General features: G+C 42.7%; 2 protein-coding genes, 1 non-coding gene and 1 pseudogene across 3 annotated transcripts; 2 read left to right on the forward strand and 2 right to left on the reverse strand.

The window, feature by feature from the left end:
• Window positions 1-16,938: 16,938 nt before the first annotated feature.
• On the reverse strand, window positions 16,939-17,322 carry LOC133814793 (uncharacterized mitochondrial protein AtMg00860-like). The gene has a single exon (XM_062247709.1). It carries the CDS (start codon window positions 17,320-17,322, stop codon window positions 16,939-16,941), a length of 384 nt encoding a protein of 127 aa, XP_062103693.1.
• A 1,336-nt stretch (window positions 17,323-18,658) lies between these two features.
• LOC133814794 (uncharacterized) lies at window positions 18,659-19,213 on the reverse strand. The gene has a single exon (XM_062247710.1). It carries the CDS (start codon window positions 19,211-19,213, stop codon window positions 18,659-18,661), a length of 555 nt encoding a protein of 184 aa, XP_062103694.1.
• Window positions 19,214-20,036: 823 nt separating this feature from the next.
• LOC133820112 (small nucleolar RNA R71) lies at window positions 20,037-20,143 on the forward strand. The gene has a single exon (XR_009886545.1). It is a non-coding gene; the product is annotated as a small nucleolar RNA R71 (small nucleolar RNA).
• Window positions 20,144-47,503: 27,360 nt separating this feature from the next.
• On the forward strand, window positions 47,504-52,366 carry LOC133814795 (uncharacterized; annotated as a pseudogene).
• The last annotated feature ends 19,723 nt before the right edge of the window (window positions 52,367-72,089 follow it).

Raw genomic sequence — 72,089 nt, forward strand, 5'->3', positions numbered from 1 at the left:
ATACCACAATAATCACAAAGCATGAAGATTCAACCAAAGATTCAGCTAATCAACACCAAGCTATACAGCATAACAATCCACCAATCAATAATAGCAATCAAATCACATGGTAATCAGGGTTGACACCTTAGGTCGCACCCTCTGTTTATCCCACTGACTCCGGCTCGCTTAAACCGAGCTCAGTGCATAATAAGTTGTCCTCAGCTACCAGTGGCCGAGCCGCGCCCTATGCGCTAGTGTAAACTTTAGCACTCTCAGGCTGTTGGTTTACTGTTTACATGGCATAATACCATCCTTTCAAAGCATACAAAATAGGGAACCCTTAGTCCCATTATAAATCCACAACCGGGTGCATTTTTCTTACCTTTAGTTCCCAAGTGTACTGACTACGAGCGATGCCTCTTGAGCACGATCCGATCCCTGAGCCCTAGCTTAGTACCTAGTCACAACCAAGATAAGGGATACCATCAATAATCGTAAAAGGGCTTCTAGATAAAGTTCTAGTCTCCGAAACATTGAATTCCACCAAAAATGGTAGTAGATTCAATCCCGAGCACCCTAGGTAAAATTCCCATGCTTAAAGTCTCAAAATCCCTTAAGGGTCGCAGCTCAAGCCACCCATGTCGCGGCATAGCCCCAAAACAGAGCCCATCTAGGCTCAGAACCAGACACGGGCCACGACCCTATTCAGACCATGCCGGGGCCCGCCCTCCATCTCCAGCATCCATCAGCTTTAGAGGGCCGCGGCTCACCAAGAACTATGTCGCGGCCGGACCCCTTCGAACCCAAAAAAACCTCCATATTTGACTCTCAAACCTCACTCAAACCCATCCAAAACCATCCTAATTCCACAGCTTAATTATCCCAAAACTTCTCACATGATTCCAGCAACATAACCCAGCTGAAACTTAGCCTAGAAACTTACCAAAATCCCACTTAAATCTCTGAAACTCACTCACTCAAGAACACTAAAACCAGCCATAAAAACTCAGAATTCAAACACTAAATCACGAATTAGAGCTTACCTTCTTTGATGAACCAACTCCCTTAACAATTTATGAGCTAAAACCCAAGCTTTCTAGCTTCAATTCACTCCTTAAATTTCAAAACCATAAACACTTTAAAACCCAGACAAAACACAGAATTAATCACCATGCACAAAGCTTATATCTTACCTCAGTTCTTAATTGAACTCCTTAGCTGAACACTGGACTAATCCTTCAAGACTCCAGCCCAAACAACTGAATTCCCAGTTGAATTCCTTAAGTTTTCTGTGGTTTTTGCTTGAGAGAGAAAGGGAGAAAGGGGGAGGGCTGGTTCCTTGTGTTCTACTATGTTTTGAGATTTTACTTAGTCTATCCTTAGGTGATAAAGTTAATCACAAGGCTCGGGGTGCCAGAAATGTCCCCGAGGGCAAAATGGTAAAATTCCCCAGTATTCCGGCCTAAGCTTCCTAACCTCGAATATATCTCCAATTATTTATTTCCATAACCCGCTAATCTAAATAACCTTCCAGTACTTAAAATACCCCTTGACTTGTCCAAAGTCAAGTATTAAGCCCCGTTGTGACTTTCCCGCTAACTAGCTCCCTAGAATTGCCTCAAGTCGCACGCTGCAGATTTACCCACATAATAATGTGGTTCTCACAATTAAAGCATAGAATCACATGTATATTCATATAACCATATTAGCATGCTTATCATATAATCATGCATTAAATCAATAAATTCACGTATAAACCAATTATGCCCTCCCGGTACACTAATCAAGGCCCTTAAGCCTTATTAGTGATTTTGGGTCGTTACAGGCTCGGTCGCGGCCGCCCTAGGCTGACATAGCCTAGGTTAGTTTTTAGGCTTGGGGAGGCTCGGGGATTTAAGCCTAAGCACTCGAGATGAATTCCACTACCCGGTTTAGTAGAATTCGAGGTCCTAGAGACTTGTATTTGTTTCCAAAACATTTAATTGGATTAGAATTTGATAGTTATCCATTACTGCTTGTGGCTAGAGTTACCATTAAGGCTCAGGAATGAGGATTGTGCTCGAAACCGTTCTTTATGCAACGCTCGGGACTCAAGGTAAGAAAACTGCACCCAAGTGGTTGTGAATGGGATTGAGATTCCCTGTACCTGAACATATGTGCTCTATGAATTATTTATCTGTTATGTGTGATGTGCAGGTATGGCCTAAGGGAGTCGGGGCTGATGATAAGCGTACTGAACGCATCCCGGCCTAAGCAAGCTGGGATCAGCTAAATAACAAAAGGGCTCAGCCTAAGGGCGCCGACATCTAAATATTTGTATTACAGATTGAGTTATATGTTTGAAAGTATATGTTTATTATTGCCTAGAAAATACTTGTATTATGATGATTAATTGAACTGAATGGATTGAAGATTGCTATATACTCTTGTTGTTGTGTATGCTTGTTGATTATGGTTTTCTTGTTGAGTCTTGGCTCACGGGTAATACGTGGTGCAGGTAAAGGCAAAGAAAAGCTGGATCAGCCATGAGTTGGAGAGCTTTGGGGGCAGCGTGTACAACGTCAGCTGCTCAACCGCCACAGTCGAGGGATTTACAAGGACTAGAGCTCAAACTTGTATTTTTTCCATTTAGACTAACTACAACTGTATTAACTTTTGAGAGTTGTTTCTGCCATGTAAACCTTATTTTTGGGATCCCATGTATTACACTCTTATTTTAATGAAAATCAATCATTTTTCGATCAAAATATTTTAACAGAAACTTGTTAGATGACTTTAGAAACACATTTATGTTCAAACGACCTGAGTAGCAGGTCTTGCACTACTTTAATAGTGAAGTATTCTCGGACTTCTCTCAATGACATAGAGTTATCAAAAGCTTATCCTCTGTGGCCCATCCGCAGGGCAACGCACAAGTGGAAGTAGTTAACAAGATACTCAAGTACACTTTGAAGAAAAGACTAGAATAGGCAAAATGAGCTTGGCTCGAGGAGTTGCCTAGGGCATTGTGGAGCTATCGCACCACTGCTAGGACTTCCACCGGCCACTCGCCATTCTCCATGGCCAATGGATATGAAGCTATGCTCCTAGTTGAGGCAACAATCTCCACGCATCGAAAGGATACGTATGGCCCAACCACAAACCATGCTTTACTGCGGGAAACCCTGGAGCTCGTGGAGAAGCTCCGTGAAGCTTCTCAGCTTCGAGTAGCGTCCTACCAGCAGAAGGTAGCCAGGTACTTCAACTCTAAAGTGAAGGATAGAAAGTTTGAGGTCAAAGATCTGGTGTTGCGAAGAGTCTTCTTAGCAACTCGAGACCCCGGTGCAGAAGTGTTGGGACCTAATTGGGAAGGCCCATACCAAGTCAAGAGCGTTGTATGTCCAGGGACATACAAATTGGCCCGACTAAGTGGGGAGTTGATTACCCACACCTGGAATGTCGAGCATCGTCGCCAATTTTACTAGTAGTATGAGCAATGAACCTTGTTAAAATCAATAGTATCCCTTGAAGCCTTTGGGCACATTTAATGGAAACTGTGTATATAAAACACGGTAAGAAAGAAATTTATTGTGTGCTTATATTTTTTGGTTTCCTTTATTTTGTTAATGCTATGTATAAGAGCACCCGCTCGCTGGCTGTTGTGATAAATTAAAATTTGATTTTAAATACGCAAGTGCACGTAGTTACACAAGTAATACAATGATAAGTAAACCATCTCCACAGGGATTGTAAAATAGAAAAATAAGCAAAACAATTACTACACAACTTAAAAGTACTAAAAATCAAATGAGTTGTTTATAGGTTGAGAAAAATATTAAAAAGATGGAAATAATGAAATTAAAACTGAACTGAACAAGAAAATTGAAGGAAAATATATAGATTGTAAAGTTGACTTGAATTATTGATTCCCCTATATAAATCATCCCGAACCGGTTGCTGCAGCAATATTCTTGCAAAACTCCCAGATTAACAAGAATTCATTAAACACTCATAAAACTTTCCCAAATTTTATGACATTAATTCTTCTACCTAATTAAACATATTCCTATGCCAAATCAGATTTAAGAATGCAAATTCAAGGTTTAATTCTCCAAAAGTTACACAAGGCAAATAACACATCCCTATGTTACTTACTAACATAATCTAGCCTAGATTATGACTTGTGTCATCCAAGTTCTTTCCATTACATTTAACATTTCCAGCATTAAACATAATTAAATATCTTGCCATTGCTGGCCAAACAACAACAAGAAATTAATATAAACACACTTGAATGAACAAGAGAGATTTTACTAAAATAAAGTGCAAGAAATTACTAGACTATAACATAGGGTTCATCAACAATTCAAGCCACCTAAATATTAGTTCATGGCTGAGTTAATAAACATTAATCCACAATCAAAACAGCCAATAATATTCAGATTCAGAAATCACTTAGAAAATAATAAAATGGAGTTTAGAAATAGAAGAAAGAGCAAATAAAAAATGATGCTTGAGCTCTCTTTTTCCTTCTCCTTCTTCTTGCTGATTTCTGGTTCTCCTTCCTTCTTCTTGCTGGTTTTTCTTTCCAAAAATGGTTGTCTCCTCTTCTATTTCGGCTGATACTTCTTTAAGTGTATTATAGGTTTCCTCCTTTAGCCCCAAAAGTACAATATTGCCCCTCCTTGTAAAAATGTGAGTCTCTCTTTTCTTTAGTCATTTTCTCCCAATTTTTTACTCAAGCTTTCTGTACTTGCCACCTCAGCCACTATTCCAGCTCACCCATTGACTTGCCATGTGTTCTAGGTGCCCAAAAGCTGCTTGATCAAAATGCTTCAGCAAAATCTGCTTTGCTGCATAAAAACTAGATAATTCAGCCATCAAAAATTCAATTTAGATAGTTTCATATGTTAGTTCATTCTTTGTACAATATTTATTCATGAAACTATTATCTTCAACCCATTAGCTATTAAAAACTACAAAAGTAACTAAACTTAACTAAGATCATAAGAACTCCAAAGTTAGCTACAAAAGCTAAAAATAAACCAACAACACCCAAGATTTTTTCACAATTATAAGCTCAAAAGCACATGAAATAACTCTTTATTCAAGAGTTATCACACCCCCAAACTGACGATATTACTTGTCCTCGAGTGATGACTCTAAAAACAAAACACAAATAACAAAAAGACACAAAGGGCACAAACTAAACAACAAAAGACAAGGAAACAAAAAACAATAAAACACAACAACAGTGGACAAACTTTGATATGCCAATGGTAAAAAGGGGAAGGCTCTCGCGAAATTTTATTTTGAATAAAAGAAGCTAAATTTCAATCTTTCATAAGTTTTAAACCAAACTCTTCAAGCATTAATGTTGCTGCAAAAATATGAATCAAGTGTTTCACCCTTTAGTGAATGCATAGCTTTTCTTAAACAATTTCAATCACCAAAAATCAAGCTAGACCTTGGTCCTCAAGCTTAAATAATGTCTCCATAAGTTACTTAGTAATTTCCTTTCCACTAATGTAGACAAACACCACACCAAAGATCAATAGGACTTTATCAAGCTTGTAATGATAGGCTAGGGTGAAGGTAGGATAAGAGAGATAAATTTTGGTTCAAATCACCCTAAGCACCTCAACCTTTCTAGAACCTAAATACATAAATGCACACATTAATTTCCCCCAAAGAAAACCCCACAACATAATATAAATCTTGCCACTAGCCTTTATTACTAACATACAAAGACAAAAACTACAACAACTTTTCCTTTATTTGAAGAGTTACACCCCCAAACTTATTTACAAACATACATACTTTTTTCTTTCTTTTTCTTTTCTAATTTCTTTTTCTTTTTCTTTTTTTTAGATGCTTTGATGCAAGGGAGTGCACTCTTTAATTAATTTTTTTTTCTTTTTGGATGTTCTATATTTTATTTTGAAAAAAAATAAACAACTAGATGGCAAGAGAACAAGAAAAATGAGAATACACTCTCCCCCCAAACTTAAAATCAACATTGTCCCCAATGGTGAAAACAAGCAAAAGAAGAAAAGGAAAATGCTCACCCAATTTTGTCTCTCACACTCAACTCCTCTCAACCCCCAAAATACACAACTAATAAATCCTATAAATATCAAGTTGCTAAAAGGGTGTGGTGAAAAGAGGTGATTATATATATGTAAAGCTAAGTTAATGAGAGGCTAAGAAGGAAAAGTGACACTTAAGCTCAATGGGGTGACTAGGGATAAAAATGCATACAAGGTAGGCTTCAAAGGCTCAAACAGTCCAAAGATGGCCTAAATCATTTCATCGGTGTGGTATTGTCTAGGATTTCGCCTCAAGGAAAATCACTAAGTAATTCTAGAAACTTAAGCTCTAACAAGAAACTAGCTATTTCTAGGGTCTCAAAATTGTTTAATCAAGCTATGCACATACTAAAAAGAGAAACACTTTCATCAATCAATTGCTAGCAACATTCACAGCCAAAGAATTTAGTTAAAACTCAAGAAAGAAAGACATTCAGCTTCACTTAGATTGATTATATTTTGAAAGTTTTGCAAAGTCGTCATCGAGCCCCCTAATTAAACACTAATAAAGGCAAAGATTACCCTCAAAAGATTAACGAAACAATAGGACAATGACACAATAATAAGCAAGACAACACAAAAGAAACATAAAACAATAGACGATGAAAAGTAATTAACAAGATAGTCCAAAACAGAAATTAAATACAGAACAAAAGTTGGGTTAAAGAGGCTCCCCGCGCTTATTCTTCGGAGTCAGAATCCGAAGGAATAGGGTCATCATGAACAACCGGAGCAGTCCAAGCCTCCAAAATGGAGCTGGGGAACACCGGAAATGCAGCAGTCGGTTTGGTGAAGTTCCACTGAAGGGACTTGATGAGCGCGGCATCCCGCTGTTTGGCGTACTTCTAGTAGTCGTGCTGCTGAGTTTCAAGGGACACCAGAAGCCCAAGAAGTTCCCTCTGCTGAGAAATGAGGTCAATGAGTGTGGGAGCAAGGGGCAGAGCTGGTGGAGGCATGGTGGATGGCCCAGGTGCTGATCCCGACGCGCGGCTCTGACTAGTGATGGTGAAGTCGATGTCCCAGCGCTCAAAGAGTACATCCTCAGTGGAGGCAGAAGGCACCCCAATTCGAATGCAAAATTGTGTGATGAGTGATGGAAAGAACAACTTGCCCTTTTTCTTCTAGGCACAACTAACAATCTGCCTTAAGATCAATTTGCCCACATCAATACTCAAACTAGCTAGCATACAGTATAACAGAAGGGCCCGCTCCTTGGACATTGTAGTGTCATGTGTGGTAGGAAGCAAGCAGCATTTGAGGAAATGCAACTACACTCCAGCTTCAGGAAAAATAGAAATGTGCAATAAAGTATGCACACCACTAGAAGAGACACACCCCTAAGCACTGGGAGATGCGACAAGTTGCAGTGCCTTGTCAAAATCGTCTGGTGTAGGGACCAAGACCATATCATTATACACAGCGCACTCAACACTGGCCAACCCAAATAGTAAATTAATAGCCTCACCAGAAAAGGAGACAACCTTGCCTCGAACGATCACTTCAGAATTCTCAGAGGAGGCTATGTTGGCATAAAACTCTCACACCAATGGGATGATAGATGCTCTGGTTTTTTATAGAAAACCTCCCAATTGTGTTGCTCAATGACACTACTGACGAATTCAGGCACCTCAACAGTGGTGGGTAAGAATCCTTTTTCTAGGAGCAACTTCTTGGTCTTAATGGATTCATATTGTGCCCTGGCCTGAGCAGACACAAACTTCTTAGTGGGACCTGAAAGGACAGAGTTTTTCTTGGTGGATGGGGTTGGTACAACATTGGGTGTTGGCTGGGAGGCAGCATTGGTGGTAGTGGAGGTCTTTTGCTTCTTGGGATGAGGCGCGACTAATGCGAGTTTGGCAACTATTTTGGATTTGGGTCGAGTTGGTGTTGATTTAGTGGCTGGTGGGGTAGTGTTGGTGGGGGTAGGATCATTTATAGTTGCTGGGGAAGGCAAGAGTAATGGGGTAGTGGGAATTTGTGGGACTTTTGGTGGGGCAGTGGTGGGTTTTGATTTCTTTTTGGTTGGTGGTGGGACAGAGCTTTGTGTGGACTTCTTTTTGACTGGTTGTGGGAGGTTGGTTTAGATTTCTATTTGCCTTGTGGTGGGACAGTTGATGGTGGGACCTTAGTAATCTGTTTGCTTGGTGGTGGGGTAGGGGTTGGTTTGGATTTCTTTCTCTGAGCTCGTGTTTTGGTGGCCATATTTGTCAACAAGGTACTAGAGACAATACAAATCAGTCAACACAGCAACCCAATCACCCAAATATCAAGTACCCTACTTCTCAATGACACCTGAACAAAACTGCTCACTACAACAGATCACCTCAAAATACCAGATCAACAGAACAACAAAATACCATAACATCACAAGAGCCCTGAACAATATTGCCAATAAAATCTCCAATGGCTGCCCCCAAAATCAAATATGCACTGGCTAAGAGCCCAACAGTATTCACAGCAGAAATACAAGTGCCAAGTAACAATGTAGAATAAGAGGAGCAGTTACCCAGGAGCAATCTCTGAATCTGTGTTGCTGGTCAAAGCTGAGCAATGGGGGAAGTGAACCGTGCCTAAGCTCGGTTGGTGTATGCTCGGCTCGGGCTTGGATGCACCTGGGCACCAAGGCTTGGAGACGTCTGGGTTTGGTTTGGGCAATGCTCAATGCTAGCTAATGCTCGGATGCTCCTGGGAGGCCAAGTGGTGTTAGGCAAAGGACTTGGGTGCTGAGATCGTGCGAGATGACTGGTGGAGTGGTGTGGTCAATGCTAATCATTGGCTTGAATGCACCTGGGCATCAAGTGAGTCTCGGTGAAGGATTGTTGGACGGGGCTAGACGCCTGGTGAAGCCGTGCCTCTATGTGGTGCACCTGGAGTTTGTTGTGCCTTGAGTGCGCTTGGTGAGTGCACGCGAAGGTCAGCCACGCTTGGGTTCGAAGCTTGGGGTTCGCTCGATGGAATGGCGCTACTGCGTGGTGCGTTGAATAGAGCTGCGCCTAGGGCCGAAGGATGGTGGTGGTTTTCTCGGGTGCTTCTCGCAGGTGAGTCTAGGCAGAGGGTTAAGGGAAATGGGGAAGACGATAATGGGGAAATGGGCTATTTGGTTATTAGATGTACATATATATATTGTATATATGATATATATTTTATTGATATTATACATATATATTTCGTATAGTTTATAGTATATATATTTTTTATCTATATATTTATGTATGGAAGACTTCTCAGTGGTTACTACCCATAGATGGGTACTAACAATTATGATGATATAGCAACATAATGACTTGGTATAGTAAGTCACCAATAGGTAAATATTTTTTTTTTACATAAATTTCGAAGTTAGCTATTATTTTTTTGCCACAATTAATGTTGTTTCTAACCAATGAGAGACACTATCTATATTTAGAAATTGACATGCATTTGAAAAATGAAAAGTTTACAATATTATATTTTCATAATAAATACATGTTTTTCATCAGGTAACCCTTCCAAAAATTTAAAAAATCAAAATTTATTTTTAAAAATATTAATTAATAACTATAAATATGGACCATTGATCTTAATCCAATAATTAATATTAAAGTAACCATCCATGGGTAATAACCATTAAGAGTGCACCCATTTATGTATATGTATATATTTATATATTAATATATATTTTCTTTATTATTTTTTTCTTACAAATTTTTTTATATGTATATAGGTAGTAATATATATAAATATAATATTAAATATAGTAAAAACAAAATTTTTGTGTTTTTTTGTATACATATTAATATAGTATTATATATGTCTCTGAATGAATCCACGACCCAGGATTTTTACCTGCCCAGATCGCCACTATTTTGCCTAAGTTTTGCTTCTGCAACAAAAATTTGACGTAACTCCTCCATTTTTTCTGGAAATTTTTGCTCCCTGTTTACTGAAGCAAACGTTCCGCAAAACCATCAGGCCCCAAAATGACTTCCAAAACACCATTTGATTGCTTTCTTAACATCTGAAACACCAAAATTCACATAAAACCACTCCAAAAATATCACAATAAAATGGAATTAAATTTACAAAAATTAAAATTAAAAATAAAAATAATTAAAAACACTTATATATATATATTTTTTGTTTTTCTCTTATTTTCTTCTCTTTTTTTTTATATACATTATTATTTTACACTTGCTTCTTTTTGGGTTATCTTTCAATTAGTGCATGAATCACTTGACAACACAAAACAACAACGGCTTTAACGATCCTCCAAAGTGATGGAGGTCTTTTCGCAGTTGACCTTACCTCCCTAATAATGTTTCAGACGCTGCCCATTCACTTTAAATTCCCTTCCAGATTGATCTTCCCAAACTTCAATTGCTCCAAAGGGGTAAACTTTCACCACAGTGAATGGGCCAGACCAGCGGGACTTCAACTTGTCAGGAAACAACTTCAGGCGCGAGTTGAAGAGTAATACTTTCTGCCCCTTCTCAAAGACTCGATCTTGAATTTGCTTGTAACGCCCTGGGTAGCCAAGGCCGCTACACTGTGTGTTTATAAAGGTGCAAGACTTGCTAACCAAGTCATTTATTTAGAAACGTGTCACTGAAGCTATAATGGAACTAGGGTTAAAAGATTTTGGTCATAAAAGATACGTTTCATTTTAATAACATTTCATACATGGGATCCCAAAAGAAATTGAGTTTAAAAGACAGTTTACAAAAATTACCAGGTTATATACCGTTATTGGCCTCTCTAAGGGAAAAATAGACATTTAAGGTTCTCCTGTCCTGTACCACTCCTCGGTCGTGGCGGCCGATCAACTGACTATGTACATTCAGCCTCAAAGCTCTCCAACTCAGGATTGATCCACATTGCCCTTGCCTTTACCTGCACCACGTAGCACCCGTGAGCCAAGGCCCAGCAAGAAAACTATAATGCATAGCATAAGCGACAACCAACAGACAGATAATTCACAAACTGCTAATCAATTATTCAGATAACAAACTCATCACAATCATCAGTTTAAACAACAATAAACATATCACACTAAAATCCAGGGTCGGCGCCCTTAGGCCGCACCCTCTGATTATCCCACTGACTCCGGCTCACTTAGGCCGAGCTCAATGATTATGTACTTAACCTCAGCTACCTGTGGTCGAGCCGCGCCCTATGCGCAAATATTGATTTCAGCACTCTTAGGCCGTTTATCACATGTCCCCATGGCATAATACCATCTCATGACATCACATACAAATATAGGGAGCTCTTAGTCCCAACATAATCACATAACTGGGTGCAGTTTCTTACCTTTGATTTCGAGCGCTTTAATTAATTGAGACGATCCTCGAGCACGATCCCATTTGATCCCTAGCATACACCTAGTCACAAGCGCAACATGGAACCTTCATTAACATTCAATCCCGCAACCTAACCTCCGGACCAATCCCAAGCCCTCGGGAAGCCCTAATTCCACCAAACGGGGTGGTGGAATCAAACCCCGAGCCCCCAGGTGAAAACCCTAAGAAAATACCCAAAAATCCACTTCTGAAGGTAGGGTAGCGCTACAGCGCTACAAGCAGAAGAAAAATCCCCCAAACAACCCAGGCATAGCGTTGTAGCGCTCTACTACTAGCGCTACAGCGCTACAGACAGCATTGAAAATTCCCCTGAGTTTTCCTTCGAATTTCCCCAAGCCAAAACTCCCTGAAACCCCTCCAAACCTCAACTACACTTCAAAACAAGCCTACCATCCACTACATCTCATCCCACATAGCCCAACAACCTTAAATTTGGCCACATGCACCATAAAATAAAGAAAACAAGAATTGAACTTAACACTCAAGAACTCATCAGAAAAACCAGAATCAACCCAACAACTCAAATGGTCAAGCTTAGAAATCCTTACCTTTAATGGGGAATTCGACCCTAGGTTTCCCTCTAAGCCCTTCAAGCCTTTAGCTCCTCAGTTCCCAAAGCTTAATTCCCTTAACTTCCATCCAAAACCCAAGTTCAGAAATCAACTCTAACAAAGGACTGAAAACTCATCAAAACCTTTAAACCTTACCTCAATTGAGTAGTTGATTCCTGCTAAATCCTCTAGCTTCACCAAGGACCCTAGCCCCAAGCTCCAGCCTAAGCTTCCTCCGAGTTACATCTTCAAAAGTCTTCAAGGAGAGTGAGAGAGAATGTGATCGATAGGGAGAGGGAAAAAGAGTCTCTTTTTTTCTTCTTTCTTTCTTTCTTTCTATTTCTAACACATTCTACAAATCCCACTAAGGCCAAAAGCATAAATGTCCCTTATCCCCTTTTAACCATCAAATGACCATTTTGCCCTTCCATTTAAACCTAAGCCTTTAAACATTCTAAGGGCATTTTGGTCATTTGCTCCCAATTCCCACTAATTCCTCAAGTGTCCCAAATAATTACCGCTTAAATCCCGTCATCTAATTAATCACCAATTATTTTTCCCAATGTCAAATAGTCTCTAGTATATTTTCCCAAGTTCCCATAAATACCCCCAGGCTCCCCCCAAGACGGATATAAATCCTCACCGTGACTATTTTGCTAAACCGCTCACTAGGATCGCCTCGTGCCACAAGCTGCAAATATATCCACATAATAATGTGGTCTCAACAATTTATCACAGATAATCATGTTTATGCCCTTAACAGGCCAAAATTACAGATATGCCCTTATAATCTAAACAGGGTCTACATGCATACTAATACTCATAATCATGCATCTCATATATCCAAATAATCATATAGACATGCTTATCACATAATCATGCATTTAATCATTTAAATCACACATAAACCAATTATGCCCTCCTGGCACACTAATCAAGGCCCCTAAGCTTTATTAGTAATTTTGGGTCATTACATTTCTGGTCATGCCACCTCTTAGTTTTCTCCTTGTAAAACTTAGCATTTTCATATGAGAACAACCTCATATCTTCCAGCTCATTTAACTGTAACTTTCGAGCTTCTCCAACAGCTTGGAGATCCATATTCAACTTCTTAGTGGCCCAATATGCCTTATGCTCCAACTCAACGGGCAAATGGCAAGCTTTCCCAAAAACCAAACAATACGGTGACATTCCCAAAGGGGTTTTGAAAGTCGTTCTATAGGCCCAAAGAGCATCATCCAATCGCTGAGACCAATCCTTTCTACTAGGATTCATCACTTTCTCTTGGATTCCCTTGATCTCTCTATTGGATATCTCTACTTGACCATTTGTTTGAGGGTGGTAGGCTGTAGCAATCTTGTGTTTCACACTATATTTGGCTAACAAAGCTGCCAAAATCTTATTCACAAAGTGGGTGCCTTCATCACTTATAAGCACCCTTGGAGTGCCAAAACGGGTGAACACATGCTTACGTAGGAACTTCATGACCACCTTAGAATCATTAGTAGGACTTGCCACTGCTTCAACCGACTTAGAGACGTAGTCAACTGCCACCAAGATATACAAATTTCCAAATGATGGTGGAAATGGCCCCATGAAGTCGATTCCCCAAACATCGAACAATTCCACTTCAAGAATGCTATTCAAAGGCATTTCACTCCTTGCTGAAATATTTCCAACACGCTGGCAGCGGTCACATCTCTTAGCAAAATCATGGGCATCCTTGAAGATAGAAGGCCAAAAGTATCCCGATTGAAAAACCTTAGCGGTTGTCCTTTGCCCACCAAAATGTCCACCATAAGGAGCTGAATGACAATGCTCTAGTATGCTTGAAACTTCATCCTTAGGCACACAACGCCTCATGATTCGATTTGGACATTGCTTGTACAAATAGGGCTCGTCCCAATAATAAAATCTCACATCATGAAATAACTTCTTGAGCTGCTGCCTATTCAAATCAAGTGGCTGCAAACTACTCACCAAATAGTTGACAAAATCAGCGTACAATGGTGTAGTGACTTGGTTCACAACCAACAATTCTTCATCGAGGAATGTCTCTTTAATAGGCCCTTCATTTTGCTTTACACTTCCAGCTTCAAGTCTAGATAAATGGTCAGCCACTTGGTTCTCCGTTCCTTTTCTATCCCAAATTTCCAAGTCAAATTCTTGGAGAATAAACACCCATCGAATAAGTCTTCGCTTAGCATCCTTCTTGGCAATTAGATACTTGATCGCTGAATGGTCAGTGTAAACCACCACTTTAGTCCCCACAAGATAAGCTATAAACTTGTCAAAAGTAAACACCATCGCCAAAAGCTCTTTCTCGGTGGTGGTATAGTTCAATTGAGCAACGGCTAATGTCTTGCTTGCATAATAAATGGAATGAAAAATCTTCTCTTTTCGCAGCCCAAGTATGGCACCTGTAACGCCCTAAACTCCAGGGACCGTTATGATGTGCCTTGTAAATAGTGCTAAACTCGCTAATCGAGTCATTTGGCCAAAATCGTGTAACTAAGTATGATTATCGGTTTAGGGATTAAAAATTTGGTTCAGATATAACGTTTCATTAGAACGTTTATTAAATATACATTGGGATCCCAAAAATATAATTTAAAGGTCTATTACAAGAAAATATTTACAACCAGCCAGTCTAAGCGGCAAAACAAGGTTTAACCCTAGCTCCTCTCCTTCAAACCACAGTGGTCGAGTAGCTGCATATGTACACATCGCCACCTAAGCTCTCCAACTCAAGGATGGTCCAGCTTTCTTTTGCCTTTACCTGCACCACATAGCACCCGTGAGTCGAAGCCCAGCAAGAAAACTCAATATGCTCATGAACAGTAATAACATGTCATCAAATCATAAGGCACACACCTAGAAGATATAGCCCTAGTCAAGCAGGCAAACAAATCCATGTAATGATGGGTATCCAGGATAAGAAATCCTGCCCTCCTGAGTGATGACTATCAAGTCAATCTCAATCAGATAAGTGATTTAACACTGGTGGTTCCGGTAACCATACCGGGCTGATAGCTCTGAATAAAAGAGTGACAGTGGTACAAGTCACTAAGGTGGGTTCCGTTCCCTTTATAAATAAGTGATCCTTTCACTAGCTTAAACAGGATAGGCGCATGATGATTAGTCACCAACATAACCTTCCTCATGACCCTAGAGTCATAACTATGGAACAATATTCCCTAGCCATGTGACAAGCAGTCACCTAGGCCTTAGGCCCTAGCTTTGAGTAACTAGTCCTAGACTAGCCAAGCGCTTATAATTTTCATCGACCTTCGGGTCGGTCCAGCATTAATACCCCATATGAGTCATTCAACGCTGATATCGATTAGATCTAATCTTCATTCGGCCCTGCGTCCTTGATGCTTATGCCATTTCTGACTCTCAGGTCAGTGATACGCGACCAGTGCCGAACCTGAACAGTTGGTGCCACACACAAGTAAGCAATGCTACCAAACATATATCATATGTCAAATATCTTAATACAGGGCATTCAGTATGCTTACTTAACAACTACCAGCATAATTAGGACCATGCATAAACACAGAGGCTCAAGCTCTGAACTATCTCATATTCAATACTCAAAGCATGCCCTAGTCACATGTTTCTCGTGCGACACATGCATCTCATTTAATCACTTGTCATGCCTCAACAATAACCATGCATGTCACATTTAAGCATCCAACATGCATCAAGAATAACCATGCATGTCACATATACACAGGGTGCAGTTTTCTTACCTCTGATTCGAGCAAAAATTAATATAAGAACGACCCTTGAGAACGATTAACCTTTAAGCCTTTAGCGGTTACCTAGTCATAACCAAATATAGGACACCATCAATAAAATGAACATCAAAGGTTCCCAAACCAAGATCTAGCCTCCGGGACATCAATCCCCACTAATCTGGGTAGTAAGAACAATCCCGAGGCCTAAAACCAAGTTCCCGGGGCCAAAACACTCAAACGGGCTCAAACCTGACCAAGGGTTGCGGCCCTAACACCTTGGGCCGTGGCCCCCAGCCACTCCAGGAGCAAGGGCTGCGGCGCTCTACACCTAGGGTTGCGGCGCCCAGCAAGGCAAAAACCTCCCCAGCAGCTTCTTCGAGCTAGGGCCGCGGCGCCCAAGAACAGGGCCACGGCCCCCAACCCAGAACCATCCATAAACATGTTTTCCATCATCCCAAACACCCCAAAAACATACCTAAACACTTCCAAATCATCAAATCAAAGTTCCCAAGCTTCCCAATGATCCAAAACCATCAAATCCCGAGGCTCAAACGAACCAAAAACTCAACGATTCACAAAGTCCAATTCTAAGCTTAAAAACTTAAAACTTGAATTACCTCCAATTGAGTTGTTTCCAACTAAATCCTTCAGTTAATAAGCTTCCAATCTTTCCTAGGATCCCTATGCCTCGATCCTCGCTTGAATCCGATTCCTAGAACTCGAGATTTCTTCGAAAATGCTTCAAACGGTAAAATGAACTATCGGGAAGAGAAGAGAGGTTTTCTAACGTACGGTTCTATCTGACAAGCTACTTCAAGCTTAAGTAACCTCAAATAAAACCTAGTGCTCGGGGTCCCAAAAACACTCCCGGGAACATTATAGTCAAAACTCCCAGAATTTCCTCATGATCTCAATAACTCCCAATTTATCATCAAATAACATCCTCATAACTCAATATCCCAATAAAAGACCCCCGTTATGACAAAACTGCTAATCAATAATATAAGACCGTCTCATGCCGAATAGCTCGAATATATCTCCATAATAATGGGATCTCATTTACAAATCACAATATGCACCCAAATATACAAATATGCCCTCAACAGGCCAAATTACCAAAACACCCTAATAATCAAATGTGGACCCCCATGCATGCATATAACATCATATTATAATATAATTCACAAAACATGCATATTATCAGCTAATGGCATACTTAAATATTTATGGCCCTCTCAGCCTACTAATCCAGCCATTAAACTGCATTAGGGATTTCGGGCATTACAGCACCCACAACAAAGTCACTAGCATCGCACATCAATTCAAAGGGAAGAGACCAATCCAGAGCTACAATGATGGGTGCGGTGATAAGAGCTTTTTTCAAAGTCACAAATGCTTCTTGACACTCCTTGGTGAACTCAAATGCTGGATTTTTCTCAAGTAAGGAACAAATGGGCTTGTAAATCTTTGAAAAATCTTTTATAAACCTCCTATAGAATCCCGCGTGCCCCAAAAAGCTTCTAATCCCCTTGACTGTAGTAGGTGGTGGTAATTTTTCAATGACTTCCAGCTTTACTCCATCTACTTCTATGCCCTTGTTAGAAATTCTATGGCCCAACACAATGCCTTCTTGCACCATGAAATGGCATTTTTCCCAATTGAGTACCAAGTTTGTTTCTTCACATCTCGCCAAGACTTGCTCCAAGTTAGCCAAACAAGTGTCAAAGGACTCTCCAAATACTGAAAAATCGTCCATGAAGACTTCAAGAGACTTTTCCACCATATCTGAAAATATCGCCATCATACAACGTTGGAAAGTGGCGGGAGCATTGCACAGCCCGAATGGCATCCTTCTAAAGGCAAAGGTGCCATAAGGACAAGTAAAGGTAGTCTTCTCTTGGTCTTCTGGAGCGATGGAAATCTGATTATAGCTTGAATACCCGTCAAGGAAACAATAAAACTCCTTTTCCGCCAACCGATCAAGCATTTGATCAATGAATGGCAGTGAGAAATGGTCTTTCTGAGTAGCTTTATTCAGCTTCCGATAGTCCATACAAACACGCCACCCCCGTCACTTGTCGTGTGGGAATCAACTCATTATTTTCATTAGCCACCACCATGACTCCACCTTTCTTAGGAACACACTGAATTGGGTAAACAATTCCATAATCAAGCCACTTAATTATCTCTTTTCTAACCACTTCGTTCATGATAGGATTAAGCCTTTGCTGCTGCTCAACAAAATTATTACAGCAATCCTCCAACATAATTTTATGTATACAAAATGAGGGATGTATACCCTTAATATATGCCATGGTCCAACCAATGGCCCTTGTATATTTCTTCAAAATAGCCAGTAACAAATGCTCTTTTTCAGCTCCTAACATGGCTGAAATAATCACAGACAACGTCTCATTATCTCTCAAATAGGCATACTTCAAGTGATTAGGCAAAGGCTTCAACTCTAATTTTGGTGGCTCTTGAATAGAGGGCTTAGGAGGCATAAAATTCCCTTCCGACAAGTTCAATGACTCAAAAGGCCTCCTAAATTTAACAATGGGCTACTTTGACTCCGCCCATGTAACTTGGATTTCTTCCTCTTCACTTAAGTCTTCAAGCTCTTCAAGTGACCTCACCCCCATTCTATCTTTAAAAGCTTCCTTGTGGAATTTTTCAGCGACAATTGACTCAATTACACTTAGCCTAGAGCATTCCTCAATCTCATCTGAAAACTTCATAGCGTTGAACACATTGAAAGTCACTTGTTGGTCATTCACCCTCATAGTAAGCTCCCCTTTTTTTACATCAATTAAGGTCCTCTTGGTAGCTAAAAATGGCCTACCCTAGACAATAGGAACATCTCTATCCACTTTATAATCAAGAATGATGAAATCAGCCGAAAAAATGAATTTATCAACTTGCACAAGTACATCTTCAATTTTTCCTTCCGGGTGTGCCATAGAACGATCCGCTAATTACAAAGCGACTGTGGTTGGTCTTGCTTCTCCAATCCCCAACTTCTTGAAAATTGACATGGGCGTCAAATTGATACTAGCCCCCAAGTCACAAAGTGCTCTACCAACATCTCTACCACCAATAGAACAAGGAATTGTGAAGCTGCCCAGATCTTTCAATTTAGGAGGAATTTTATTCTTCAATATAGCACTACAACCTTCAGTCAAAGCCACCGTCTCAAATTCACCAAGCCTCCTCTTCTTAGTTAAAATATCCTTCAAAAACTTCACATAGTTGGGCATTTGCTCCAAAGCTTCCACTAACGGTATATTGATGTGAAGTTGTTTCAAAACATCTAAGAATCTCCATAATTGACCATCTCGTTGCTGCTTTTGAAAGCGTTGAGGAAATGGTGGAGGTGGCGTGCTCATAGGCTTCTCTGTAGCATTTTGCTGAGGAATTGTTGCAACAATTGCTTCAGGATCAGCATTTGAAATTTTCGAATTCACAGCTGTGTCCCTTGTCCACACTACTTTGGATTGAAGTGGGCTCGCTATTTCTCTTACAATTCTCATCAGTCAATTCCAGATTTTTACCATTCCTCAAGGTAACCGCCTTGGATTTCTCCTTACCATCTTTCCTTGGATTTTCGGTATCACTAGGCAAGGTGCCTTGTGGTCTATTCCTCACCTCATTAGCTAGCTGCCCCGATTGCATCTCTAAGTTCCTTAAGGATGCCACTTGGATCTAAATCACAACATCATTCTTGGCCATATATTCTTTCATTAAACTCTCCAAAGAGCTTGATTGAGACACTTGAGGAGGAGGTGGTTGAGCACTTGGTTGTTGTTGAGAAAACCCTGGTGGATATGTAGGCTTGTTTTGCATTGGTGCTCCGCTTGAACTAGCTCCTTGACCCCCCCCCCCCCCATGAGAAGTTTGGATGCTGCCTCCACCCGGGATTATAAGAGTTCAAATATGGGTTATTACGGTTGGCATTTTGATTTCCCACATAGCAAACCGAAGCGGGACTCGAAGGACAACTCTCAAATGTGTGCCCATCTCCACAATAAACACAAGATACATCAGCAACTTGTCCCATAGCAGCTAGTTGTACCATTCCTCCCAAACTCATGTTCTTGAGAAGGTTGGTCATTGAAGAAACTTGACCGGTCAAAGCTGTCAATGCATCCACTTCAAGTATACCAGTCACTTTTTGACTTGTTGAGGCTCTAGCATTGGACCATTGATAATTGTTGCTAGTTATCCTCTCCAAAATCTCACAGGCTTCATTGTAGGACTTAGAGAGCATAGCCCCATTAGCTGAAGCATCTACACACCATGCGAGTGGAAGAATTGAGCCCATTGTAGAAAGTTTCCATTTGTATACAATGTGGAATCCCATGGTGTGGGCATTTCCTCAATAACTCCTTGAATCTCTCCCAAGCCTCACAAAATGATTCATCTTCCAGCTGCTGAAATGACACGATTTCATTGCGAAACTTGGCATTTTTGGTGGGAGGAAGAACTTCTTCAAGAATTTTTCAGCCAACTCATTCCATGTAGTCACCGAGTCGGGAGGAAGGGTGTTTAGCCAAGCTCTAGCTCGATCCCTCAAATAGAAAGGGAACAATTTCAACCTTAGGGCCTCATCACTCACTCCTTGTAGCTTGAAAGAATCGCTCACCTCAAAAAATGAACGAAGATGAAGAGGAGGATCCTCAGTAGGCAGCCCACTAAATTGACCCACTGTTTGCAACATTTGGAACATCACGAGCATTAACTCGAATTGGGGTGCTTGAATTTCAGGCCTAACAATGCCCGGATTAAGCTCATTAAACATGGGGGCAGCATACTCCCTTATGGCTCTCTCTCGATCATCAGCCATAGCAATTGCGTTAGTGACATTATTAGCACCCTCAACTCCTTCAACCTCTTCAGCCATATTAAGGTGATTTTGAGCCCATTGTTCCCTTAGTCTTCTTCTAACTGTTCTTTCAATCTCAGGGTCAATAGGAGCTAGTTTAATGTCTTCTTGCTCGTTCATATAGTAAATCACCTGAGAAAACACAAGAGCAAGCAAACAAAGTCAGCTCAACAAAGAAAAATACATTGCAAGTAATTGATATTACAAAATTTTCTAATTCCAATCCCCGACAACGACGCCAAAAACTTGTTGTGATAAATTAATATTTGATTTTAAATACGCAAGTGCACATAGTCATACAAGTAATACAATGATAAGTAAATCATCTCCACAGGGATTGTAAAATAGAAAAATAAGCAAAACAATTACTACACAACTTAAAAGTACTAAAAATCAAATGAGTTGTTTATAGGTTGAGAAAAAATATTAAAAAGATGGAAATAATGAAATTAAAACTGAACTGAACAAGAAAATTGAAGGAAAATATATGGATTGTAAAGTTGACTTGAATTATTGATTCTCCCTATATAAATCATCCTGAACCGATTGATGCAGCAATATTCTAGCAAAACTCCCAGGTTAACAAGAATTCATTAAACACTCATAAAACTTTATCAAATTTTATGACATTAATTCTTCTACCTAATTAAACATATTCCTATGCCAAATCAGATTTAAGAATACAAATTCAAGGTTTAATTCTCCAAAAGTTACACAAGGCAAATAACACATCCCTATGTTACTTACTAACATAATCTAGCCTAGATTATGACTTGTGTCATCCAAGTTCTTTCCATTACATTTAACATTTCCAGCATTAAACATAATTAAATATCTTACCATTGCTGGCCAAACAACAACAAGAAATTAATATAAACACACTTGAATGAACAAGAGAGATTTTACTAAAATAAAGTGCAAGAAATTACTAGATTATAACATAGGGTTCATCAACAATTCAAGCCACCTAAAAATTAGTTCATGGCTGAGTTAATAAACATTAATCCACAATCAAAACAGCCAATAATATTCAGATTCAGAAATCACTTAGAAAATAATAAAATGGAGTTTAGAAATAGAAGAAAGAGCAAATAAAAAATGATGCTTGAGCTCTCTTTTTCCTTCTCCTTCTTCTTGTTGATTTCTGGTTCTCCTTCCTTCTTCTTGCTGGTTTTTCTTTCCAAAATGGTTTTCTCCTCTTCTATTTCGGCTGATACTTCTTTAAGTGTATTCTAGGTTTCCTCCTTTAGCCCCAAAAGTACAATATTGCCCCTCTTTGTAAAAATGCGAGTCTCTTTTTTCTTTAGTCATTTTCTCCCAATTTTTTACTCAAGCTTTCTGTATTTGCCATCTCAGCCACTATTCCAGCTCACCCATTGACTTGCCACGTGTTCTAGGTGCCCAAAAGTTGCCTAATCAAAATGATTCAGCAAAACCTAATAATTCAGCCATCAAAAATTCAATTTAGATAGTTTCACATGTTAGTTCATTCTTTGTACAATATTTATTCATGAAATTGTTATCTTCAACCCATTAGTTATTAAAAACTAAAAAATTAACTAAATTTAACGAAGATCATAAAAACACCAAAGTTAACTACAAAAGCTAAAAATAAACTAACATCACCCAAGATTTTTTCACAATTATAAGCTCAAAAGCACATGAAATAACTCTTTATTCAAGAGTTATCACTAGCCTAAACAAGTGAACGTAAACTAGTCTCCGATCACTTGGGGGGCATGGAGTTATGGCAGTGTCACGCCTCGCAGGGAACGACCTAGGAAACTAAGCTTTTCAAGCGGAGTAAGCCTAGTATTGCCATCCTGAGAATAGAAAAACCCAGGAAACTAGTCGAGTTTGGCCTAGGAGACTAAGGCTGTTCCAAGCAGAATAGGGCTTAGCACCTAAAAACTAGACATAATCTTAGTAGCGCGGGAACGGACCTACATCACCTCTCGTGGACATTGCGCCCGAGGACCTCTGATCAAGTCTTTGACCTCGAAATGCAAACGGAAGACTGAGTACTCCGTACTTGGTCCCAGGGCAGACTTAGGACGCCTCCCATGAACATTGCGACCAAGGAGTTATGCCCAAGTCCTCCGAATGCCTTGAATATTATTACATCGGGAAATCCATGTCATGGGGAGCTTGGCTAGTCAACGAGTGAAGCACCCCTTGTTGGGGTTTTATGCCCTAATTAAAACCCAAATTCTTTGTAATCTCATTTTATTATCAATAAAAGAATAGAAATCATTTTTTGACTTGGTCAATCACTTTGCTCACATATTTTATTTTCATGATTATTTGTTTAATATAAACTTCTATTAAATCCCGAGCGTATAGCTAATCTTATTTATAGTGACGTAATCACAGTGGAATATAAATATGATTATATGTTCAAAATAAGTTAGTCCTAAGATTAGTCAGTGCTCAAGATTTACACTGACTTGCCAATCTGCGATATGATCTACTTACACATTATAGTGTTATGTTCTTTCCAGAATATTAGAAAAGTAGATAAGATCGGATGTATTTGTTACATCGGAATGGACCGGTATTGACAGTTGATAAGATAAGTAAACATACCGTTATTATCTATTCTAGTCATATCATATAATTGACCATAGGTCAATTCAATCTCAATTCTGAGTGGTTAGTATTCTGATTGATTGTATTATTTGAGTTCTTTGACTTGTTCGTTACCAGCTTACCCTACGGACTAGCCCATACTTACATCTTGGGAACTCGGTAGTATAATTGAGTGGGAGTGTTAATCATAGATATGAACATCTATAGCTTCTTATGAAGAAGTGAAACGATGGTTTCCTTTTAGCTTGGTTCAAGGTGTTAAATGATAGAGATCTCATTTCAGTAATTAAATTAGTTTACTGAAATATCATTTACAAGGAACTAAGTGTTTTAAGAATAAAATACAATGAGGGGTAAAACGGTATTTTAGTCCTATCTCATTGTAGACCGTCTATAGAGGATTGAGTGACAATTATGGTTGTAAAAATGGATAATTAATAGCGTATCTATATTTGTTATAGAGCGTTCTATGAATTCAAGAGTGCAATTCCGAGTCTATAGTGGAGTCACGAGGAATTAATAAGTTAGTAAATTTATTTGTTAGATTTATGATAACCTATTGGAGCTTGATTTCATAGGCCCATGGTCCCCATTGTACCTTGGATAAAATCATCTAGAAAGTCTCAATTAATTGATTTAATCATCAATTAGAATTATCAAAGTTGATCAGGTCAATTTTGGATAGTTTCACAGAGTTGTGTAATTTTGAGAATAAAAGAGAATTTATGGCAGATTTATTAATTAAGATAAATTGGTATCTAAATTAATAAATAAATTTAAATCAAGGTTCAAATTATAAATAATTAATTTGATAAAGGATTTAAATAATTATTTAATTAATTAAATCAATAGAAAATAATACAGGCCTTGATTTTAAGTCCAATGGGCTTATAATCAAATGGGAAATTTCACGGGCCTATAGTCCATGATAATTTCGACCTAGGGCTTCAAAATGGCTGTTATTTTATTGATTTTTTTAATTAAATTAAATGGCCTAATTGAGTCTATAAAAGGAGTGCTTAGAGAAAAGTCAAAACATAAGTTTGATAAGTCACAAGTCAGATTTTCTGATAGTTTTAGATTCTCTCTAAACACAAGTCTTTTTCTAAGCCACTTTGTTATTTTCTCTTCTTCGCTCTATATCTATCTCATGTGTTGAGAATTTCCCACACTAGTCTAGGTGGTTCTAAGGATACATTGGAAGATCGTGAAGAAAATAGAAGATCGGTTCAGTATCTTGATAATACTCTGCGACAGAGAGGATACAAGAGTTAGAGAAACTGAAGGAAGGACTCTTTAATTCCGCTGCGTATACTGTAAGTATTCTATTATTTGTTTCTCTTTGAATTTAATTTTAGAAACATGTTTTAGGCTATCTCGTATTAATTTGTTTAATATTAGATATACATGAAAATAAATAAAGATCCTGTATAAGCTTTTTCCAACAACTGGCCTTAGAGCCTTTGGTAATCTTTATTTTCATGCATGAACATGTTTAAAATTGGACTATTTGATATGTTTGAATAATTGGATGGTTTTCATGTGTTTTATGAAGCATATTGATTTTATGTGAATTTTAGCAATTTTTAGGTTATTTTGTTGTGTTTTCTATGCTATTAATTTTTATATATGTTTTATTTTGTGTAAAACATGTTAAAAATTAATTAGAAAATGGTTTTGGTTTGAAAAATTGCTCAAAAAAAATTTTTGGAAAAATTTGGCCTGTCTTCAATGCGCGCGCGCGCCCACGCACACCAGCATGCTGAACAGTACCCATGAACAGTACCACGGGTACTATTCATCATTTTTTTTCAAATTTTTTTTTAAATTAAAATTTGTAGAAATAAATTATTTATAATCAAAACCAAAAAAAAAAATTTGTTTCATCATTTAATTTTTTTTTTTTGTAAAATAAAGATATTTTTGTTAGTTGGGATTTAAATAATTAGATATTTTCTACAAAGATTCAAATTCAAATTTCAAAATAAACTAACAATCTAATTTCAAACCTTTTAATATATTAAAATATTAGAATTATGATATCAGATATTTAAGATATTTTCATTTAAATTCTTGATATTTTTATTAAATATTTATTTGAAAATATAAATATCTTTTTATTCCATAGTTTTTTAATATTTAAATTATTTGAAATTTGAACATTGTTAGTTAGATATTTTTATGGAAATTTGAATTTGTTTAACTATTTGGGATATTTTAGGGTTGTTATAACTATTTGTATTTTATTATTTTTAAATAGTTAAAATATTAGATAATAGTTGTAACAATACAAGATATTTTGGAAAATAGTTAAGATATTGATTTTAAAATTTAAAATTGGTTAAATTTTGAAAAATATCATTTTTCAGCCAATTAATAAAATATTTTTTTAATGGGATTTAAATTAATTTTGGTTAATTGTTGATAAATCCTATTTAAATTAAATTAATATTTTTTTTTCAAATTAACCTAAAACCAAGTTGATTGTTGATAAACGAAATTTAAATTAACTATTGTTAATTGTTGATAAATTTCATTTAAATTGACTTATTTCTTGTAAAAATTTAATTAATTTGAATTTTTTGATAAATTCTAGATAATTAATTGTGGTATTTTTGCAAATGAAATAAATTGTGGCATTTTTGCATAAATTCATAGAATTGCTCATATAGTAACGTGATTAGGCCCATCCAATTATAACATGTCTGTTTGCACTATATGTGGTATTTTTGCAATTGGGCTTAGATGCATATAGTGGCCCATATGTTTGCTGGATATATGATATTTTGCCAAATAAAATATTCATAAAATGATAGGTTTTATTTGGGCCCATTAGAAAATGTAAAGTTTAAATTCATCTCTTGTGGGTGATTCCACTTGTGTAGGCTCATTTGCTTTGCATGACTATAGTGGGCCTAATCAATTAATAACAATTAATAAAACGAAGGTTTAAATTCCTGTCTTTTGGACCTTGTATGGAAGATAAGGGGCATTTGTAGTGGGAACGACATACTGGACCCAACCCTCCTCCATACAAGCCCAATTGTTAAGGCCCATTTACCTGAGTTGGACTTAATTGTATAGGTTCATTATATTAGTTAAACCTAAATATTGATTAGCAACAAATTAATTCTAAATTAATTCTAAATTAATTGAATTTGTTTCAATGTGACACTTTAGAATTAATAAGAAATTATAGGACTTTGGTTTTAAAAAAATTTTAATCTGTTTAATTTTTTTTTGGAAAACCATAGTCATTAATTTTCTAAAAATAAATAATAAAAATACTATTTTAATTTTATAATGAGCTCATTTTAAGAATTTTATTCGATCTCCACCGTTGGTTTAACATAGTCAATAGCTTAATGGGACCTCGAGGCGCTTTGATTCGTCCCCCTACGGAAGGTGTTCATTAGTTATTTTGACAAGGTTAGATCTCGAAAGATAGATAATTATAGGTCAAATTCTACTAGACTCACCCCTGCGGTGACTACTAGGATTAAATCTATGATTATCGAAACCGTGGGTCTAGCTCATAAAATAAGAGATTTTGTTTTCTTATTTTGATCGAATAGTAGGTTGTTAATAATGGTGTCCATTATTAAATGAGCTTACAACTCTATTTAACTAGTGGTATTTTTTACTCTCGCCAACCGGGACAAGGATATCATAGATTAGTTAAAAACCTAAAGAAATAAAGATATGATTGTTTTTGGTATTTTTTCTCATATCTTACATATTTTTTGTATATGTTGTGCTATTTCTTGAAATTTGTGTGAATAGAAGTTTTATTGAGCAAATGTGATTGATTTATATTTTATTGATAATTTGTAGTTTTAAGTTAAGTAGTGTCTGTGTATACTCCCATCCTTTCTCAACTTTTGATGGAGAAACTCACTGGAGAAAACCTCCTTAATTGGAAGTAGAATATCAACATAGAGTTGATTGGTGACAACTCTGAATTCGTCATAATTGAGGAATCCCCAGAACGAGCACCGTGTCTGCATGTTAGTGATGGCACCGTCAATGCTCGTGATGGTACCGTAAATGCTTGGATAGCACCAACTCTGCACGTTCGTGATGGCACCGTAAATTCTCGGATGGCACCGTGTCTGCACGTTCGTGCTCAACTCAACTATGGTCTGACGCAGCTCATGAACGAGCTTCAGATTATTGAACCTGTCATGGGTGGACCTAGTAAAGGAGGTGAAAATAAGACTATTGATGTTGCTGCACATCTAGCTAAGGCTGAAGCTAACCAAGCTTCGTCTTCGAAAGCTAGTTACAAGAGGAAATGTGGACAAATAAACAACCCTAAGCCTGCAAAGGCTGCAAAGACGGGTGCACAACCAAGTGCACAGACGCCTAAGGGGAAGAACAAGAAAAACAAGAAAGGTAAAGATAAGTGCTTTTACTCCAAAGAGAAGAGGCATTGGAAACGAGATTGCCCTAAGTTTCTAGCAGCGAAAAACAAAGGTAATGATTATAGTTCATTTATCTTGGAAACATGTGTTTTAGAGAATGATAAATCCGTTTGGATTAATGATTTTGGAACTACTAACCATGTTTGTAACTCTTTACAGCTTCTTGAATAGTGGGAGGAAGTGAACGAAGGCAGCTTAAAGCTTAGAGTTGGGAACGGAGCGTTCGTTAAGGTCCAAGCTAGAGGAATAGCTCGTCTGAAGTTCGGAAATAAATACTTAATTTTAAAAGTTGTATTTTTTATTCCGAATTTTAGTAGAAATTTAATTTCAGTTTCCATGTTGCAATTAGAATGATTTGTTATGACTTTCACAAGTTTTAATATATCTATTTCTTTCAATGGATCACAATTGTGTATTGCATGTTTGGAAAACGAGCTTTATATTCTGCGACCTAACGAACCCCTCGCTCTTAACAATGATTTATTCAAAGTAGCTAAACCTAGGACCAATAAATGTCAAAAGACCGATAACAATAATATGACGTATTTATGGCACCTGAGACTAGGTCACATTGGCTATGATAGGATTCAAAGACTTATAAAGGACGGACCTTTGAGGGAACTCACCTTAGGTGAATTACCTGTCTGTGAATCTTGTCTAGAAGGCAAACTGACCAAGCGTCCATTCTCTGCAAAGGGTGATAGGGCCAAAGAACCACTTGGTCTTGTGCATTTAGATGTTTGTGGACCTTTGAATGTACAAGCCAGGGGTGGTTTTGAGTATTTCGTCACTTTCATTGACGATTACTCTAGATACTCATGTCTTTACCTAATGCATAGGAAATCAGAAACATTTTCAAAGTTTCAGGAATTCCTAGCAATGGCTCAGAACCAATTAGGTAAAATGTTAAAGATCTTGCGATCTGATAGGGGTGGAGAATATTTGGATATGCAGTTCCAAGATCATTTAACTGAACTTGGGATTTTATCACAACTTACTGCCCCAGGTACTCCGCAACAAAATGGTGTAGCGGAACGCCGAAACAGAACTTTATTGGAAATGGTTAGATGCATGCTTAGTTACTCAACTCTACCAACTTCATTCTGGGGACATGCAATTGAAACTGCGAATGACATTCTCAATGTCATGCCCTCAAAATCAATCCCCAAAACACCTTTAGAACGTTGGAATGGTCGTGAACCTAGTTTACGCCATTATAGAATCTGGGGGTGTTCCGCTCACGTCTTGACGAAAAAGGAGGGAAAGCTAGAACCGCGAACTGAAGTTTGCATGTTTGTTGGCTATCCTAAAGGTACTCAGGGTGAACTTTTCTATAGTCATTCAGAAAAGAAAGTGTTTACTTCTACAAATGCTACTTTTCTAGAAAATGACTATGTTCAGAACTTTAAACCTCGCAGCAAAGTAGTTTTAGAGGAGATGGTTAAAGAATTGACTCCAAGCAATGTTCCATCGTCATCAACGCGAGTTGATGATGAAATTCTCACTCTTCATGTACAACCGACGCAAGTCGATTTAAATGAAGAAAGTACCACTGTTCCTGAGCAAACAGTCAAGGAGCCTCGTCGTAGTGGGAGGGTTTCTAGGAACCCAGTTCGCTATGGTTTGGATGGTGAAACCAATATGGTTGTTGGTGACACTAGTGATGATGATCCATTGTCTTTCAAATAGGCAATGGCTACCCTAAAAAGGAACTATGACTCAAAGCCATGAAACAGGAAATGGAGTCCATGTATTCAAATTCCATCTGGGATCTTGTGGAAGCACCTAGTGACTTTAGGGTCATTGGGTGCAAGTGGATCTACAAGAAGAAACGAGGTGTTGATGGAAATATCGAGACTTATAAAGCTTGATTAGTGGCAAAGGATTATACCCAAAGAGAAGGCGTGAACTATGAGGAAACTTTTAGTCCGGTAGCCATGCTCAAATCCATTCGCATTCTCCTATCCATAGTAGCCGCTCTCGACTATGAGATCTGGCAAATGGACGTCAAGACAGCTTTTCTTAATGGAAAGCTTGACGAAGTCATTTATATGGATTAGCCATAAGGATTTAAAGTATCTAGACAAGAAGGAAAAGTTTGCAAGTTGAATAGGTCCATTTATGGACTTAAGCAAGCTTCTTGTTCATGGAATCTTAGGTTTGATGAAATAATCAAAACCTATGGCTTTGAACAAAATATTGATGAGCCCTGTGTTTACCAACTAAAGGCAAATCAAATAGTGGTATTCCTGGTTCTTTATGTAGATGATATCTTACTCATTGGAAACAATGTTAAGAAATTATCAGATGTGAAGAATTGACTGAGCACTCAATTCCAGATGAAGGATTTGGGCGAAGCAAGTTATGTTCTAGGTATCCAGATCATCAGGGATAGAAAGAACAAACTTTTAGCTCTATCTCAAGCAGCTTACATTGATAAAGTGCTTGAACGTTTCTCAATGACAAATTCCAAGAAAGAGCATCTACCGTCCCGCCATGGAATTCATCTTTCAAAGAAGCAGTTTCCCCAGACTCCTGAAGAGGAAGATGCAATGAGAAAAGTTCCTTACGCATCTGCAGTTGGAAGTCTGATGTATGCCATGTTGTGTACTAGACCAGATATCTGCTATGCAGTGGGAGTAGTGAGCAGGTATCAGTCAAACCCAGGACTGGAACATTGGATAACAGTTAAGCATATCCTGAAGTAATTAAGACGGACTAGGGATTATATGTTAGTCTACAAGGGTGGTGTTTTGAACCCTGTAGGCTACACCGATTCAAATTTTCAAACTGATGTCGATGACAAAAAGTCTACTTCTGGAATGGTGTTTACTCTTGGGGTGGAGCTGTGATTTGGAGAAGCATAAAGCAGTCTACAATCTCAGATTCCACCATGGAGGCTGAGTACATAGCCGCATCAGAAGCAGCTAAGGAAATAGTCTGGCTAAAGAAGTTCTATTCGGATCTTGGTGTTATTCCAGAAATGGATAAACCGCTTGTGTTGTTTTGTGACAATATAGGAGCGATAGCCAACTCGAAAGAACCTCGAAGTCACAAAAGGAGTAAGCATATAGAAAGGAAGTATCACATTATTCGAGAATATGTGGCCAGGGGAGATGTGAAGGTTATGAAGATTGCAACTGAAGACAATCTTGCGGATTCATTTACAAAGACACTACCAGAAGCTACATTTGATAAGCATATCGAGGAAATGAGATTAGTAGAATTGAGGCATTAGTTTCAATTAGTGCAAGTGGGAGTTTGTTGGGGTTTTATGCCCTAATTAAAACCCAAATTCTTTGTAATCTCATTTTATTATCAATAAAAGAATAGAAATCATTTTTTGACTTGGTCAATCACTTTGCTCACATGTTTTATTTTCATGATTATTTGTTTAATATAAACTTCTATTAAATCCTGAGCATATAGCTAATCTTATTTATAGTGACGTAATCACAGTGGAATATAAATATGATTATATGTTCAAAATAAGTTAGTCCTAAGATTAGTCAGTGCTCAGGATTTACACTAACTTGCCAATCTACGATATGATCTACTTACACATTATAGTGTTATGTTCTTTCCAGAATATTAGCAAAGTAGATAAGATTGGATGTATTTGTTACATCGGACTGGACCGATATTGACAGTTGATAAGATAAGTAAACATACCGTTATTATCTATTCTAGTCATATCATATAGTTGACCATAGGTCAATTCAATCTCAATTCTGAGTGGTTAGAATTCTAACTGATTGTATTATTTGAGTTCTTAGACTTGTTCGTTACCAGCTTACCCTACGGACTAGCCTATACTTACATCTTGGGAACTCGGTAGTATAATTGAGTGGGAGTGTTAATCATAGATATGAACATCTATAGCTTCTTATGAAGAAGTGAAACGATGGTTTCCTTTTAGCTTGGTTCAAGGTGTTAAATGATAGAGATCTCATTTCAGTAATTAAATTAGTTTACTGAAATATCATTTACAAGGAACTAAGTGTTTTAAGGATAAAATACAATGTGGGGTATAACGGTATTTTAGTCCTATCTCATTGTAGACCGTCTATAGAGGATTGAGTGACAATTATGGTTGTAACAATGGATAATTAATAGCGTATCTATATTTGTTATAGAGCATTCTATGAATTCAAGAGTGCAATTCCGAGTCTATAGTGGAGTCACGAGGAATTAATAAGTTAGTAAATTTATTTGTTAGATTTATGATAACTTATTGGAGCTTGATTTCATAGGCCCATGGTCCCCATTGTACCTTGGATAAAATCATCTAGATAGTCTCAATTAATTGATTTAATCATCAATTAGAATTATCAAAGTTGACCAGGTCAATTTTGGATAGTTTCACAGAGTTGTGTAATTTTGAGAATAAAAGAGAATTTATGGCAGATTTATTAATTAAGATAAATTGGTATCTAAATTAATAAATAAATTTAAATCAAGGTTCAAATTATAAATAATTAATTTGATAAAGGATTTAAATAATTATTTAATTAATTAAATCAATAGAAAATAATACAGGCCTTGATTTTAAGTCCAATGGGCTTATAATCAAATGGGAAATTTCACGGGCCTATAGCCCATGATAATTTCGACCTAGGGCTTCAAAATGGCTGTTATTTTATTGCTTTTTTAATTAAATTAAATGGTCTAATTGAGTCTATAAAAGGAGTGCTTAGAGAAAAGTCAAAACATAAGTTTGATAAGTCACAAGTCAGATTTTCTGATAGTTTTAGATTCTCTCTAAGCACAAGTCCTTTTCTAAGCCACTGTGCTATTTTCTCTTCTTCTCTCTATATCTATCTCATGTGTTGAGAATTTCCCACACTAGTCTAGGTGGTTCTAAGGATACATTGGAAGATCGTGAAGAAAATAGAAGATCGGTTCAGTATCTTGATAATACTCTGCGACAGAGAGGATACAAGAGTTAGAGAAACTGAAGGAATGACTATTTAATTCCATTGCGTATACTGTAAGTATTCTATTCTTTGTTTCTCTTTGAATTCAATTTTAGAAACATGTTTTAGACTATCTCGTATTAATTTGTTTAATATTAGATATACTTGAAAATAAATAAAGATCCTGTATAAGCTTTTTCCAACACCCCTAGTGTCACAGGATACCATAGCTAAAAGGCCTGATAGAAATGCAGTGCCGAAAAGATCCAAGTAACGCGAGGTTGGATTTTACACACTCCCGAGGACAGGGCGCAGTTGGGGGCAGTGAACAAATCCTAATCCTCGAGGTGTGAACGGAATACCGAGTCACCAATACTCGAACACTAGCATAAATCGCCTTAAGACTTGAGTAGAATGCTTTGCGTGATATTGACCCTTAGAGCAAGATAAAGCCCAAGTAGCGTGAGTATGGACTGAGGTTGCCTCTCGAAGACACCGCGCCCGAGGAGCATGGACTCAGTCCTATGATCTCGAAATGTGAACAAAAGCTCGAGTCATTGGAACTCGAGGTGTCACGATATACCTAGTCCATGGACGTGAATTCATCCCCCTATGCTTCAGATGATGAGTGCACAATTTACACATGATTAGTTCTTGAGATGGTAAACTGGAGACTACGTTCCAAGGGGTAGATGGCTTAGTGTGGATGACCCCCCTTAAAGCCCTGAGTCATCAGAACTCGGGGACATGGGATGACATTAAAGTTACTTTCAAGGACATTAGGCTTGGAAGGCAACACTAAATGTCTTAAGCATCGAGCACTAATGGAGAACCTTATAGTTTAGTCCTCCTAAAGCCCGAGTCATTAGAACTCGAAGGTCTAGGATAGTCGAGTGCCCTCACTTAACACCACGTCAAAGTTACTCTTACGACCTCGAGTCTAAGATGAAACCCTAGATGCACAAGCGTCTAAACACGGGCCCTGTCCTGAGTCGTTGGAACTCTGGGATGTAGGACCATGTGAGTGACCACTTGACCTAGCATTAAAGTTACTCTTGAGGACCACGTGCCTACAGAACAACACTAAACGCATGAAAATTTCCTAAGTACTAAGAGAGTTCGATAAAGACGCGAGCGCGAGACCTGAGTTAGCGTCTAGAGGCCCTCACGATTTACAATTGCATTAGGGGGATAAAATCCCATATAAAGGAAACACATTGTATCACCTACACAAAATAAAAATAGATAAATTAATTGTTTATGGCACACAAGCCTAAATAAGTTGCGACAAATGCTCTGGGGCTCGAGCTTCAACTGCCCTCCGGAACCTCCTGAACCTCCTCCACTAGGTCAACGATTGGGTCTATTCTCGAGGCACTCCCTACCTGATGGGTCGTAGCTTGAATCACCTTCACAGCTTGAGTCACCTCGACTGCTTAGGCCGCCTCGGCAGCATGAGTCTCCTCGGCTACTTGGGCCACCTCAGCATATATAGTCGCCGCGGTAGCTTGGGTCGCCTAAGCTGTTTGGGCCCCTTCTGTAGCTTGGCCGCCTCAGCAGCTCAAGCTGCTTCCGCAGCCTGGATCTCTAGGAGGCGTTCTTTGAAGGGGAGTTTATACTTCTCGGGCTCTCCAGTAAAATCCAAGCTCATATCTTGGTTATGGAACCAGGCCATGTAGAAGGCGTCCTTAGCGATAGTCTCGACCTCCTTCTTAAGTTTTTCCACCTGACGCTGAAAAGACCTATTCATCTCCATGGTTTGGATGACTTTCCTCTCACTCAGCTCGGCCCGCGTCGGTAACCTCCTTAAGCTGCTCCTGAAGCTGGGAGTTTTCAAAGACCCATCAGGCGACCTCAACAATTGCTTTTTTTGCCTCCTCTTAGGCCCGTCGCATGCCTTTGGTGGCCTTTTGGGCAGCCTATTCAAGCTCCTGAGAATGCTTTTGCTCGGCTTCCAGGGCAGCCTGAACTCGAGCAAGCTCTTCCTGAGGGCCTCAGATCTTTTCCTTAAGGGCGAATACCTTGTCCTAGGACCACTGAAGTTGATAAGATTTCTCCATAATGATATCACCCAGGCGATTGCAAGCCAATGTGAACTACAAAAAAGGAGGAGATTAGCTCAAGCATTGTGGGAATAAAATGGAACATAGAGAATTAGTGACTTACCCGAACAGTGGCATATCGATATGAAGCCATAAGAGAGGCTACATTACTGTCGCCCAGAGCGAAACTGTGGGCGGTCAACTCACATGGTGGAGCTAAACCCTTGGAGGAGCTTGGCAGCGAGAGGGGTGACAACCTCCCCTAATTTGGTAGAGAATAGGGTTTCCAACTCAGCCCGACCGATTAGAGGAACAATTGGTCTTTATCTCAGAGGCTTCATTTGGCGAAGGGCCTCCGCGGTCTTATGGAGGAGCTTGTTGTCTTCCTCCATTCTTGCCTCGAAATGTTGAAGCATCCTCTAATATTGCTCTAGCAGGGCCCCCTCGTACCTCTCGGGGTATACTATAAGACGGGAACGGGGTGCCGCCTCCGCTTGGTCCGAGCCTTGGACCACTTCACCTGGCGTGGGGGAGTAAGGGATCTCCAAGACTGGGGACGGATCTGTCGCAGGAACTTCCGCAGGGGGAGTAGGAACCCTCTGCCTCTTGGCTGGTGGAGAGGGTTTTGGATCCTCCCAAGGACACGATGACCCCCCAGTATCCAAAGAGCTTGAGGGTGCTCCTAGTCTCAAGGCGAAATAGGCAATGCCAGCTAATCCCATATGATATGTGATTAGTGTTCAAAAGTATCATTTTATTAGTCTTAAAAGTTTAAAATTAATTAAGTTTTAATTAATATTTTCATGGATTTATTGTTATATGTTTTATATTTGAAAATATTAATTTTGATTTAATTTGTGTTTAATTTTCAGGAAATAAAATGTACTTTTTACACAAAGAAAAAGAAAGAAGGAAGAAAGAATTAAAAATGAAGAAATCCTCAAGAAAAATGGCATTTTTGACAAAAACTAGGCCCAAAACCAAGCCCAAACAACCTAGGCCCAAGCCAATAGCTGCTTTCCATGCCGAAGCCAAGCTGCTGACACACCTGACGAGCCGTCTGCCACCTGCCACGATCTGACAGCAGCCACCAGTCAGCCTGCACGACTGACGCGCCTGACATACCTGTCCCCCACGTTCTCCCATGCGCCTGACGCACTCAGCTGCCGAGCCAGTCAGATGCTGCCACATCGCCCAGATGTCCCCCACGTTGCAACACGCCAGCTGTCAAGCCAATCTGCTTCCGCCACGTGGCCTCCTTGTCTCCCACGGCTCAACAACATTTTCCCCACTTCCATAAGTTTTTGTAGCCATTTTCCCACTCTTTTGTACACGATTTTAACACAATTTGGGTCATATTTCCACTATAAATAGAGAAACAAATGGAGTAAAAAATCATCAGATTGTGGAATTAAGTGTGGAGAGTATAGTGAGAGAGAAAAGCATTTTTGTTCTTATTTTTCTTTCATTTCTTTTACATTACTTTGAGTGAAAACAATGTCTATTTTAGGCTAAATTCTCTTATGGAAAGGCTAGAGTGAAGTTCATGTTTCACATTATATTTTTAATATATTGATTCTTTATTTTGTTCTTCATTTCTATATCTTTGTTACAATTAAATTTATTTTCTTCTAATTTTTATTATAAATTTATTAGTGTCTTTTACATAAGTATAGTCACTCTCTTCTTATGTAATTTAGGCTTTTAATTTAATTTAGGATATTTTTTATATTATATGCTTTTTACTGCATTCTGTTATTGGTATTTTGTCGCTCTAAGGTATATAATATGATAGGTTTTTAAAATTAAAAGTTAGTATAATTTAATTAAAGAACATATTTTAAGGTGAGCTTTATTATATATATATTCCAACTATAATTAATGGTGTAGAATTATAGTTTAGTATAATGAATTAATTTTATTAAAATATATATATATATGTTTGCATGAATGAAACTTATGCCTTCCATATTTTCTTCCTGATTCTAATTCCTCGATTTTGTTTATTTAATGTTTACATTCTTTTTCAAAGTTTATTATTTCTGATTTACTAATCTTTCTTTTTACTTGTATTTTACCTCTATGTGGATACGACGTAGCTCGATTACTACTGCGACCGCTTAGGAGTTATTGGGCGATATCAATCTGTAATAAAAAATAGATGGTTAGTGCATATTCCAAAATAAGGTAAAGCAACATTGTAGGCTCCTCGGAGGCCCATAATGAGTTGTGTCTTGGTGTAGGCATTGAGGGTGTCTTATCCTATCTCCCGTCTCACAACTCAAGTTGGTGCCTTATTGGCATAACCAGTTAGATTTGAAAGACGTCACTCGGTCTAAGGGTACAAAGCCTCGAGGAGGTAGCTGCCTCCTCGGGCGGTGAAGGTATACGTTTATCAGGTCTAGATAGTCATGAAGCTCTTCCTTAGTCCAGCACTGATGCGTAATCTGGCCACAACGAAGGAGGGCAGGAGAGGCCCAAACGTGCTCGGGACTTGTCCTGTCCCCTACATGGGAAGCATGGTTTAGAGTAAGGGGCGATTTACCTGGGGCAAGATGAAAAACCTCCATCCTCGCCTGAAGTTCTTCCGCGAGCTCCCAGTTTTCCTGGGCTACCTCTACGACTCGCATGTTCTCCAGCCACTCCTATGCAAGCTACTTGTTCAAAGCCCTTTGAGCGAGCTCATCAACGTAATAGATATGTTAGAACGCCAACTCTCGAGACTTTTTGGACTGGCGATATTTAGTTCGTTCGAGGTTACTGATTTCAGTCCCATGCTGAGAAGCCCCAACCCGGCAAGATTGTCCTCCGTCACGAAGAGGCTGAGATCTAGATCTTGGTTGGGAGGGGATTTCATCTCCTGGAGATGATCCTCGAAGAGTTGGACATAAGGATTCTGACGGAAGGGGCCTATTTAGAGAAATGTCTAAGTACAGAACACGAAATAATAAAAAAAGAAACAGGAAAAATAAAATGATCGGAAAGATACTCACAAACTCTAGAGAAGTCGAGGATTAGGGTCGAGTTGTTATGGATTGAAAACTCATTCGTGAAGAAAAATGCGTCCTTGAAATCCCGAGAATGGTTCTCATTATGGTGAGGAGCGTTGTAGTCGAGAAATGAGGCGACATACTTCGCCAAGGCATAGTACCCATCTCGGTTAGGCTTCTTCTTCCTCGGGGTGGTGCGAAAGCTGTAAAAGTACAAGATTTTTTCCAGTGAAGGTGCAGGCCATTTTTGTTTCCAATATAAGACATACATCCCCGCGAGCACCCTGTAGGCGCTGGGGGAGAGTTGGGAGGGAGTTATCCCCACGTACTTCAGAAAGTCCACGAAGTACTGGTTTAAAGGCAGGGTGGCCCTGCCCATCAGGTGAGCTTGGCTCCAGGCGCCAAGGCCATTGAGGCTACGGTGTGCCCTCCTGATTTCTCGACAAAGACGCAGGAGACACTTATTCCCAATTGAATAGTACCTTATAATGGCCTCCAGGGCATCAAGGTGTCAGAGCAGAGTATGGTAATCCTCTACTTCGATCCATCACCCTCGTACATCTGAGTGGGGTGTGGAACTGGGGCTCTGTTGACTTCTTCCACGGTCAACCCCCTATGAGCTGATGATTTTGGCCTCTCTGCCATTGGGCCATTGGCACAAACAACCAGCTCCTTGGCTGGTTCTCGAACTTCTGCCCTCGCCCTATCCCTGAATGCGATTCTCCACAACGCCGCCTGACATGGGCAAACGTGCGTCGCACCCTGGTTAGCCAAGACCATCACACTGTGTACTTTAAATAGTGCTTAACTCGCTAAACGAGTCATTAGGTCATAAATGTGCATCTAAGTGTTATTAATGGGCCAGGGTGAAAATTTCAGTTAAAAGGAATGGATATATTTTATTTAAAACATTAAAATATACATGGGATCCTATAAAAGTGTTTACAACATTGTTTACAATCCAAAATGGTCATTACAGTTCAAAAGTTATAATCTGCCGACCTAAGCGGCAAAAATAGGGTTAAACCCTAGTTCCCTTGAGAAACACCTTGGCCATGGTGGTCAAGCGGCCGCATATGTACATGTCGTCACCGAAGCTCTCCACTCAAGGTTGGGTGTAACGCCCTACTTCCTTAGAGCCGTTACCAAGTGTGTTTAAAATCGTGCTTTCAACTCGCTAGTCGAGATTTTAATTCAAACCGTGTAACTAAGCCATAATTAAAAGAAAACATTAGAGAAAGTAGTTTTTTTTATAGCAAATCATAAAAGTTTGCACCTGGGATCCCAAAACATAGTTTAGAAAATATTTACAACACAAAACTGATCTGAGTCGACTAAATGACAAAATCTAAGTTCATTTACAAGCATCTCCCAAAATCCCCTAGCCGTGGCAGCCAGGCTGGCCGAACATGTACACGCCGCCTCACGCCTGCTGTACTCATGGTTGGTTGATCTTCTCTTTACCCTTACCTGCACCACAGAGCATCTGTGAGCTGAAGCCCAGCAAGAAAACCCATAATAGATAGCATATGCCAAACACAAGTCAAACATATAAACAGGCCACCAATGGCTAAACACATACGGCCTCGTCGTCCCAAGCGTTTACCAAGCCCTGGGTTCACAGACCACGCCGTAAGGATATCCCAGGTATCCTGTTAGGGACTCTCCCTGGCAACTCGCACCCCACGTGCTCAACGCCGCTCCCGGCCTTTTGCCGTTCTCAGCCTTGCACTCAATGTGCCTGATGCCATTCCCGGCCCCACGCCATTCTCGGTCTACACCGTTCCCGGCTCTCGCCGATCACACATATAATATCAAATATGATATATCAACAAGTACAGAATTCGAGCATAAACAGATAAAGAGCTATGCTCTGCAATTCTAACATATAGGGCTCGGCCCTGCATATCATTTCCATTCAACACACTGGGCTCAGCCCTGCACACAAGCTCTATGGAAACAGGGGTTTTCTTACCTGAGTTCCGAGCTTCCTGAGCACCGATGCCCCGAGCACAGTCCGCTAACGTGAGCCTCGCCGAAATCCTAGTCACAACACATTAACAATATCCGTCCATCAAATTCTAACCCAATAAATACCCTCGAGCCATAACCCTAACCTCTGGGACCTTGAATTCTATCAATCTAGGTGATAAAATCCATCCCGAGCCTTACCCCTTAAGTTCCCTAGCCTAAAATACCCTAAAAACCCCAAACTAGCACTTAAGGGTCGTGGCCCCACCCACTAGAGCCGCGTCTAGCCTCGAAATAGAGGCTAGCTCTTCACTGACCCCCACACGGGCCGCGGCGTGCCCAGCAGGCGCCGCGGCGCACATGAATCTCTCAGCCTCTCATGGCCGCACGCGCACGCGGGCCGCGGCGCACCCCTCCTAGGGTCGTGGCGCTCCACAGCGAACCCGGATTTCTACACCAGCTTTCCATCCTTCCTTCAAGCCAATTCCCAGCAAAACCAAGCTAACAATCCTAGTTAATAACACCATCATTCCAACTCAATTTCAACACCAAAACCCAATAGAAATCTACTCCAAAAATACAACTAGAACACCCAAAAACAGCCTAGATTCTACCCACATGCAAAGCTTGAAAACACAGCAGAAACTTGAACATAACTTCCATGAAAAAGCTTACCTCTTGCTGAATTTAAACCCCTAATGTTGAACCTTAATCCTCAAGCAAATCCCTAAAGTATCCCAGCTGAAATCCTCCTAACCTCCTAGCCAATTTCCTTTGAGTTCCCTTCAAGTTTAGCCTTAAAGAGTGAAAGGGAGAGAGACAAGAGCTATTCTTCAGTTCAAGGAGAATATGAGTCGGTTCCCTAAGTTTCTAAACAATTCCTCTATTTTGTTTTATTCAGCTTAAATCTATATGGTTACCTCAAGGCTCGGGGTACCAAAACGTCCCCGAGGGCAAAATGGTAAATTTCCCAAATATTCCCACCTGGACATTCTATCCTCAAATATATCTCTAAATATATATTTTCACGTCCCAATAACCCTATAACTTATCTACTACCCAGATTACCCCTAGACTCGCCCCGAGTTCGAATCTCAACCCCGTTGTGACTCTCTGGCTAACCGCTCCCCAGGACTGTCTCAGATCGCGCTGTACAGACATATCACACATATACAACATACATCTCATTTATCACATTTATGCCCCTAATATCCAGACGGGGCTCACATACACATTTAACTCAATTAAACATGCATCATAACCATATATACACATAAATTCACATATAACCATATTAAACCACTTATTGCCCTCCAGGCACACTAATCAAGGCCCTAAGCCTGATTAGCAAATTCGGGTCGTTACATTGGGTGAGCTTTTCTTTTCCTTTACCTGCACAACATAGCACCCGTGAGCCAAGGCTCAACAAGAAAACTTATTACTGCATGTATTCAATGTAAAATGATCATGTAATCATTCTGGGGCTTCAGCCCTAATCAGATGATGACTAATAAGTCAATCCTGGGGTCATGCGCCCTAAATAGATAAATAATGAATCATTCTGGGATCATGCGCCCTAAATAGATGACTTATGAGTCTCTCTGGGGTCCTGCACCCTGAATAGATGACTAATAAGTCTCTCTGGGGTCCTGCACCCTAAGCCATGTGACTATCAAGTCACTTGAACCTTTTTGGTCCTGACTCTAAGTAACTAGCCATAGACTAGCCAAGCGCTTAATTTTCTTCGACCAATAGGTCAGTCAAGAATTTAATGCTCATGTTAATTAGATCTAATCATTTCAGCCTGCGGTCAGAACGCTAATGCCGCTATTGACTCATAAGTCAATGCTATACGACCAACGCTCAGTACTATTGCTGATCATGACTAATAAGTCAGAACTTCCCGACCAGTACTAAACACCAATGTCGTTTCTGACTAATAAGTTAGTGCCATTCACAAATAAGCAACCTTGCCAAGCATTCACAATGCTGCCAATGTCCATATATAGAGCACTCAACATGCCTCATCAATAATCATGTATGTCACATACTGGGTGCAGTTTTCATACATCAAGGTCGAGCGTAAAATAAATAAAGAACGACCCTGAGAATGATCTTGTCCTTAGGCCCTTAGCAGTCACCTAATCATAACCAAATACGAAATCCCATCAATAAAATGAGTAATAAAAAGTTCATGGACTAAAATCCAGCTCTCGGGACCTCAAATCCTACTAAAATAGTTAGTAGATTCGATCACGAGTTTAGAGAATTGAAAACTCTCGCTTAAACCTTGTTAAAATCCAACCTGGCACAAAGAAGACAGGCGGGCCGCGACTTGATCTTGAGGGTCGTGGCGCGCCTGCCAAACAGATCCTAGGGGAGGCTCTAGGGTTCATCCAAGTCTCGAGTTGCATGAACTCGGTCACGACTTGACCCCGCGAACCCAGTGTTAGGAGTGTGTCCTAAAAGCATGTAAAAGACATTTGTTTTTAAATAAATACAATGGTTTATTATTATTGTTATATTTAGATTGTTAAATTATTGTTTGAATAATTTTGTAAATATCAGAAAAATTCCATATTCATTATTGAGGATGTGATCTTTTATTAATACAAAAGAATTAAGATCACATGAATGAATAAAAACAGTCAACAACAACAAATTAAAGTTATGGAATTCTTTAATTGGAGTTGTAAGTACGGTTTACTGAGTATCATAATGATACAAATAATCTAGATTCGGATTATTGATGTGGTAAGACATATCGGTAAATGTGCTTTATATAATATGATTATATATGTTATCCCCATTCCCTGCACGGGCTCGGGGCCTTCGTCCAGGCCCATTGCCAGAGGCCATGTAAGCGTGCGGGCACGGCCCAAGGCCTCTTGGTACGGAGTGTCCAAGGGGGAAGGGTATGGACCGGAGAGGCATGTCGGGGCCCTTCGGAGGGGTCCGGAATGTCCCTCCGGATCCGCCCCCCCGGAACGACAGTCCGGGCGATGTACAGAGCGTTCGGACCCTCGCGGCCTACACGTCCAGGTCCCGGACCCTGATATGGTCCGGGCCTATGGTAAATGAAGCAGGACGAGGGTAAACGAACCTGGATCACCTCACTCCCGGTTGAGGGGGCCAAGCGTCCAGGATCCTGAAGCCGCCTCACTCCACGTGGGCGTTGTCCCCACTTTTCGCCTGCAGAAAAGGTCACCTCGGGATTGCACGCCGATGTGTCAGGCCTGCGCAGCCAAGTACTCTGACTAGTCTTGTCTCCTGAATCTGCCTCGTGACTCGAAGTGGCCAGACCAAAAGTGTCGTTCTGTCAGGCGAGATGCCGCTCTAAGGTCAACCTGTTGGGCCTTAGCTGGCGTGGGATTTATGTATTTTGTATCTTTTGTATTGGGCCTCCACTAGAAAGGCCATTTATATCCATTTCTCCGATGGGCCTGGGTCGGACCCGACCCAGATCCGGTGTTCCCATAAGCCTATAAATATAAGCTATAGAACACTGTAAAAGTCTCTCCTTTCACGAAAAAGACAGGAACCCTGTCAATATATAGAGAGAAAACTCCATTGTAAAAGGTTCTTCAAGCTCTAATAATATAGACTCGTGGACTAAGGCTAGTTAACGCCCCAACCACGTAAAAACCCCGTGTTGATCTTCTGCTTTCATTATTATTATCTGTCCCGGTACAACCGACTCATGACAGTGGCCCATGTCAGCGACGACGGCAAATGCCTCTACTTCTCGATCACTTTGGGCGGTCCCGCCGAAGAGTGGTGGAAAAGGCTTAGACCGGGGTCCATCCAATCCTGGTCTGGGCTGCAGTCAGCATTTCGAAAACAATTCATGGCCGCCATGAGGATGGATATGCAAATCAGCGCTCTCGCCAATATTAAGCAACTTCCCGCGGAGACATTGAGAGCCTACATCCAGCGCTTTACTGAAGAAGCCTCCAAGACGAAAGTCGACGACGGACAGCACCTAGTGGCACTACAATCCGGGATTCGGGCCGGGTCCCCCCTTTGGGATGACATGCAGCGCAGCAAGGCCGCTACCTTGGAAGAATTCATCAGAAGGGCCCAAGGATTCATCAACTGGGACGAAGCTCAGATCCAGGCCTTCGGGTGGCCCCTGGCGCCTCATCCCATCTCCCAGACGATTCCGGGATATACGGGACAGATCTCGGCACAGTCCTACGCCACGCCCTCCATTGCCCCGGGATCGATCGTCACGCCCGGAGTCAGTTACACCCCTACGGTATACAGCCCTGCCACTTCGGGGTACGCCCCGGCCCAGTCAACCCACTTCTCCGGTTATGGCATCGCGCCGATAAGACACAGCATGGCCCCCGTCGTGGCCCAGCAGTCACAAACGGGAGTGACTGAGGCAAGCGTGAATCCTTCCCGGGGGAAGCGACCAGGCAGAGGCCAGAACAGGCCCGAACCGGCCAAAAAGGGGAAGAAGGACTACGAGCCCCAATATTCGGAATAAACCAACTTGGTAGACACCCGGGAAAACATCTATCTGGCGACAGAGAGGGCGGTCCACTACCGGAAGCCTAGCCCCATGTTTAAGGGGGGAAGGAATCCGAGAGACACCAGCAAAAGGTGCGCCTATCACAAGGACGTGGGCCACACTACCGACGAGTGTCGGCAGCTCAAAGACGAGATTGAAAATCTCATCAAGCTGGGGCACCTCCACCAGTGGGTAAGGATGCCCGTGGGAGTCCCCGGCGTGTCAGCAAGCCCCGGAAAATCCACGGCCCCAGGGACGGCGCGGGCATACCCCCCCCCCGGGAGGATATGCACAGGGACCTCCAGCGCAGGCCCCCCAGGGGGCCCTCACCGTGCCGGTTCCCGGCCCCGGAATGCCCTATCCCTCCGCGGCAGCACCCCCCAGGGTTGACGAGCATGTAGCAACCATCTCGGGCGGACCTCACCTGGGAGGGCCTTCAAGGAATGACCAAAAGCGCTATCTAAGCGAGCTGGACCACGACCAGGAAGTTTGCGCCCTTGTCCAGGCTCCGGCTCAGCGCCCTAAATTGATGAACCTCCCCATCACCTTCACGGAGGACGATGCCCGCAACGTCCATTTTCCGCACCATGACCCGCTGGTCATAGACGCCCAAATCGCCAACAAATTGGTGTCCCGCGTGTTGGTGGATGACGGAAGCTCCGTCAACTTGTTGTTCAAACCCGCCTTCACCGCCATTGGCCTAACGGAAGCGGATCTGGCGTCCTACCCGACCCAAATCTACGGCTTCAACGAAGATGCACTTCTCCCCATGGGAAAGATACAGCTGTCGGTCACGCTGGGGGGTGAATTGCAGCACTCGTTCAAGTTCTGCACCTTTGTTGTGGTGGATTGCCCCACCGCTTACAACGTCATCTTTGGCCGGCCCGCGCTGGTCGAGTTCGGGGCCATCACCTCCATCTGCCATCTTTGCATGAAGTTCCCATGCAACAACGGAGGGGTCGGGACTGTCCGGGGAGACCAAAAGAGCGCCCGGAAGTGTTACCATGTCTCCGCCCGGCCCATATACATGGTCCGGGAGGAGCCCTTCGAACCAGCCCCACTCCCTCCTGTTGAGCAAGTGGTCCATGAAAAGGATGATCTGGACCCGTGGATAGGGGACGATCGTGTCCTGGAACCAATGGACGAAATAGAAGAGGTGTGCATCAGCGAAACCGATCCGACCAGAATCATCCAAGTAGGAAAGAGCCTGCCGGCCGACATTCAGGCCGCCATCATCGCCCAAGTCCAGGGAAACAAGGACCTTCTGACCTGGTCCCACTCCGACATGATCGGGATCGACCGCAATATCATCTGTCACGCGTTAAGTATTGACCCAAACGTGATCCCGGTCCGCCAGAAATGCAGGCCTTTGGGAACGGAGAGGGCCGAGGCCCTTAAGCTGGAGGTGGAGAAGTTGTCTTCCATCAACTTCATACGCGAGGCTATGTACCCCGTGTGGCTGCCCAATCCTGTCTTGGTGCCGAAACCAATGGGACCTGGAGAACATGCATTGACTTCATGGACCTCAACAAAGCGTGTCCGAAGGACTGTTTCCCGCTCCCCCGAATCGAGCAAATGGTGGATGCCACGTCTGGGTACGAAATCTTGAGCTTCATGGATGCTTACTCCGGCTACAATCAGATCTCCATGCATGTGGCGGATCAGGAGCATACCAGTTTCCAAACCGACAAGGGCATCTATTGCTACATAGTCATGCCTTTCGGACTTAAGAATGCCAGAGCAACGTACCAACGGCTCGTCAATCGGATGTTTCGGGCCCAGCTAGGGCGGAACATGGAGGTATACATCGATGATATGCTGGTCAAATCTAAGACATCCCGGAACCATTCGGACGACTTGGCAGAGGCTTTCGCAGTTATCCGGAAGTACGGGATGAAGCTGAACCCTAAGAAATGCACTTTCGGCGTGGCTTCCGGGAAGTTCCTGGGCTTCATAGTGAGCTTCCGGGGAATAGAAGCCAACCCGAACAAAATCAAGGCACTGGTCGACATGGCCTCTCCCTGGAAGCACAAGTGTTGACCCAAACTCTTAAGTCTCCTTGTTTTGATGATTAACAAATATTTGATTATTATTTGTTACTAATGATTTGTTGATTTTGTAGCAAAAACCAAAGTGAATTAGCACTTCAAAGTCAAACTTATGACCAATGGCAAAATGGTCATTTTACCAAATTTTCCGGAAACGACTCGAAATGAACTTCAAGACTCAAGAAACTCAAGATAAAGGTTTAATTTCATTTCTTAGTCTTGTAAAGTGATTGCAAGTATACTTTAAGTCATAAGTATAAAATTTGGCTCACTCACGTACTAAAAAATGGTGATTTTTTAAAATGAGAAATAAAAATCCTAAATTCACTTTTAATAAAATACATCCCGATACGGTCGTAACGCAATTGGAATTTTTGAAATCGGATAAACGAGCTAAAAGTTATGAAGAATTGAAAAACGGGAAAATGGCACAATTCGGACTTTTGCTCTCTGTTTGCCATTCGGAATTCCGGATTGGCAACCGGAATTCCGGTTGCTTCCAGACTGGAATTCCGGTTCCCCATCCGGACTTCCAGTTCACGGCAGACAGCTTCGAAAATTAACTCCTAACGGCTATAAACGGCTAGTTTTTTCCCAAACTCTATATAAACTCATTTTTCACTCAAAGTTGGAGGTTGGCTGAGCATTTATTACATATACCAAACCAAATCCATTGATTTCAAAGAGCTTTCAAAGTTTAACTCATCCAAACAAATATTCACACACTTGAGCCAAAATTTGTATTTATTTCTTCTAAGTGTGCTTGCTAATCACTCTAGGTTTCTCATTGTATTATCATACTTCTAGAGTGATTTTTGCTTGTAATATCAAACACATTCCCATATTGTGATTGAGGTGAGGTTGGCACCGGTTTTGTAAACAACCCGGTTAGAGTGAGATTGACACTTCAACAATCCGAAAAAGAGGTTGATAGTCCTTGGTGGTGGAAAACTATTGTAAGAGGTTTGGAAATACCTTGGTGAAAAATTCCCAGTTGTAAGGGTTAGTCAAGCCCGCTAACTTGGCTCGATAGTTGAACTCAAAGCTAGGTCCATAGCTTTGAAGACCAAGGACGTAGGTGGCTTAGTTCTACCGAACCTTGTAAAATTCGAGAGTTTGCAATTTCTTAACCTTCAACTCTTTACATTACAAGTTTGATTATTTGCTATATCTATTTGATTGCCATATTATTTGCTTTTACTTGATAAATTTGATTTATTGCATAATTTGGCATATTAAGTTTTAAATTTCCGAAATTAGTTTAAATTTCCAATTCACCCCCCCCCCCCCCTCTTGGAAACATTTCTTGGGTTAACAATTGGTATCAGAGCAAGGGCTCATTTATTTGATTAGATTTCACAATCTAGAGCTTGGCGTTTCCAAGTAATTCACAAAATAACATGTTAGAAGGTTTAAGCACAACTAGAGCACCATTCTTCAATGGAGTAGACTTTCCCTATTGGAAAATTAGGATGGAAACTTATCTTCAATCTATTGATTATGATTTGTGGCATATAGTGTCTAATGGTCCTTACATTCCTAAACATGTCATTAATGGTAAAGAAGTTATTAAGACATATGAGGCATATGACGAAGAAGATAAGAAAATGCTTTCTAAGAATGCTAAAGCTAAATGTGTTCAAAAAAATTGAACAAGCCTCTACCGCTCATGATATGTGGAAAATGCTTGAAGTCACTCATCAAGGAACAAATGCTATGAAGGAAACTAAAATTCAAATTTATTCTACTCAATATGAGAACTTTAAGATGAAAGCGGATGAAACTATTGCTAACATGTATACTCGTTTCACTACTATCACTAATGGTTTGAATTCTCTTGGCAAGGTACTTTCACAAAAGGAGATGGTGACCAAGATTTTGAGAAGTCTCACCAAAGCCTATCAAGGCAAAGTGATTGCCATTCAAGAAGCCAAGGATCTCTCAACACTTCCCTTGGAAGAACTAATTGGTTCACTCATGAACCATGAAATTTTCAAGAGTGCACAAGAAGAAGAGGAGGTTGAGAAGAAAAAGAAGACTATTGCATTCAAGTCTTCCTCATCCCATGCCATTAGTGAGGATGATGAGGATAGCATGTGTAGTGACATGGAGGACTTGGCACTCTTCACAAAGAAGTACAAAAAGTTCATGAAATTCAAGAAGAACTTTGAGAAGAAGCCACATAGAGGAAATGACTCAAAGGAAAGGAAAAGCAAAGATGATCCACCGATTTGCTTTGAATGCAAGAAGCCTGGCCACATGAAGATGGATTGCCCAATGAGAAAGAAAAATAAATACAAAGGAAGGGCAATGTTGGCGGATTGGCTCAATAGTGATGAGGAGGACTCCGACAATGAGGAGAAGAATGAAGTAGCTAACATGTGCATGATGGCTCTTGATGATGGGGTAAGCATTTCTAGCCAAAGTGATTATGATAGTGAAAATGATGATGATAACTTAGAAATACCATATGATGAGTTGTCTAGTTCATTTAAGGATCTATTTAATGATTTTGGAAAATTGCTTGCTAAAAACCAAACTCTTAGAGAAAAGACCAACATGCTATTAAAAGAAATTGAGATTTTGAAATTAAATGAAAAAGAACTTTTAACTAAATCTCAATGTACTACTTGCTCCTCATATAAGAAAGAAATTGGAAAATTGCATGATAACATAAAAAGCCTTAAGAATGACATATATACTTTTACAAAAGGTAAAGAAGGCTATGAACTTATGCTAGGGAGTCAATCTTGTGGTTTTGGAAAAAGTGGTATTGGATATGATCCTAGTAGGAAACAAAAATTTTTGAGAAACTTCTTTGTAAAACCAACTAGCCTACCACACTTTACATGCACATATTGTAACCAAGATGGTCATACTATTTCATATTGTCATGTAAAGAGATATGCATATCTAGGCAAGACCAAATGGGTACCAAAGGGTTCCAAAACTAACAAGAAAGGACCCAAAGTTGTTTGGGTACCAAAGGCCAACAAATGATTTTATTTTTGTAGGAATCAACAAGGAAGAGCAAAAGCTTATGGTTCTTGGATAGTGGTTGTTCCAAGCATATGACCGGTGACCCATCAAGATTTTTGAGTTTTAAGAGCAAGGAAAGTGGCTTTGTCACTTTTGGAGACAATTCAAAAGGAAAAATCTTGGGCATTGGTGATATCGGTAACATATACTCTCCATGTATTAAAAATGTGCTTCTTGTTGATAACCTTAAACATAATTTACTTAGTATTAGTCAACTATGTGATAAAGATTTTCGTATTATTTTTGAATCCTCAAAATGCTCCATTGAAAATGCTTCAACCAATGAAGTTATTTTTGTTGGAGAAAGGAAGGATAATGTTTATGTTATTGATGTCGATTCCTTTGATAGCAAAAATAAATGTTTAACCGTTATGAATGATAATTCTTGGTTGTGGCATAGAAGATTAGGACATGCTAGTATGGATTCTATTTCAAAGTTGGTTTGAAAAGATCTTGTTGTTGGTTTGCCATCTATTCCTTTTGTTAAAGATAAACTTTGTGATGCATGCCAATTTGGAAAACAAATTAAAACATCTTTTCATTCCAAGAAAAAGATTTCAACCTCTAGACCTTTGCAATTGCTTCATATTGATTTATTTGGTCCTTCAAGAATTGCTAGTCTAGGTGGTAAATACTATGCATTTGTGATTGTTGATGATTTTTCTAGATTTACATGGGTTATATTTTTGAAACTCAAAAATGATGTTTTGGAAAATCTAGTTAAATTTTGTAAGAGTGTGCAAAATGAAAAAGGGTATTCAATCACCTCCATTAGGAGTGATCATGGTGGAGAGTTTGACAATGATGCCTTAGAATTGTTTTGTGATGAACATGGTTTTAACCATAATTTTTCGGCTCCAAGAACTCCACAACAAAATGGAGTTGTCGAAAGGAAGAATAGAACAATTCAAGAAATGGCTAGGTCAATGCTCAATGAAATCTCATTACCTAAATATTTTTGGGCCGAGGCCGTTAATACTTCTTGTTATATTTTGAACCGTGTTTTCATTAGGCCTAACATGAATAAAACCCCTTATGAGCTTTGGAAAGGGAGAAAACCCAACATTGGATATTTTAGAGTTTTTGGTTGTAAATGCTATATTTTGAACACCAAGGACAACCTTGGAAAATTTGATGCAAAATCCGATGTTGGAATTTTTATAGGTTATTCAACACATAGTAAAGCTTATAGAATTTATAACAAAAGAACTAATGTTGTTGAAGAATCTATTCATGTTGCATTTGATGAGTCTAACCCTCCTACAAGCAAAAGTGTAGATGATGATGTTGTAGGTTTGGGAGAAGAGGTTCAAAAGCTTGACATTGGAGAATCATCTAACGCTCCATCACAAACTCCCATAGAGGAACCACCCGAGGAAAAGGTAAATGAAAGCAAAGGTATGGATTCTAACCTCCCTCATGAGTGGAAGTTCAAAAGTGCTCATCCTATAGACCAAATTCTAGGTGATCCTTCACAAGGAGTCACAACTAGAAACTCCCTTAGAAACTTGTGTAATTTCATTGCTTTTATTTCTCAAATTGAACCAAAGAATTTTAAAGAGGCTGAGTTCGATGAATCTTGGCTTCTAGCTATGCAAGAAGAAATAAATCAATTTATTAGAAATGATGTTTGGGAGTTAGTTCCAAGACCGTCACACCAATCGGTGATTGGAACAAAATGGGTCTATAGAAATGAGGTAGATGAGCATGGGGTCATTGTGCGTAACAAGGCTAGATTAGTGGCCCAAGGTTACAATCAAGAAGAAGGAATTGATTATGAGGAGACCTTTGCCCCGGTAGCAAGACTTGAGTCCATAATAATGTTATTACCTTTTGCATGCCACAAAAATTTTGTCTTGTATCAAATGGATGTTAAAAGCGCTTTCTTAAATGGATACATTATGGAAGAGGTTTATGTCTCTCAACCCCCCGGTTTTCAAGATCACAAACATCCTAACCATGTTTATAAATTAAAGAAAGCATTATATGGTTTAAAGCAAGCTCCTAGAGCTTGGTATGATCGTTTAAGCACTTTTCTTATCTCAAATGGTTTTTCAATGGGAAAAGCGGATAATACACTTTTTATTAAAAGAAAATCAAAAGACATTATTATAGTACAAATCTATGTTGATGATATTATTTTTGGTGCTACTAATGATGTTCTTTGTGAAGAATTTTCAAAGTGTATGCATAGTGAATTCGAAATGAGCATGATGGGAGAGCTCAACTTTTTCCTTGGACTTCAAATAAAGCAACAAAAGAATGGAATATTCATAAGTCAATCCAAGTACATCAAGGATCTACTTCAAAAGTTTGACTTGGCCAATGCAAAGTCCATGAAAACCCCTATGAGCACCTCCATAAAGATGGACAAGGATGAAAGTGGTAAGGATGTTGACATCACCAAGTATCGAGGTATGATTGGTTCATTATTATATTTAACCACTAGTAGACCCGATATTTTGTTTAGTGTTGGTCTATGTGCTAGGTACCAATCATGTCCCAAGGAATCCCACTTAAGTGCCGTTAAGAGAATCTTTAGATACTTGATAGGCACAATGAATCTAGGACTTTGGTATCCTAAGAACTCAAACTTTGAAATCATTAGTTACTCGGATGCAGACTTTGCCGGTTGTAAGTCGGATAGGAAAAGTACTAGTGGAACATGTCACTTTCTAGGAAACTCTTTAGTGTCATGGTTTAGCAAGAAACAAAACTCGGTAGCCCTATCCACAACCGAAGCCGAATACATTGCCGCCGGTAGTTGTTGTGCTCAAATACTTTGGATGAAACAAACTCTTAAGGATTTTGATGTTGATTTTGAATGTACACCCATAAAGTGTGACAATACTAGTGCCATTAACCTCTCTAAGAATCCAATCTTGCATTCTAGAGCCAAGCATATTGATATAAGGCACCATTTCCTTAGAGACCATATCCAAAGAGGTGAAATTGTACTAGACTTTGTAAGCACTGAATTCCAATTAGCGGACATATTCACCAAGCCTCTTAGTGATGAGAGATTTAGTTTCATTAGAAGAGAGCTAGGAATGACCAACCTCAATGAAATATAAGGTTCACTAGCGACTTTAAATCATTGGTATCATATCTCTCTTTACTTATAAATTTATGCATATGTACTCTCAATATGATATTTACATGTTTCAAATGCATAAATAAATTAACTAAATGATATATGACCTTGTACTCCTTGAAAAATCAGATTATAGGTCATTTTGTGATTTTTAGGCATATTTTAGACATACTTTTTGAATTAGTACACACACAAATTTTTGCATTATTGATCATTATATATATTTATATGTTTAAACATGTCTAAATGAGTGAAATTAGTATGCCTATAGGTTCTAAATGGTTGAAAAATAGTTTGAATGCATTTCATGCATTTTAAATGTGCATTTTTAAAAGTTTTAAGCCTAAAAGAGGAATTTTGCCCAAAATGCTCAATTTTCATCATTTTTCGAAACCGTAACTTCCCACACCTCACATTTAACATTCTTGAGGCGTTGCAAAAAGAATTTTTCAATTTGGATAAATAAAACTCATTTTGGGTACGTTTCCAGTTTTATTGACTAAAATCGAAAAATCTACCCAAAATCTTCAATTTTCAACATTTTTCTGATTTTCTTGTTTGAGCATCTTCATTTTATCATATTTAAGGTTCTGGAAAAAGTTTCGGGTCATTCGGAGTAAAAACGAAGTTTTTAGACAACTTTTACGAAAAAGCTGCTGATATATGACCAACCGGAATTCCGGTTGGTTGGGCACATTCCATCCGGAATTCCGGATGAACCGGGAAGTTTAGTATTAAGGGTAAAAATAACTCTTTCAACCCATTTCTCTCATACAAAACACCCCACACATGATTTTACACTCATTATCTACCCAAATCTCTCAAAACTCACCCGTATTCTCTCTATTTTCATCATTTGGTAAAATAGATTTGGTCATCCACCATCATAGCATGTGCATCATATTCTTGTATATTTTTGGTTGACTTTGATGGTTATTTCAATCAATGGCTAGTTATGTGTTATCCAGATGTCCGGATAGCGTTTAGATTGATGTCCTCGGGGAAGAAGAATTGTCGATGTCTTTCACGGTAGGTGACCAGAGCTCGCGGATGGACAGAAAGGCTTCGCCTCTCCCGTGTAGTGTCCGGATTACTCTTCCAAGCAAACACAACACGGAAACTCGTCAACTCTCCCGGACTCCCGAAGGGGTATCCTTCGGGGAAGCCCCTTCCAGGAGAAGCTCTTCGAGTGGTCTCCGCGGAAACAGTTCCGTGCCTCGCACGGAACAAAACCAAACGGTCGAGTCCTGGAGGAGGCATATTTGGAATGATATCCGCCTGACACAGGATCCCGCCTGACACGCCCGCCAGGTCAGAGCCGCACACATCCCAGCACGCTTAAGGGTACCTTTTCGCCTACTGTTCCGCTGACAACTTGGAGAAGACGGCTGACTTTGTGTGTTCCCCATACTTTCACGTAAATATACCCACATAGAGTCTTGTAGCCATGCTACTACAGTAATTGTATCCCCTATTTATGGCTGGTGTAATTAAGACTCATGTACGTAGAGAAAAACCCTAATCCGAAACCCTAGCTATAAAGACCCCTTCATTTTACAAGAAGGGGGACGGCCAACAAATCACATAGCAAGAACTCTGCTAAAATCTCTCTAGCTTCTTCTTCTTCAAGAGAACCCGAGAGAAACATTGTGAGTGTGTGAAGTTCTTGTACACCAGCCATCTTACTGTAATCCTTTCCAAGTATAATAACATCGACTCGTGGACTAGGGCTCGTTAACGCCTGAACCACGTAAAAACACTGTTTGTTTAGTTACATTTCAGCATTTCTACAGTTCTTATCTTTTTATTATTCTGTTTGTATTCGTTTCCGAAAAACTCGGTAAACATTTTGGTGCTTTCATTGAGAGCTGTAGGAAGTTGTTAGTCAGCTCTTTTTCTGTGTACGTTTTTTGTATTCACTTCGTGCTAAAGAGATGGTGACTACGAGAAAATCCGCTGTTGACAAAAATGCTACGGTCAACCCCGATACTGCGATGGAAGATGTGGTGCAAAGCGAACCCTTGGACTACCAAGGTGAAGACCCGACATCCCGCCAGGATCGGGTCAGTACCGAAGATACAACATACTTAGAAGACGAAGAAGAGTATGTCCAAGACGGTTATTACAAGGACGGCTGCTACTATGAGAAGGACCCAGAACTGGTCCAAGTAGCCGAAGAACTGGAGGTCACCAAAGCCAAGCTTGCTGAGCAGAAGCGCCTCTCCGAAAAAATGCAGCGCATGATGGAGCGCCTCCAAAGCAAGTTCGGAGACCTAGGCGACTCGGACAAGGACGCCTCTGTTTTAGGTGGTGCTGATGCCGCTATGCCGGATCCAGCCGCTGCTGGACCATCCAAAGCCGCCCCTAACAAGGGCAAAGAAAAAGTTGGAGAGCCTGTACGCGCTGACGCCCCTGCACCTCCTAAAGGCGTGAATCACCAGGCCGACTGCCCCCCCGCGCGCAGAAGGTCTCTGGCGCTCCTAAGCCCAGACGTCCTTCAGCCCCAAGGGGGCACTCTGTGCCTAAAGGGCCTTGTGCTAAGGCACCCAGGCCTAAGGGAAGGAACAACCGCCCCAGTGATTCCGTCAACCAGGACGGTCGGGCTGCGAACTCGCACTCCGAAGATAGCTGGTCCACGGTGGACCTAAGAAGAAAGTTGGAGGCCAAGTATGAAAAGGCCAAAGGAGAGAAGGCCCGGCCTCGCGGAGCTGACCTCCGAAATCATATCAATGACAAGCTCCGGGGACGTGACCTCCCGGAGAGTGATACGAAGAGGCTCGAGGAACAGATTGCCGCCTTGACCAAGCTGGTCCGGAAGCAAAGTGGGGCCCTGTCAGACTCTGAGGAGGAAGACCCGGAACCATGTATTCGGAGGATCGCGGAAACGTCCCTCCCGGATAACTTCAAAATGCCTCACATAGAATTATATGATGGGAGGACAGACCCGCGTACCCACCTAGCTAAATACAACAAAATGATGCAAGTGGCGCGTGTCAGTGAGGACGCCAAATGCATGTGCTTCTCACTCACCCTTACCAAGTACGCGGAGGACTGGTGGAAGAGATTAGCTCCCGGATCAATCCACAGTTGGAAGGAGCTACAGTCCGCGTTTAGGAGGCAGTTCATTGCTGCCCGCGACCACGACATGGAGGTTGGTTCCTTAACCAACATCAAGCAGCAGCCCAATGAGAACCTCAAAGCTTTCATTCAGAGAATGATGGAAGCTGCTGCAAAGACCAAGGTCAGCGATGACATGAAGCTGATCGCCCTTCAATCGGGCCTTACTGTCGGCTCCCTACTATGGGGGGAAATGCAGAGGAGACAGGCAGAAACGCTATCCGAATTCATGTCAAAGGCTCAGGGAATCATCAACCTTGAGGATGCCTACCAGCAGGCCTTTGGAGTTCCCCCAGCTCCAACGCCTTCCGTGACTGCGCCGAGCTTTGCTTCGCAAGCTCCCGCACCAGCCCTCACGCTTCCAGGAGCCCAATTCACTCCAAGTGTGTATGGGCCTTCCGCGTCTGCTCAGACGCCGAGTCAAACCCATTTCTCTGGGTACGGAGCTGTACAAACCGGATGTAGTATCGCTCCTGGCATGCCGCAGCCGCAAGCGGAAGCCCCAGAACGAAATTTGAGCCAATCGCGGAGCAAACGAAGCGGAAGAAACTCCAACCGGGGAGACCATTCAAAGAAGCCCCGGAAGGACTATGAGCCCAAGTTCACGGAATATACCAGTTTGATAGACTCGCGAGAGAATGTCTATCGGGCGACCTGTAATATGGTCAACTACAGGAAGCCCCCGAAAGTGTCTCACGGAGGAAGGCGTCCGCGAGACTCCAATAAGAGGTGTGAGTTCCACGGAGACGTGGGGCACACCACGAATGAGTGCCTTCAGCTGAAGGATGAGATCGGGTCCCTGGCAAGAGCGGGACACCTCGGTCAGTGGGTGAGGATACCCATTATCTATCCCGGATAGGGGGTAGTTCACGGAGCTGCATATTCCCCGGGACAGAGGGGGACCGCTAGCGCTCCTGGAGCCGGTCACCCCCGAGCTCCCGGGTCGCAGTTCCCAGCGCTTCCTGCTCCACCCGCTCTGGCGCCCATTGCCTTGTTGGCTCCAGGACCGAGCAACCCATATCCGCCCGGCCTTGCTCCGCCACCCGTTGACGGACACGTAGCCACCATTTCCGGAGGACCACACCTTGCCGGAAGCACCCGCAACTCCCAGAAGAGGTACATGAGGGAGTTAGAACACACCGGGGAGATGTGCGCCTTGGTTCAATCACCTGCTCAACGTCCCCGAATGATGGACCTTCCCATCACCTTCACGGAGGACGACGCTCGGCATGTGCACTTCCCCCACAACGATCCCCTCGTGGTGGAAGCCCAGATTGCCAATAAGAAGGTCTCACGGATCTTGGTCGATAACGGAAGCTCCGTAAACATCCTCTTCAAAGCGGCCTTCCATGCGATCGGATTAGCCGAGACAGACCTGGCCCCATGCCCCATACAGCTCCAAGGGTTCAATGGGGATGCACTCATGCCATTAGGCAAAATTCAACTTCCAGTCACCCTCAGAGGAGAGAGCGACGCTTTTGCCTTCAAGCACAGCACATTCGTGGTGGTCGACTGCCCCACGGCGTACAATGCCATCCTAGGCCGACCGGTCCTAATAGATTGTGGGGCCATAACCTCGATACGCCATTTATGCTTGAAGTTCCCATGCGACGATGGGCGTATCGGCACCCTCCGAGGAGACCAACGGAGTGCACGAAGCTGTTACAACGTCTCCGTCCGATCGGTCTACACGGTCCAGGAGACGGTTGCTGCCGTTCCTTTAGCGGAAGAATTACCAGAAACTCAGGGTGCTCAGGAGGCATACTTTGACGAACTCGACCCAAGAGTGGGAATCGAGAAAGCAATAGAGCCGATGGAGGAAGTCGAAGAGGTGATCCTCAACCCGGGAGAACCCACCAAAGTCATTCAGGTGGGGAAAAACCTGCCGTCGGCCATTCGAGATAAGATCGTGGCCACTGTGAAGGATAATCAGGATATCCTGGCATGGTGCCACGCTGATATGACGGGGATTAATCCCAATGTTGCGTGCCATGCACTCAACATAGACCCATCTGCAACTCCAATTCGCCAAAAGAGGAGGCCGTTGGACCCAGTGAGGGCCGAAGCCGTCAAAACTGAAGTGGACAAGTTGATGTCCATAGGCTTTCTCCAGGAGTCGCACTATCCCGTGTGGTTGGCCAACCCAGTTCTGGTCCCGAAACCCGATGGGTCCTGGAGAATGTGCATTGACTTCACGGACCTAAACAAAGCCTGCCCGAAAGATTGTTTCCCTCTTCCGCGAATCAATCAGATGGTAGACGCTACTTCCGGGTACGAACTCTTATCCTTCATGGATGCGTACTCCGGATACAACCAGATCAAGATGCATGTCGCGGACCAGGAACACACCAGCTTCCTCACGGACAAGGGTGTCTACTGTTACGTGGTCATGCCTTTCGGTTTGAAGAATGCTGGGGCGACGTACCAGCGTCTAGTAAACAGAATGTTCAAGGACCAACTGGGGAGGAACATGGAGGTGTACGTGGACGACATGTTGGTAAAGTCCAAGACCTCCGGGGACCACAGTGACGACCTTGAGGAAGCTTTCGCCGTGATCCGAAAGTACGGGATGAAACTGAATCCAAAGAAATGTACTTTCGGGGTCTCGTCTGGGAAGTTCCTCGGTTTCATTGTCAGCTCCCGCGGAGTGGAAGCCAACCCTGAGGAAATTAAGGCGTTCATAGATATGCCTTCCCCCCGGAAGCATAAGGATGTCCAGAGCGTTACCGGAAGGATAGCTGCTCTCAGCCGCTTCGTATCCAAGGCCACTGACAAGTGTATCCCCTTCTTCAATGTGTTGCGAGGAAACAAGAAGTTCGAGTTGACCCCCGAATGCGAAGCAGCCTTCCAACACCTAAAGGAACATTTAACCCGAGCTCCCATTCTGTCCAAACCTGTCGAAGGAGAGGCGTTGTTCTTATACTTAGCTGTGACTGAGCACGCAGTGAGTGCCGCTCTCGCCCGGGAAGATGGCCGTATCCAGCTCCCTGTGTATTACGTAAGCAAGAGGTTATTGGACGCCGAGTCCAGATATTCAATGATCGAGAAACTCTCCCTCTGCTTGCTCATTGCTTCACGGAAGCTGAGGCCATATTTCCAGGCGCACACCATCAAAGTACTCACCAACCACCCTCTCCGACAAGTATTGCATAAGCCCGAGTCTTCTGGCAGATTGCTTAAGTGGGCCATGGAACTGAGCCAGTTCGACGTCCACTACCAACCACGTGTTTCCATAAAAGGTCAAGCTCTCGCGGACTTTATTGTGGAATGCTCGGGAATGAATGACCTCCCGGAAGATCCTGTCCCGGAACTTCCCATATGGAAGGTCTATGTAGACGGAGCCTCAAATGAAAAAGGAGCTGGAGCGGGGGTCATCCTAATATCTCCCCAAGGGCATCAGCTCCAGAGCGCCATCCGTTTCGCGTTCCCAGCATCCAACAATGAGGCAGAACACGAAGCCATGTTAGCTGGATTACGACTGGCCAGAGAAGTCGAAGCCCAAAAAATCGAAGTATACATCGACTCCCTACTTGTGGTAAACCAAATATCCGGGGAATACCATACGAAAGGCGAAAGGATGGCTGCCTACGTGTCTCTCTCCCGCGACCTACTGCAGCATTTCAAAGGCTACCAAATCCGCCAGGTCCCCCGGGACCAGAACTCACTCGCGGACACGCTGGCCAAGCTTGCAACGGACCCGGAGATTGAACAGTATGGCTTAGTCCCCATCGGGCACTTAGAAGCCCCCAGTACTGAGACACGAAGGATAAACGCCATCATCGATCATTCCCACTCCTGGATAGGACCCATCCTCAGATTTCTCACCACCGGAGAGCTCCCCACTGATAAAGCTGACGCAAGGAAGCTCCAATATCAAGCTCCCCGATACGTGGTTATGGATGGAAAGCTTTACCGCAGGGGGTTGTCCATACCCTTCCTTAGGTGTGTTGCCAGAACCGAAGTCAGCACCATCATCCATGAGGTTCACGGAGGCTTCTGTGGCGATCATACCTCCGGGCTGAGCCTCTCCAAAAAGATCCTTCGACAAGGATACTTCTGGCCCACCATGAAGAAGGATTGTGTGGATTATGTCAGGAAATGTGAGCAGTGCCAGAGGTACGCCAAGGTTCCGCGAGCGCCGCCTACAGAAATTACCCTAATGACCAGCCCCTGGTCGTTCGCCGTTTGGGGCATTGACCTAGTAGGTTCCCTCCCAACTGGAAAGGGTGGAGTGAAGTATGCCATAGTCGCGGTAGACTACTTCACCAAATGGGCTGAAGCTGAACCTATGAACACGGTCACATCTAAAAGAGCACTGGACTTTGTCATCAGGAATATAGTGTGTCGTTTTGGGCTTCCACGAAAAATTGTGTCCGACAACGGAAAGCAATTTGACAGTGAACACTTCACGAACTTCTGTGCTTCGCATGGAATTATCAAAAGCTTTTCCGCAGTCGCCAGACCCCAGGCTAATGGGCAAGTGGAAGCTGTAAACAAAATATTAAAGACCACGTTGAAGAAAAAACTCCAAGCCTGCAAGGCTCACTGGCCGGAAGAACTTCCGCGAGTACTTTGGGCCTATCGCACAACAAAGAGAACTTCGACGGGGCACACACCTTATTCCATGACCTTCGGTTGCGAGGCCGTCATCCCAGTAGAAACTATGATCCCCTCTCACAGGCAAGATACCTACGACCCTACCCGGAACCATGCCCTTCTCCAGGAGTCCTTGGACATGATCGAAGAGCTCCGGGAGCAGTCGCAGGTCCAACTAAAAATGTACCAAGGCAAGATAGCCCGACACTTTAACACGAGAGTCAAGAGCCGTACATTCGAAGTTGGGGATCTTGTCCTACGGAGAGTATTTCCTGCTACGCAGGATCCGGGAGTAGGAGTCCTCGGACCCAACTGGGAAGGCCCCTACGAAGTCCAAGAAAAAGTGGGCCATGGGACGTATCACTTAAAGAGACTCGACGGATCTAAAGTCCCGCGCGCCTGGAACGCGGAGCACCTCCGCCGTTACTACCAGTAGGCCCCGGACCATCCAGTCGGAAGTCCTTGGTGAAATTAGCAAAAGTGAAAAATGTGGAAATAATCCTCCCTATTGTAAAACTCACGCCTAGCAGGCTAATTTAATGAAACACGGAGAGATTCACTCCGCTTTTACTGCACTTTTTATCCCTGTGTTCAAAGCTGCGTTTAAACAAGTGACCACGCGGTCCGGAGACGTCCGGACCCCACGCTCACTTGGGGGGGTATACATGGCTAAGGCATAGCCATACGCCCCTTGAACAAAACGTACCCAGAACACCACTTATGTGCTAGCATTATGTTTGAAATTTTTAAATTGTTTGAAATGTTTAAATTGTTAAGCTTAGGTTTATTTGTTGCCATGAACATACTTGCATTACGTGTCATATGTGCATTATGTGCTTATGTGAAAATTGCCATGGAAATGCCTGCCAGTATGTATCATGAAAATTATCTCCTGTGTAGCCCAGCGATGGACAGGACTAGGGGTTGAGGCACGATCAAAGAGCTACGCCAAAACACCCCCAACTCCCTGACAAGTCCTTTGCAGAATACTCCGCGATCGCTGTAGAGCTTTGCTTCGCAAGCTCCAGCTCCGGGTCCCGCAAGGCGAAAGATGGCAAGATCCGCGATAGCTGTAGAGCTTTGCTTCGCAAGCTCCAGCTCCGGATCCCGCAAGGCGAAAGATGGCAAGATCCGTGATCACTGTAGAGCTCTGCTTAGCAAGCTCCAGCTCCGGGTCCCGCAAGGCGAAAGATGGCAAGATCCGTGATCACTGTAGAGCTCTGCTTAGCAAGCTCCAGCTCCGGATCCCGCAAGGCGAAAGATGGCAAGATCCGTGATCACTGTAGAGCTCTGCTTCGCAAGCTCCAGCTCCGGGTCCCGCAAGGCGAAAGATGACAAGATCCGCGACCATTGTAAGCCTTGCTTCGCAGGCTCCAGCTCCAGATCTCACAAAATAATGCATGGCGTGCTCCTCGACCATTGCAAGTCTCAGCTCCAGGAGCAGACATGGTCGATCCCCCACTCACAGCAGGCCTTGCTTCGCAAAGCCCCTGGTCCGGGATCACACCTGGTGGGCGTGGCGATTTCCCCGACAGCAACGAGCCTTGCCTCGCAGGGCTCCATGCCAGGTCCCTGAAGTCAGCCACCATGAGGTTCGCAACAACAGTAAGTTTTGCTTCGCAAAGATCTAACCTTAAGTCTAGCGATGCTCACCAAAAGAACTCCCGTTCCAAACCATGGAACGGCTCACCTTAGCAATCCCAGCGAACAGTATAACTACAAGTCCCGGGATTGGCTATTTGCCTTAGGAAAGCTAAAATACGGTGAAAGGAACCTGGCCGTTGGAACCAGGAAACCTTCGTAACCTAAAAACTACGTGGGAAAAGACATCATCCGTTAGAGCTTCAAGTGGGAAGTGCATAGGTTTTGGCCGTTGGAACCAAAACCTCATACGCCCCTACAACAGTTTCTACCGTATAAAAGTCTACCCTAAGCGCAAAGATAAATAAAGAACTCGGCAGAAAAGAAAGGAGAATGCTATAATTATGGCAAATATGTCCGCAATGAAAAACTCAAAATGAAAAATAAATTAAAGATAAAACCCCTTCAAGCATTGGGGGTAACTGCAGCTTCCACGACCGCGGCTTTGGGGGCATCGGCTTCAACTGAGGCTGGCGGAGTCGGCTCATTGGAAGGCGGAACTTTGTCATGAGAAGGTTCAGAGGTCCCCGCCTCTCCGGGATCTCCCACCTCAGGAGCTCCAGCACGTTCGTCAATGTTGTAAGTTTGGACGTACGCCTCTGGGCCTTGATCCCACACGAGTAGCTTCTCCCTCATGGCTTCGGCATCATCTCCCAGATAGCCTAATACCTCCGGGTTCACTTTCCAGAGTTGATGCATGAGGACCACATGCGATATATTAATCGTCCTGTTCAGTATCACCTCAGCATCCTCCTTCTCCTTCAAGCGCTCCGCCTCGGAGGTTGCCAGCTGTGCCTCCGCGACAGTTAGTTGAGCCCTCAATTTTTCCATTTCGGCCTTGGAGGCATCACGCTCCCCCTTAAGAGAATCAATCTCCTTGCGCTGCTCCCTATTTTGGCTCAGCACGGATTGCTTCTCGGTCACATGCCCCCTGGCAGTGAATTGCAAGGCCCCGATCTCTTTATCCTTCTCGGCGAGCCCCAACTGCAGCATGGACACGAGATCCCTGCTCCTCTTATGGAGTTGCTCCTCCTCGTGCAGATTACTCTAAAGAGTGGAATATTCCTCTTGCTGCTTAAGGAGGAGATCATTTTTTGATTGCAAGCGAGCTTCCAAGGTATCCTTCTCCACCTTGGCTTGGGACAGCTCTTCCCGGAGCTTGGAGTTTTCAGCCTTCATCCCATCTGACCGCTGTCTAAACTCATTCTCTGCCTTGGCCCGGTACTCTTGGTATTTGGCAAGATATTTCTTGTCCGCCTCTTCCTCAGCTGTGCGCCGGGGCTGATCAATCTTCTCCGAAGCCTCCAAGGCCTGTTGGGTCAGTTTCTGCTTCTCCGCCTCCAAGGCCTGGCGAGCCAGCTGGCTCTCCTCCAGTTGAACCAGAACTGCACCAACCTCCCGGAACGAGCGTTCCGCGATCATAGAGGCCTGCAAGGAAAGACAACAGAATGAGCTAAAGCCGGACCAAAAGACAGATGATACCAAAAAAAAAAAAAAAAAAAAAACATCTGACGGCTTACCCCGGACAGTTGCTGCTTCACAGCGTGTGTCAGCAACAGCGGATCCTTACTGCTACTGATGGCCCATTTCTCAGAATTGAGCTCGCACAAGCTCAGGGCCATGTCCTCCATCATCTCAGCTCCGAACGGCGCCAATGCACGTCCGAGCCTAGGCACCAGCCTCTTCTCCAAGGCTGGACCATCCAAAACCGCTCCGGCCGGGTGAAGGGATCTCACCCCCTCGGCCAGCTCAGCTCTCTTCACGGCAGACAAGTTATTTGCCCTTCCCTGAGTAACAGCCTTCTCCGCCTCTAACCGCCTCTTCAAAAAACTATCGGCCCGTCTTACACCCTCCAGGAGAGCAGCGGGGAAACTGGTTGGCTTCCGCGGGAAGTGGAACTTCAGGCTAGGCAGAGGAAGGTTGGTTGTCTGAGAAGAAGGAGACCCCGGAAGGGTAGACCCCCTTTGGGCTGGAGGAGGAGGCAGACGGGGTATTAAGGCCCCGGTCTGTTGCTTTTGCTGCTGCGGCAGCAGAAGTAATTGCCCTTGTTGCTGCTGCTGGTTTGGATGTTGTTGTTGCTGCTGCTGTGACGTTGGTGATTGTCTTTGTTGTTCTTGTTGCTGCTGTTGTTGTAGTTGTGGTTGCTGTCGTTGCTGTTGTGGTTGCCTTCGACCGGGAGAAGAGTGTCTAAGGCATTTGTTCTTAGCGCCCTCAGCATCTTCTCCGGGACGCTTGCTCACCCCAGTTGTCCTCACGGGGAACACAAGACCTTCCTCGTCGCTGCTGCTACTCGAGACCATCATAGTCTCGGAAGGCCCGTCAGCAGGAGACTTCTCTACCCTCGGAGACGCTTGCGCCTCGCCACTTGTCTTCTTGGGGGAGGCAGCTTTACCTCCCCTACCAGCCTTGGTCTTCCGTCCCTTCCCCGTGGACGGGTCTTGGCTGGTGGCAGCCTTCTTAATGAGCAAAGTAACCCTCCCCAACATCTTGGCTTCTGGATACTCTGCAAGAAACGTACAAAGCAAGGTTAACGAACCAACAAGCAATGAGAAAGAATATAAGCGGAAGACAAGACAATCAACAACGTAAAAGCACAAGCAAGCCCGCCAGCAGGGAACAAGAAACAAGAAAAAGAAAAGTTTGAAAGGGACGACCATGCACGAGAAACGTGGATGGCCTTCCCCGAGCAAAACAAAACACCGCTTCCTGCTCCAGGAAGCTCCTGTACTCCTTGAAGTCCGGGAATGACATGCTGAGGGAAGAAGGGTCAACCATGATGACACCTTCTGGCAGACTACCGTCACTCAGACACCCGAGGAGCTCATCTACCCTATCGCAGTATCTGTCGAAGGGTATCCTATGCGGATCTAGCCTAAGGAAACGGGGATCAAACCCCATCTGAGAGGTCTGGGAAACCTCAGACAGGCTGGGGGTGTGGATCAATCGAAAACTAGTCTTACCTCTCCCGGAGGTACTGGCCCCCGGAGCCCCTTCGTTAGGATAAGCCGCGGCGTGGCGAGCCTCGATCTCCTCTTCCTTCGGCTGGGGGTCGGGGAATCTCTCCGCCCAACTAGGAGATAAAGTATTTTCGTCCCGGGCTGCTTGGGTGATCACCTTGGACAGCTCCAGGGCAATCTGCTCCCGGATGTCGGCTGACACCTGACTTTGCCCCCTGCCACTCACTGGCTCGATGTTTTGGAAAGAGGCGAGTAGCCCATACTCCCTCAACGATTCGGAGGTCACAAGTCCCTCCACTTTCAACTCTTCCTCAGAAAGCCCTTCGTAGAACTTGGACCTCCTTATCATCTCCGCGCAGCGAGGTGTCCGCGGAACGACTTCTGCAAAAATCAAATACAAGCGTTAGAGATCCTCCCAAAAGGCAAATCAAACGCGAAGAAACAAAGTTGAAAAGGAGAGGAAGAAGCACTTACCAGGGATTTTGAAGTCCAAAGATAGGGCTGGTACCCTCTTCAGTGGGAAGCCAGTCGTCAGGAACCAGTATTCCCGGAGGTCTGGAACCCTCGCGGTATGGCAAGTGGGGCACATCACGTCCGGGTGCCTTTCCAGCCTGTAAAACCCCACCTTGTCTGAATGACCCCTCATAGGCTGAGACTTCAACCCGTAGAAGTACAGCACCTCCTCCGGGGTAGGAGCTTCCAGTTTCCGGGACTTGCAAAAGATGAACCACCCCGCTAGGAGCTTGTAGCTGGGAGGAATCAACTGGAAGGGGGCAATCCCCGCCTTCACACAGAAATTGGCGAAGTAACTCCTTAGGGGCAAGTGTGCCCCACACACTATGTGTGCCCAGCTCCAGGCACCAAAGCCCTCGTGACTCTGGCTAGCTGACTCGCCCAGCACCGACAGACGGTGCCATATCAGACCTGGGATGTTCTTCAGGCCTGCCTCGGAGGAATACAGCTCCAGCATGCCATAATTCCTGAAAAGGTTCGGCTTTTGGTCCATCTCCCAGATGGAACTATTGGAGGTCGGTGGGCTAGCCGCGACCACTTTCGCCTTTCCTTTCCCCTTTGCACCAGCGATAGGAGAGCCCTTCTCTTGGGCAGAATCAGCCTCCCCCACAGCAAGGAGTTGTTCCTTTGAGATGTTCGTCACTGGACAAAAGAAAGAAAGAAGAAAACACTCTAAGCAGTCAGCACCCTTGTCATACCCTAGTGGTATCAAAGGCGTCGGGGAGACCCTCCCCGAAAACTGCTTGGAGAGGCTCCCACCGAGCTTACCGAGGGATTGGCACCATGCCACCCGAAGGGCAGCAAGGAACCGGACTCAGACTCCGAGCCTAAGCCCACCAAAAGAAGTGTTTTTCCAGAGAAAGACACCCTAAAGGCGTTCACGCTTATGCCCTAAAACAGCAAAACAAGGAACGACTTTCCAAACGCAAATCGCCAAAGCATGCAAAAAAGGCTACTTATCGACTCACATCAATCACATGCCTACCAAAGCCCTATTCACGCATACACATAAGCGATAATGGCAGAAACCTCTACTCTAACAACTACCAACAACCTAAGGTTTGGGAGGAAAGAGCAAAGTAGAAATACTTACTGATATTCGGGTAGTTGAAGGTTGAAGGAGTAACTGGATCACTGCACAGCACAATCGCGAGAAGTAAAAGCTGCAAAGACGAACGACGATTCAAACCAGGAACTTCGGCGAATAAACCCACTGCCAAATCAACAGAAAAGTTTCCAGATCCTTACCAAGAGAAATGGCAAGTTCGGAGGAACGGAAGCTGGGAAGCCTGAGAGTTCAAAGGTTTGGAAATCTGAGAATCCGAAAGATAGAGAATTTGAAAGCGTAAAGAGGAAGAAAGGTCCTTTCCCTCGTTTTTATAGCAGGGAGGAAGTCGTTTCGAATTCCTCAAATGGACGGTCTCGATCTTCCCATTCCGTGTGCATCAGATCCAACGGCTGGAGATGAAGCGACGATCCTATTTATGACTCCTCGGATGGGAATAAAGTATTTATTTCCCATCATTACACCACCTCGGGCCCGGAGTACCATTAAAAACTGTCAAATCATTACTCAGATGACTGACGCACGCATACTCAACCAGTCACCTCACGCACACGTCTTGGTCGCAGAACCATTCCCAGCATGACACGTGGTCCTTGCCGCACTTGAATACCTGAGTTCAAATAGAAGAAATTCCCTTTCTTTTTCATACTAACACTCAGACAGGGAAAAGGAATCCTTCCGGGAACACCGAAGGTGGCCCCTCGCCTAATCTAAGAGACCGAAATACCCGGAAGACTGTACAAGCCCCCGGATCTCTCAAAGCTCCGTGACCTTGGGGGGTAAATGTTATCCAGATGTCCGGATAGCATTTAGATTGATGTCCTCGGGGAAGAAGAATTGTCGATGTCTTTCACGGTAGGTGACCAGAGCTCGCGGATGGACAGAAAGGCTTCGCCTCTCCCGTGTAGTGTCCGGATTACTCTTCCAAGCAAACACAACACGGAAACTCGTCAACTCTCCCGGACTCCCGAAGGGGTATCCTTCGGGGAAGCCCCTTCCAGGAGAAGCTCTTCGAGTGGTCTCCGCGGAAACAGTTCCGTGCCTCGCACGGAACAAAACCAAACGGTCGAGTCCTGGAGGAGGCATATTTGGAATGATATCCGCCTGACACAGGATCCCGCCTGACACGCCCGCCAGGTCAGAGCCGCACACATCCCAGCACGCTTAAGGGTACCTTTTCGCCTACTGTTCCGCTGACAACTTGGAGAAGACGGCTGACTTTGTGTGTTCCCCATACTTTCACGTAAATATACCCACATAGAGTCTTGTAGCCATGCTACTACAGTAATTGTATCCCCTATTTATGGCTGGTGTAATTAAGACTCATGTACGTAGAGAAAAACCCTAATCCGAAACCCTAGCTATAAAGACCCCTTCATTTTACAAGAAGGGGGACGGCCAACAAATCACATAGCAAGAACTCTGCTAAAATCTCTCTAGCTTCTTCTTCTTCAAGAGAACCCGAGAGAAACATTGTGAGTGTGTGAAGTTCTTGTACACCAGCCATCTTACTGTAATCCTTTCCAAGTATAATAACATCGACTCGTGGACTAGGGCTCGTTAACGCCTGAACCACGTAAAAACACTGTTTGTTTAGTTACATTTCAGCATTTCTACAGTTCTTATCTTTTTATTATTCTGTTTGTATTCGTTTCCGAAAAACTCGGTAAACATTATGTTTTCTTTGATTTTTGCCATTTATTTTGTGAATTCCTTTGCCATCCTTTTTGATGAATCAAAAGGGGGAGAAGTGATAGGATTATTTTTTAATGTTTGGCAAAACCTCAATATCTAAGACTAACAATGTTATTTGAACTTAAGTGATATATTGAGGGGAAGTTTACAAAATCATGCAAGGTAAAACTAAAAGGTAAATTTCTTTTATCCTTGCACACACTAAGGGGGAGCTAATCTAATATTCATATTTAAAAATATCTTCTTTCCCTTTTAAAATAATCAAATATTTGATATCATCAAAAAGAGGGAGATTGTTGACCCAAACTCTTAAGTCTCCTTGTTTTGATGATTAAAAAATATTTGATTATTATTTGTTACTAATGATTTGTTGATTTTGTAGCAAAAACCAAAGTGAATTAGCACTTCAAAGTCAAACTTATGACCAAGGGCAAAATGGTCATTTTACCAAATTTTCCAGAAACGACCTGAAATGGACTTCAAGACTCAAGAAACTCAAGATAAAGGTTTAATTTCATTTCTTAGTCTTGTAAAGTGATTGCAAGTATACTTTAAGTCATAAGTATAAAATTTGGCTCACTCACGTACTAAAAAATGGTGATTTTTTAAAATGAGAAATAAAAATCCTAAATTCACTTTTAAGAAAATACATCCCGATACAGTCGTAACGCAATTGGAATTTTTGAAATCGGATAAACGAGCTAAAAGTTATGAAGAATTGAAAAACGGGAAAATGGCACAATTCGGACTTTTGCTCTCTGTTTGCCATTCGGAATTCCGGATTGGCAACCGGAATTCCGGTTGCTTCCAGACCGGAATTCCGGTTCCCCATCCGGACTTCCGGTTCGCTGTAGACAGCTTCGAAAATTAACTCCTAACGGCTATAAACGGCTAGTTTTTTCCCAAACTCTATATAAACTCATTTTTCACTCAAAGTTGGAGGTTGGCTGAGCATTTATTACATATACCAAACCAAATCCATTGATTTCAAAGAGCTTTCAAAGTTTAACTCATCCAAACACATATTCACACACTTGAGCCAAAATTTGTATTTATTTCTTCTAAGTGTGCTTGCTAATCACTCTAGGTTTCTCATTGTATTATCATACTTCTAGAGTGATTTTTGCTTGTAATATCAAACACATTCCCATATTGTGATTGAGGTGAGGTTGGCACCGGTTTTGTAAACAACCCGGTTAGAGTGAGATTGACACTTCAACAATCCGAAAAAGAGGTTGATAGTCCTTGGTGGTGGAAAACTATTGTAAGAGGTTTGGAAATACCTTGGTGAAAAATTCCCGGTTGTAAGGGTTAGTCAAGCCCGCTAACTTGGCTCGATAGTTGAACTCAAAGCTAGGTCCATAGCTTTGAAGACCAAGGACGTAGGTGGCTTAGTTCTACCGAACCTTGTAAAATTCGAGAGTTTGCAATTTCTTAACCTTCAACTCTTTACATTACAAGTTTGATTATTTGCTATATCTATTTGATTGCCATATTATTTGCTTTTACTTGATAAATTTGATTTATTGCATAATTTGGCATATTAAGTTTTAAATTTCCGAAATTAGTTTAAATTTCCAATTCACCCCCCCCCCCTCTTGGAAACATATCTTGGGTTAACAACAAGGACGTGCAAAGCCTGACGGGGCGAGTGGCCGCCCTGAGCCGTTTCGTTTCTAAAGCCACGGATAAGTGCGTCCCTTTCTTCAACGTCCTTCGAGGAAGCCAGCGTTTCGAGTGGTCGGCCGAGTGCAAAGAGGCCTTCCGGAAGCTGAAAGAGCACCTGGCCAAAGCCCCTATCCTGGCGAAACCAGTAGAAGGAGAGCCACTGTATCTATACCTGGCCGTGACCGAGCACGCGATCAGCGCCGCGTTGGTGCGGGAGGAAGAAAGGACACAACTCCCGGTATACTATGTGAGCAAGCGGTTACTAGACGCCGAGTCTCGATACCCATTGATCGAAAAGCTAACTTTCTGCCTGTTGATGGCTTCCTGGAAGCTTCGACCTTACTTCTAGGCTCACGCCATAAAGGTCTTAACCAACCATCCCCTGCGACAGGTGTTGCAGAAACCCGAGTCGTCGGGAAGACTCCTGAATTGGGCAATGGAGCTGAGCCAGTTCGATATATCTTACGTGCCCCGGGTGTCCATCAAGGGACAGGCCCTGGCCGATTTCATCGTCGAATGTTCCGGGATTTCCCCGGAAGAAAATATTCCCGAAGCCCCCACGGCGCCGTGTGGAAAATCTTCGTGGATGGAGCCTCGAACGAGAATGGGGCTGGGGCCGGGATAATCTTGGTGTCACCGCAGGGGCACCAGCTACAAAATGCCCTCCATTTCCAGTTCAAAGCATCGAACAATGAGGCGGAGCATGAAATTGTCCTAGCCGGTTTGCGCCTGGCCCGAGAGGTAGGGGAGTGAACCTGGAAATTTACAGCGATTCCCAGCTAGTCGTCAAACAAATCTCAGGGGAGTATCAGACCAAGGGAGAGAGAATGGCGACATACGTGACTCAAACGAGGGAAATGCTCCAAACGTTCGCAGCGCATTCCATCCACCAGATCCCCCGGGAGAAAAATGTCTTCGCGGATAGACTTGCAAAGCTGGCAACCGACGCAGAGGCCTAGCTGGCCGGACTGGTTCCCGTCAACCATCTCCCCATCCTGAGCATCAGGGCTCCCACCGTCCACACCGTCGACCACTCCGCTTCCTAGATGGGACCGCTGATCCGATACTTGTCCACCGGGGAAGTTCCAAACGACCGGACCGCAGCCAGGAAACTCCTGTACCAGGCCCACCGGTACGTCATGATGGACGGAAAACTCTATCGCCGGGGACTATCCATGCCTTACCTCAGGTGCGTGTCCGGGACTGAGCTGAGTGCCATCATGCATGAGGAGCATGAGGGCTTTTGCGGAGATCACACGACCGAGCCCAGTCTGTCCAAGAAGATCCTGCGCCAAGGATACTTCTGGCCCACCATGAAGAAAGACTGTATAGACTACGTCCGCAAGTGCGAACAGTGCCAGAGGTACGCGAAGATCCCACGGGCCCCCCCGACAGAAATAACCTTGATGAATAGTCCCTGGCCCTTCGCAGTGTGGGGGATCGATCTTGTTGGATCCCTCCCGACCGGGAAGGGAAGGGTTAAATATGCCATTGTGGCTGTGGACTATTACACAAAATGGGTTGAGGCAGAGCCCATGAACACAATCACTTCCAAAAAGGCCTTAGATTTCGTCATCAACAACATAGTGTGTCGGTATGGTCTCCCCTACAAAATCGTGTCTGACAACGGGAAGCAGTTCGACAGCGCCCACTTCACAGATTTTTGCGAAAGGCATGGTATAGTGAAGAGCTTCTCCGCGGTTGCCAGACCTCAGGCAAACGGGCAGGCAGAAGCCGTGAAAAAAATCCTAAAAGGGACACTGAAGAAAAAGCTCCAGGGCCTGTAAGAGCAAATGACCCGAGGAACTCCCCCGCGTACTATGGGCCTACCGGACGACCGAGAGGACATCAATTGGACACACCCCCTACTCTATGGTCTATGGATGTGAAGGTCATCCCAATCGAAACGACCGTCCCGTCCCACCGACGCGACACATATGATCCCACCCAGAACCACGCCTTACTCCAGGAATCGCTGGATCTCATCGAAGAGATCCGGGAAGAGTCGCAAGTGCAGCTAAAAATGTACCAGGGCAAGATTGCGCGGCATTTCAACTCCAGAGTCAAGAGCCGTAAGTTTGAAACCGGCGATCTAGTCCTGCGAAGAGTGTTCCCTGCTACTCAAGATCCGGGAGTGGGGGTTCTGGGCCCTAATTGGGAGGGGCCATATGAGATCCAACACGAGGTATGCCCCAGAACGTACCGCTTAAAGCGACTCGATGGTTCAGAAGTCCCGCGCGCCTGGAACACGGAGCATCTCCGCAAATACTATCAGTAGTCCTAAAACTTTTCCCAGTTTAATATTTTCGTTGTAAACAATGTATGCCTCAGGGCGAATTTCTTTCGAACAATGGAAATGACGTGCACAAAATGTCATAAAGGGCTATTGTCACAACCATGCTAATCTTTCTCAAGTGACCCCAAACCCGTCTCCGCTCACTTGCAGGGGGTATCATCCCAGGTAAGAACAAAATACCTGGCGGGGCGCAAGCTTAGGCTAGTCCCAGCTCAGACCACAGTCCGGGAGACACAAACCCCAAGGCCGGTCCCACCCCGGACGAACGACGTCCGGGGGTATAAAAGAGGACCGAGCCCAAGGTCGGTCCCACCCCGGACGAACGACGCCCGGTGGTATGAAAAAG

Source organism: Humulus lupulus, chromosome 2, assembly GCF_963169125.1.
Source record: "Humulus lupulus chromosome 2, drHumLupu1.1, whole genome shotgun sequence".
Classification (NCBI taxonomy): Eukaryota; Viridiplantae; Streptophyta; class Magnoliopsida; order Rosales; family Cannabaceae; genus Humulus; species Humulus lupulus.

Bases quoted from the DNA above. Each gene is read 5' to 3' on its own strand.
- LOC133814794 (XM_062247710.1), bottom strand. From the start codon at position 19,213: ATGAGAATTGTAAGAGAAATAGCGAGCCCACTTCAATCCAAAGTAGTG.
- LOC133814793 (XM_062247709.1), bottom strand. From the start codon at position 17,322: ATGGTGCAAGAAGGCATTGTGTTGGGCCATAGAATTTCTAACAAGGGC.